General features: G+C 47.5%; 2 long non-coding RNA genes and 1 pseudogene across 2 annotated transcripts in view; 2 read left to right on the top strand and 1 right to left on the bottom strand.

Moving 5' to 3' along the window:
• Positions 1 to 15933: 15933 nt before the first annotated feature.
• Positions 15934 to 54153, bottom strand: LOC141201512 (uncharacterized; annotated as a pseudogene).
• LOC141201546 (uncharacterized) lies at positions 38765 to 39285 on the top strand. The gene is made up of 2 exons (XR_012272948.1): positions 38765 to 39090; positions 39209 to 39285. It is a non-coding gene; the product is annotated as an uncharacterized lncRNA (long non-coding RNA).
• Positions 54154 to 65182: 11029 nt separating the features above from the next.
• Positions 65183 to 72089, top strand: part of LOC141201548 (uncharacterized) — an 8518-nt gene continuing 1611 nt past the window's right edge. The window contains exons 1-2 of the long non-coding RNA XR_012272950.1: positions 65183 to 65491; positions 68827 to 72089. The exon at positions 68827 to 72089 is cut by the window's right edge and continues 1611 nt beyond it. This is a non-coding gene — a long non-coding RNA (uncharacterized lncRNA). The remainder of the gene's footprint in view (positions 65492 to 68826) is intronic.

Raw genomic sequence — 72089 nt, 5'->3', positions numbered from 1 at the left:
AGGTAAACTTGCACTTTTCTTCAGGCACGCAGTACCCGGGTGTTGCGGGCACGTAATCCTGCCGACTACGCCAAAGTTGACGCGCCCCCTGGGACATATTCCTTTTTGAGGGGAATACCCGGCACCGGATCAGATGGGGGGTTGTAGTCTCCGAGCGGCTGTGACCCGGTCCCGTGCCCAGGGCGTCAAGCTCAGTGTGATGTGGCAGTTCTACAGATGTTATTAAGAGTTCTTTTGTGTCGACTACGCCACCCGTTGTGATGCGGTCACTGTGGCCGCCGCTGCAGCAGGGTCCGCTGAGGCTGATGGTGGGTGCGCAGCTTGGTGAGATAACCCCCAACGGGAGGGGTATAGCCTCAGGGGGGACAGGTGCAGAGGATGGGGGTTGTGGTGGTGCAGTGCAGACGGCAATGAAGACAGAGTCGGGTAGTGCAGTTAAGGGTGTTTACTTACTGCAGATGTTGTACTGGTCACTCCAGCTGCTAGTGACCACCCGAGCCGTGCTGCGTCCACCAGGTCCTGGATCCAGCCAACCCCCAAACAAGTCCGGAGCGTGGCCCTGAGCTCTCCCTCTGTCCTTTCTTCAGCCGTCCCCACCAGTGATCCACCTAGGTCCAGCTCCCTCGGGCCTGCTGTTGGGACACCCTTGGCCTTGGGTTCCCTGACCCTTCATGTGGTGTGCCTTCGGGGTGAATGTGGTGGGTGACCGTGGCAGATGCTGCCCACGGCCTCCGGTCTCTGGCTGGGGATTGTTTTTACCCCCACCAGTTTGGGTTCCGGTACCCTTTTGCTGACTCCTCACCCGGTGCTCTAATTTGGGTTCTTGGGTCCCTTCAGTCTTCCCCCTCTGGGTCTTTCTCTGCTCCACTCTCTCTCTCTCCAGGGCTGCTGTTTCCTTCTCTCTGCTGATTTGTTCTCTGCATCAGACAGGCTCCTCTCCAACTGACTTGTTCTCTACAACTGACCCTGATTCTAGTTGGTGCCCACCTTATATATCCCTCTATGTGTGAGCTCAGGTGACCAGCACCCAATGAGCTCCTATCACTACCCAGACTGCTCCCCCTATCTGCCCCTACACTACATGGGATGTTCCACCCCCCTCCCACTCCAGCCAGGAACAGACTCGGTCGTACCTGCACATTTCTAAGTGGGAGTACCGTTGGTCTGTTCCTCGGAAATGGGATGTATGTAGTGCATGCAGCCTACCGAGCTCAGTCCCACACTCCATCCTTACCCGGGAGTGGAATATCACACCTCTGGGTTGAGGTGCAATACCCCTGTAGCAGCCGAATCCTCAGGGTGCTACACTAGCATATTTTATCTCACAATTGGTGGGCTTGTATTATTTCTATGTAGTTACATATTGGGCCCCAGGAATAATTTCCTCTGGTGGGCCCAAGGCTCACCAGTACGACGCTGCACCTGAGTATGGAGCTAGCATTGGAGCGTCCCCCTCTGCTCTGCGATCTTGCCCCTCTGTCTGATACACTGTGACTGGCAGCTGCCTACAGGCCTGTGTCTAGTGTCTCTGAGGGGGCAGCAGCAGCCTACAGGCCTGTATCTGGTGTCTCTGACGGGGCAGCAGCCACCTACAGGCCTGTGTCTAGTGTCTCTGAGGGGGCAGCAGCTGCCTACAGGCCTGTGTCTAGTGTCTCTGAGGGGGCAGCAGCTGCCTACAGGCCTGTGTCTAGTGTCTCTGAGGGGGCAGCAGCCGCCTACAGGCCTGTGTCTAGTGTCTCTGAGGGGGCAGCAGCTGCCTACAGGCCTGTGTCTAGTGTCTCTGAGGGGGCAGCAGCTGCCTACAGGCCTGTGTCTAGTGTCTCTGAGGGGGCAGCAGCCGCCTACAGGCCTGTGTCTAGTGTCTCTGAGGGGGCAGCAGCTGCCTACAGGCCTGTGTCTAGTGTCTCTGAGGGGGCAGCAGCCGCCTACAGGCCTGTGTCTAGTGTCTCTGAGGGGGCAGCAGCTGCCTACAGGCCTGTGTCTGGTGTCTCTGAGGGGGCAGCAGCAGCCTACAGGCCTGTGTCTAGTGTCTCTGAGGGGGCAGCAGCTGCCTACAGGCCTGTGTCTGGTGTCTCTGAGGGGGCAGCAGCAGCCTACAGGCCTGTGTCTAGTGTCTCTGAGGGGGCAGCAGCCGCCTACAGGCCTGTGTCTGGTGTCTCTGAGGGGGCAGCAGCAGCCTACAGGCCTGTGTCTAGTGTCTCTGAGGGGGCAGCAGCTGCCTACAGGCCTGTGTCTAGTGTCTCTGAGGGGGCAGCAGCCGCCTACAGGCCTGTGTCTGGTGTCTCTGAGGGGGCAGCAGCTGCCTACAGGCCTGTGTCTAGTGTCTCTGAGGGGGCAGCAGCCGCCTACAGGCCTGTGTCTGGTGTCTCTGAGGGGGCAGCAGCTGCCTACAGGCCTGTGTCTAGTGTCTCTGAGGGGGCAGCAGCCGCCTACAGGCCTGTGTCTAGTGTCTCTGAGGGGGCAGCAGCCGCCTACAGGCCTGTGTCTAGTGTCTCTGAGGGGGCAGCAGCAGCATTCTGCCACCCCTCTCACACAGCTCCAACAAGCGCCTGGGGCAAGATGCTCATCTCACCTCATGACAGAAGCAGCCCTGGTTGACATATAGAGAATGAGTAGAAGGAATGATGGCGCAGAGAACCGGTACAGTACAGACCAAAAGTTTGGACACACCTTTTCATTTTAAGATTTTTCTGTATTTTCTTGACTATGAAAATTGTACATTCACACTGAAGGCATCAAAACTATGAATTAACATGTCTTGAAGCTCATCAAGAGAATACCAAGAGTGTGCAAAGCAGTCATCAAAGCAAAAGGTGGCTACTTTGAAGAACCTAGAATATAAGACATATTTCCAGTTGTTTCACACTTTTTTGTTAAGTATATAATTCCACATGTGGTAATTCATAGTTTTGATGCCTTCAGTGTGAATGTACAATTTTCATAGTCATGAAAATACATAAAAATCTTTAAATGAAAAGGTGTGTCCAAACTTTTGGTCTGTACTGTATATACAATGTGTGTACATTTCAATTCCACTACATTGCAGTCTATGAGGATCCGGGAATCTGCTCCATTCTGGACATTGGAGATGATTTTTTGAGGAACATCACTGTAGAAACAGAACTGTCTAGAATGGAGAAGCTGCAGAGAGATCATCAAAAGATCCACTCCGATCCAGTCACCTCCCCAGCGATCAGCGAGAGGGAGACGCTAAAATGAGGTCCTCAAAAACATGTGACTACAGTGAGGCCTCAAAAACTCAACTCCAATCCAGTCACCTCACCAGTGAACCGTCTAGAGGGGAGATGCTGGAATGAGGACCACAAAGTATCCCCCCGATCCAGTCACTTCAGTGGTGAGCCGCCTAGAGAGGAGCTGATAAAATGAGGCCTCAAAAAATCACCTCCAAACTAGACGCAACCATAAACTATAAAGTTATTATAATGGTGAAGGAGCTGTGATGAGGCTGCGGTCATGTGACAGTGATGATGTCACCGCAGCTCCTCCCCCTCAGGGGTCATTGCCCCGCCCAGATCTGCAGATGATCCCGGCGCAGTCGCTCCTCCGGCTCCTCCTCCCTCTGACGTCACATAGTGGCCGCTTTCTCCAGTGATGAGGATTTCTCCGCTCCCGGAGGTTCTGTAAGTCCAGTAGTCTCATCAGGTCCACATCTATAGTAAGTTCATCTGTTTCCCCAGTCAGGGCTCGCTCTCACTTGTGATTAAATCGGATGAATGCAATCAGATAAAACATCAGACTCCATTGTTCCCATTTAGTCCTATGTTTCTGTGCTCAGTGCTGTTTTTTTTTCCAGCTCCGATCGGATTGCGATCGGGCTGGAAAAAAATCGCAGCATGGTGGATTAGGATCGCACGCATCTATATAATCTACGGGTGCGTGTGAAACATCGCGCTGCACTCAGATACCACCCGAGTGCAGTGTGATTCCCGCCAATGCCAGCAACAGAGGAGATGGAGATAGTGATTTCCCCGTCCCCTCCGCAGCCGTGCGAGAGGATCAGAGCATGGAGCACTGACATTCGGCTCCCGCTCGCAGCAGAGCAGCAGCGAGTGTCATTAGCATATCGCATCGGGGGGTCTCGCATCGCATACCGTACGCTAGTGGGACCCCGGCCTAAGAGATACGTCTGTGTCTTGTATAGCAGAGCGGAGTTGTACAGATACCTGTCTTTACGTAGGCTGAGGTTCTTCCGGGTGCGACTCAGCCTCAGCATCCTCCCGCGCCATCTCCTCCTCTCCATGTTGTTGTGCAGAGTTCTCGGCGCCATCTTGTGATGAGGGTCTGGCGAATTTTTCAGATTTTATTTATTATTTTTTTAATTTTAAAATTTTTTATTAAAATGTTCTAATGCTGATAATTTAGTCGTCCGTTCAGATATTAAAATATTCACCCAATGACAAATGAAAGCAATTCTAAATCCATAACCCTTCTATGACCTGATCACTGTCTACATACTGAAAAACAATGAGTATACCGACATTATCACAACATAAGAGCCGAAGCCACAAATAGTAATGTGAAAGCTTCTTCCCCGGAATCCAATGTTGCTCTATCCATAAAAAACCTTCATCAAATCTCAACTTCATTCCTGACCCCGATCATTTCTATAACCATAGATGTGTTAGTGCACAATGCGGTATCTGCGCTCCAGCGAGACCACCGTGTCTGTACTGTCTGCAAGAAGAAAGAAGAGAAAGGGGACATTTGTCCCCCAGCTCTACTGACGGACTCACATTATACTCTAGATTCAGGCCTTTAGGAGACAGACGATTTACAGTGAATATCCAGAAGGCTTCCCTCCTTAATAACCTTCTCTTAATACCGCCTCCTCTCCTAGGAGCACTCACTTGTTCTATCACCTGGTATTTTGTCTCAGACAACGATATCTACGGACTTTCTCAAAATATCCACAAGTGAATTCAGGAGACGTGACTGGGAAAAGAAACCAAAAGGTGAGTCTCCTATGAATTTCATGCTGCAACTCTAATGGAATACTGTGGAGAAAAACGCCTATCGCGAGGACTGCGAGTCCATCTGCGCCCCACTCTGTTTTCAGAGGATGGGACTTTGTGCGATCAATTCGAGCAGATTAATAAGTGTTCCCTGGATTTAGTCTTGTTGACTGCTGATAGACTGCAGGCAGCAGATACAGATTTAAAAGTGGAGATTGCAAAAAATTTAAAATAAACAATATATAAATTAGGTCAATAATTTTTCCTTCTCATTTATGATATACAGAGGAGAATTAGAATGTGTTGTGGGTGAATTATGATATTTGTTTTTTAGACTTTGGTGCGTATAGTTAAATGGTACGATGATTATTATCTTACTTGTTTTAACTTCTGCTTTCTCACATATCGTCCGCCCTTTAACACATTCTGTGCACTCTCTCCATATCCACCCCTCCCTTCTCCCCTCCCTCATGTATAACTCTGAGGCTCTACTGATATTTCTCACCCCCTCCAAACCATCCACTACCTCCATACAGCACTCAAAACGTTCATACAAATTATTGCACCACCTGCTCTTTCTCTTTTTTTTCTCCTTCTCCGAGTTGCTGGTGACATCTCCCCCAATCCTGGGCCTCCCTGCACTAGCATGCACCACTCTCCTCCAGCTGCATATAGAAATCCTGCTAATCTTATTAACATTCAGTGCATGCCCTCTCCTATTGCTTTCCATTGTGCTCTCTGGAACGCACGGTCTGTGTGTAACAAACTAACTTACACTCACGATTTTTTCCTCTCTAATTCCCTTAACCTTCTGGCTATTACAGAAACCTGGATCCAGCATTCAGACACCACCGCAGCTGCTGCTCTCTCATTTGATGGCCTGAAATTTTCACATATGGCCAGACCTGAGAATAGACAGGGTGGAGGTGTTGGTTTGCTCCTTTCACCACAATGTGCTTTCCAGGTCACCACCCACCCCGGTTCCCTCACTTATGTTTCCTTCCTTTGAAGTCCACACCGTCAGACTCTTCAAACCCTTCTCCCTGTGAGTGGCAGTTGTATATCGCCCTCCAGGCTCCTGCCGCCAGTTCCTGGATCACTTTGCCAACTGGCTTCCTCACTTTCTATCCTGTGACATCCCCACCCTCATCATGGGAGAGTTTAACATCCCCATCAATGATCTCCTCTCCCAATCTGCCTTTCATCTACTTTCTCTAACCTCCTCATTCGGCCTCTCACAGGTTACTAACTCTCCTACACATGAAGACGCGAATACTCTGGACCTGGTTTTCTCCCGTCTCTGCTCGCTGCATGACTTTACTAACTCCCCTCTCCCGCTCTCGGACCACAACCTTCTTTTCTTCTCTGTCAAGAACTGTCTCCTCACCCGGGACACCCCCACTTACCTTACTTATAGGAATACATGTACCATTAATACCCAGCAGCTTATGGACAATCTCCACACATCTTTAGCCCCCATCTCCTGCCTCTACTGTCCAGACTTGACATTGTCACACTACAATAATACACTGAAGAGCGCCCTAGATGAAGCAGCACCTTCTACATGCAGAAAGACCCGACACAGACAACGGCAGCCCTGGCACACAATGCAAACACGTTTTCTTCAGTGTTGCACAAGGTGTGCTGAGCGTCAGTGGAGAAAATCTCTTTTAGCAGAGGACTTCATCCACTATAAATTCATGCTCAAAACCTATAACTCTGCCCTTCATCTGGCCAAACAATCCTACTTCACCACCATCATCACTTCACTGTCCAACAATCCAAAATGACTTTTTGAAACCTTACACTCCCTCCTGAAACCTAATGCACAGGTCCCCACCACCAACCTCAGCGGGGAGGAACTGGCCACTTATTTCCTAGAAAAAAATCAACCACATCCATCAGGACATCTCAACCCAATCTCCTCAGTGCCTGGATCCCCTTCCCTGCCGCACTTCAAGCTCACTAGCCATCTTTGAGCCTGTTACAGAAGAAGAAGTTACCCAGCTTCTCATTTATTCTCGACCTACAACCTGCAACAGTGACCCCATTCCTTCACATCTCCTGCAGTCTCTCTCACCGGTCGTCACCACTCACCTGACTAAAATATTTAACCTCTCTCTTTCTTCAGGTATCTTTCCCTCCTCATTTAAACATGCCATCATAACCCCTTTACTTAAAAAGCCATCCCTGGACCAGAACTGCACTGCTAACTACAGACCTGTCTCTAACCTTCCTTACATCTCTAAACTCCTGGAACGCTTGGTCCACTCCCGTCTAATCCGCTATCTCTCAGATAACTCTCTTCTTGACCCTCTACAATCTGATTTCCGCTCCTTACACTCCACTGAAACTGCCCTCACTAAAGTCTCTAATGATCTAGTAACAGCTAAATCCAAAGGTCACTGCTCCCTGCTGATTCTCCTGGATCTCTCTGCTGCATTTGACACTGTGGATCACCAGCTCCTCCTCACTATGCTCCGGTCTATCGGCCTCAAGGAAACCGTTCTCTCCTGGTTCTCCTCCTTACCGCTCCTTCACTGTATCTTTTGCCGACTCCTCTTCCCCTTACTGTCGGGGTCCCGCAGGGCTCAGTTCTAGGCCCCCTCCTCTTCTCTCTATACACGGCCCCTATTGGACAAACAATCAGCAGATTTGGGTTCCAGTATCATCTCTATGCTGACGACACCCAACTATACACTTCTTCACCTGACATCACCGCTAACCTAATACAAAATACCAAGGACTGTCTGTTCGCTGTCTCTAACATCATGTCCTCCCTCTATCTTAAACTGAATCTCTCCAAAACTGAACTTCTTGTGTTTCTCCCCTCTACTAACCCAACTCTACCTGACATTGAAATTACCTTGGATGGTTCAACCATAACTCCCAGCAGTACGGCCGCTGCCTGGGGGTCATATTTGACACTAACCTTTCCTTTACTCTCTATATCTGATCACTCACTCGCTCTTGTCACCTGCATCTTAAAAACATCTCCAGAATCCGACCTTTTCTCACCTTTGAAACTGCTAAAACTCTTACTGTCGCTCTTATTCACTCTCGTCTGGACTACTGCAACTCTCTTCTGATTGGTCTCCCTCTTACCAAACTTTCTCCTCTCCAATCCATCCTGAATGCGGCAGCCAGGGTCGTATTTCTGTCCAGCCGCTTCACCGATGCCTCCATCTTGTGCCAGTCATTACACTGGTTGCCCATTCGCTACAGGGTCCAATATAAACTCATCGCTCTCAACCACAAAGCTCTCCACAGTTCTGTACCGCCTTATATCTCCTCTCTCATCTCTGTCTATCGCCCTACACGTGCCCTCCGTTCTACAAAGGACTTAACATCCCCCATAATCCGAACCTCGCACCTCCGTCTCCAAGACTTCTCTCGTGCTGCACCAGTTCTCTGGAATGCTCTACCCCAGACGATCCGACTGATGCCTAGCCCCCATGTCTTCAAGAGCGCTTTAAAAACCCATCTCTTTAAACAAGCCGACCACCTCAACTACTCAGTAAACCAACTTTCCCCTGTTCCCTCCTTCTAAATATTATTCAGAATCTGTTCCCTACTCTTCATCTGTCTCCACACCCTCCATGCACACGACAACTGCACTCGATACTTGATTATTACACTTATACATACGGGCTGATGACCGGATCATGCAGCTTTATATGAAAATCCCTGTTTATTATAATTGTCAGACCTGAAATAACAAGCACTTTTCACCTACTGTGTCCCCCCATTCCCTTGTAGAATGTAAGCGTGCGAGCGGCCGGACCCTCGCTCCTAATGTAACTGTTTAAACTGTCTTACCTTGTATTGAATTTATTGTCTGTACATGTCCCCGCTTAATTGTAAAGTGCTGCGGAATATGTTGGCGCTATATAAATAAAACTTATTATGTTTTTTTTGCATTTCCTATATACGCCTATATATATATTTGTGGCGATGTGTATTGGTGTAAAATTACATATTTTATTTGATAGTTATTATACTTTGTTATGGGCGTTTTTTCATTTTTGTGTATATACACTGCTCAAAAAAATAAAGGGAACACTGAAATAACCCATCCTAGATCTGAATGAATGAAATATTCTCATTGAATACTTTGTTCTGTAGAAAGCTGAATGTGCTGACAACAAAATCACACAAAAATCATCAATGGAAATCACATTTATTACCCAATGGAGGCCTGGATTTGGAGTCACCCCCAAAATTAAAGTGGAAAAACACACTACAGGCTGATACAACTTTGATGTAATGTCCTTAAAACAAGTCACAATGAGGGTCAGTATTGTGCGTGGCCTCCACGTGCCTGTATGACCTCCCTACAATGCCTGGGCGTGCTCCTGATGAGGCTGAGTATTGTGTGTGGCCTCCACGTGCCTGTATGACCTCCCTACAACGCCTGGGCATGCTCCTGATGAAGCTGAGTATTGTGTGTGGTCTCCACGTGCCTGTATGACCTCCCTACAATGCCTGGGCATGCTCCTGATGAGGCTGAGTATTGTGAGTGGCATCCACGTGCCTGTATGACCTCCCTACAACGCCTGGGCATGCTCCTGATGAGGCTCAGTATTGTATGTGGCCTCCACGTGCCTGTATGACCTCCCTACAATGCCTGGGCATGCTCCTGATGAAGCTGAGTATTGTGTGTGGTCTCCACGTGCCTGTATGACCTCCCTACAATGCCTGGGCATGCTCCTGATGAGGCTGAGTATTGTGTGTGGCCTCCACGTGCCTGTATGACCTCCCTACAACGCCTGGGCATACTCCTGATGAGGCTAAGTATTGTGTGTGGCCTCCAGGTGCCTGTATGAGCTCCCTACAACGCCTGGGCATGCTCCTGATGAGGCTGAGTATTGTGTATGGCCTCCACGTGCCTGTATGACCTCCCTACAACGCCTGGGCATGCTCCTGATGAGGCTGAGTATTGTGTGTGGCCTCCACGTGCCTGTATGACTTCCCTACAATGCCTGGGCATGCTCCTGATGAGGTTGCGGATGGTCTCCTGTGGGATCTCCTCCCAGACCTGGACTAAAGCATCCGCCAACTCCTGGACAGTCTGTGGTGCAACGTGACGTTGGTGGATGGTGCGAGACATGATGTCCCAGATGTGCTCAATCGGATTCAGGTCTGGGGAACGGGCAGCCAGTCCATAGCTTCAATGCCTTCATCTTGCAGGAACTGCTGACACACTCCAGCCACATGAGGTCTGGCATTGTCCTGCATTAGGAGGAACCCAGGGCCAACCGCACCAGCATATGGTCTCACAAGGGGTCAGAGGATCTCATCTTGATACCTAATGGCAGTCAGGCTACCTCTGGCGAGCACATGGAGGGTTGTGCGGCCCTCCAAAGAAATGCCACCCCACCCCATTACTGACCCACTGCCAAACCGGTCATGCTGAAGGATGTTGCAGGCAGCAGATCGCTCTCTACGGCGTCTCCAGACTCTGTCACATGTGCTCAGTGTTAACCTGCTTTCATCTGTGAAGAGCACAGGGCGCCAGTGGCGACTTTGCCAATCCTGTTGTTCTGTGACAAATGCCAAGCGTCCCGCACGGTGTTGGGCTGTGAGCACAACCCCCATCTGTGGACGTCGGGCCCTCATACCACCCTCATGGAGTCGGTTTCTAACCTTTTGTGCAGCAGACACATGCACATTTGTGGCCTGCTGGAGGTCATTTTGCAGGGCTCTGGCAGTGCTCCTCCTGTTCCTACTTGCACAAACGAGGAGGTAGCGGTCCTGCTGCTGGGTTGTTGCCCTCCTATGGCCCCCTCCACGTCTCCTGGTGTACTGACCTGTCTCCTGGTAGCGCCTCCAGCCTCTGGACACTACGCTGACAGACACAGCAAACCTTCTTGCCACAGCTCGCACTGATGTGCCATTCTGGATGAGCTGCATTACCTGAGAAACTTCTGTGGGTTGTACAGTCCGTCTCCTGCTACCACGAGTGTGAAAGCACAACCAACATTCAAAAGTGACCAAAACATCAGCCAGAAAGCATTGGTACTGAGATGTGGTCTGTGGTCCCCACCTGCAGAACCACTCCTTTATTGAGGGTGTCTTGATAATTGCCAATAATTTCCATCTATTGTCTATTCCATTTGCACAACAGCATGTGAAATTGATTGTCAATCAGTGTTGCTTCCTAAATGGACAGTTTGATTTCACAGAAGTTTGATTGACTTGGAGTTATATTCTGTTGTTTAAGTGCTCTCTTTATTTGTTTGAGCAGTGTATACCGTATTTTTCAGACCATAAGACGCACCTAGGTTTTAGAGGAGGAAAATAGAAAAATAAAAATTTAAGCAAAAAATGTGGTCATGATGCACTTTTAAGGGGGAGGGGGTCTTCTGCTGACACTGGTATAGGGGTAATGTCCCCCAATTCTGCCAATATCCCCCATCCTGGTATATATGCCGTCCCCCTTCCTTTTATATGTGGTCTCCATCCCCATCCTGGTATGCATGGCACCCTTCATACCTATCCTGATATGCATGGCTCCCTCATCCTTATCCTGGTATGCATGGCACCACTCATCCCAAATCCTAGTATGCATGGCACCCCTAATCCCTATCCTGGTATGCATGGCACCCCTCATCCCTGTCCTGGTATGCATGGCACCCCTAATCCCTATCCTGGTATGCATGGCACCCCTAATCCCTGTCCTGGTATGCATGGCACCTCTCATCCCTGTCCTGGTATGCATGGCACCCCTAATCCCTACCCTGGTATGCATGGCACCCCTAATCCCTGTCCTGGTATGCATGGCACCCCTCATCCCTGTCCTGGTATGCATGGCACCCCTAATCCCTATCCTGGTATGCATGGCACACCTAATCCCTGTCCTGGTATGCATGGCACCTCTCATCCCTGTACTGGTATACATGGCACCCCTAATCCCTGTCCTGGTATGCATGGCACCCCTCATCCCTGTCCTGGTATGCAAGGCACCCCTCATCCATGTCCTGGTATGCATGGCACCCCTCATCCCTGTCCTGGTATGCAGGCACCCCTAATCCCTATCCTGGTACGCATGGCACCCCTCATCCCTGTCTTGGTATGCATGGCACCCCTAATTCCTGTCCTGATATGCATGGCACCCCTCATCCCTGTTCTGGTATGATTGGCACCCCTCATCCCTGTTCTGGTATGACTGGCACCCCTCATCCCTGTCCTGGTATGCATGGCACCCCTAATCCCTGTCCTAGTATGCATGGTCCCCCTAATCCCCATCAAGGTGCACATAAAAAATAAATAAACACTCCTACTCACCTCTCTTCTCTCTCCTCCAGCGCTGCGTCCTGTCTGCCTGCACTGATCTCTCCATGTGAGCCGAGCATGACGTCACTGCCATGCGCGGCTCACAAGGAGAGATCAGCTGCCGGAAGTCACTGCTCCCCACGCCGGGTCTGTGTGCGCGAGGAGCAGTGACTTCACTCTCCTTCATAGCCGGCACACAGCGGAGCCGCGATGCTCATTAAAGGGCATGAATATTCACCCCCTCCCCACGCCCATGGGCATGGAGAGAGGTTGAATATTCATGCCCTTTAACAGCGGGCACAGGAGATAGCCGGCAGCAGCCGCAGCGCGGCTACACTGTATACCGCTATTAAGGAGCATGAATATTCAGTGCTCCCCACGCTCATGGTCGTGGGGAGCAGTGAATATTCATTTTCTTTAGCAGCGGGGACAGTGTAGGCTGCAGCGGGCGGCTGCTGCCTCCTGTGCCCACTCCTCCACCGATACCGCTCCCCCCACACCCCACATAAATATACACACCCCCCAACATTCGGACTATAAGACGCACCCCCCATTTTCCTCCAAAATTTTGGAGGAAAAAAGTGCGTCTTATGGTCCGAAAAATACGGTATTTTATATAATGAGACTTATATGATTATATGAATGTTTGTAGTTTTCTTCATTTTCTATTTCATTGTGATGTCATTTCCTTGTTTTCTTTCTATATAAATGTTGTATTTCTATGTGATTGCCCACAATTGACAAAAGCTCTGGAGGAGCTGAAACGTTTTGCAGATCTGTGGATGTGGAATAAATGATTGACTACAGGTGAGTGCCGGGATCTCTTTCCTTTCCCTCTCCATTACTAACCTGAGGGCTTGAAGACAGCTGTGTTTTATGACAAATCACAGCTGTCATCAACCCTAACCACCATTACCCCGATCGCCACCGCACCAGGGCAATCGTGAAGAGCCGTGCAAAGCACCTGAATTGGTGCGCCATTTCTGAGGAGGCTGAGGGCTGGTATTTTTAGGCTGGGAAGGGCCCAGTAACCGAGGACCTTCCTACCCTGATAATATCCGCTCACAGCTGTCTGCTTTACCTTTGCTGGTTATCAAAAATAGGGAGGACTCCACATCGCTTTTTTAATTTATTAGCTAAACACAAGTACAGTAAACTCCACACACAGGGCACTAATTATATATCTCACGGATATCTATCATCTATCTCGATCTTTGCACATCTAACACCTAAATATCTGTCATTTCTATTCTGCACTCTCTTCCGGCACGTGTCACACAGACGTGTGTGCGGATGTCACACTTTATGTCATCTGTGTGCAGGACGTACTGACGTCCGAGCTGCCGGCAAAAAACGGACATGTCCGGTCCGTGTGACCATGTGCGCAGCCTATAGATTATAATGGGTGTACGTGTGTGTCTCCGGTACGTGTGAAGGGGGCTTAAAGGGTATGAGCACTTCTAGTATGAATTACCAGTAGGGGGCGTGACCACTTAAAGTGTCTAGGGCAGCATGAATGCCAGATACGGCCCTGAGCACAGCCCTAATAAAGTCATTAGAGCTGCAGATAAAGGGGGCTCGATCACAGCTCTGGATAGTGGGTTGTATGAGCCGGAGGTTATGAACATGGGTGACGATACTAATATATGCCGCACTCTAGATGGAGATCCTACTAATTCATACTATACCCCCTTACATTGTCTTTTGGAGGAGGGTTTGGTATCGGCTGTACTTAATGCCAAACAAATAGAACGATTAAAGGAAAATCACCCACAATGTCCAATATTTCATACATTACCGAAAACTCACAAAGAAGGAAACATCCATCAGTCTAGAGTTACATTCAATACTGGCTGCAGAGAAGATTCCTATAATATAGTGAATATTACCAGAAAACATTTACCTATGTTATACACCGACAAGGATCCAGCAACAAGAAAGACAACTGACACGTGGAGGACAAACACCAAAGGTTTCATTGAATGTGGGAGAAATAAATGTGGTTTGTGCAAGTCTGTGCACAAAGCAAAAATGTCTGCATCTACTAACCATAATAAACCCTATAATATCCGACATCTCATTAGTTGTAGCTCCACACGTCATTGACACCATACAATGTGAAGCTTGTCTGCTGCAATATGTGGGGGGCACGGTCAGACCCTTACGTCACCGCATTGGGGACACGTTAGGGACGTTCTTGGCCCCACAACACGTAATACATCTGCAGCATCACAACATCTCATACAACACAATAGGGATTAATCACTTTACAGTTGTGGGTATTGAATATGTCACCAGACCAGCTAAGGGGGGAGATTGGTATAAAAAGTACACCCCCGAGAAGCCTTGTGGATTCTGGAATTGGACTCCAGATTCCCCAGTGATATGAATCTTCCTTCAGACCTTGTATCCATTTACTGAATTGTGTTTTTTCCTCTTTTATAGTAATTATACATAATATACACATTATAGATGCAGACACTTCATTCTTCTATTGCACGGATGCTTTTTGTTGTGGACATATGATCGTCCATAGGGGTAATGTAGACATACTTGCACATGTCCATTTGGGGCTGGGGGTCTCCGCTGTGCATTAGACCCTATGATGTGTATAAGGAGCCGGTTACTGGTGATTTATTATGTCATGAAGAAGAACTGAACACAAATACCAGGTAGAAACGCAGAGATGTTTTGCTCCTATCTGTTTTTTAATGTTTCTATGATTTTAATTTGATTTGTTCAATAAAAGTTTTTGGTTTTATTCACACTGGAAAACAAGTGCTGGATTATCAGTAACTTTCTTTGTCCCGTCCATTCCTTCCCAACTGTGATTTTTCATCCAAGCATTGAGAGATGAGCTGAAAGCAGACATATTTTTCTATAGAGGAATGGCAGACATGGGTGTTGTCCACATAGAAAGCCTCTCCTAAATCCCATACACAAAAAAGCCGCCCTACAATCTGCCAGGACACATGCGGAAACATATGAAGCCTCCTGAGACTTTATACTCTGGAGTGATCAGACCAAGATAAAGGTTTTTTTTGGAACTGATGGCTTCAAAACTGTATAACATTGAAGAGGTGAGGAATACAATGAGAATGCATGGGGTCTACAGTGAGACCTGGTGGTGGCCGTGTCCTTATGTGCGGCTGCATGAGGAGCTACATTTCATTGATGGTATCTTGAATTCACAGATGTTCTGCTCTATAGTGACAGAAAAGATGCTGCCATCACTCTGTTCCCTTGGTAGGCCACTGTTACATTTCTGAAGAACAGGGTGACAGTGATTCAGTGGCCAAGTGTCTCCTGATCTGAACCCAACCAAACACCTATGGGGAATTCTGAAGAGACAAGTTGTCATCGCTCCATCCGGCATCCAGGCTCTAAGAGCTCGTTATCGAAAGAGAGATAAAAGATAGATATAGTATTGTCACTAACTTGTTCATTCCAGGCCTAGAAAACTTGGGGCCGTCCTTTAAAATTATGGAGGCCATACAAAATAATAGATGTAGTAGCTTTTGATGTGGGGTGTACTCATTTTTGCATCAACTAATTTGAGTAAAACTGAAGATTTTGTAATGATAGTTATATTATTACCTTTACTTTCATGTTTTGATTACAAAAAAAATGTTCTATGAAACTTAGTGTTGGCAAAATTGTAGAAATTGATCTTGTGTTCAGTGAGCTATTAAACAAAATCTTACTCATCAAAGGGGGTGTACTCATTTATGCTGAACAATGTTTATTAAACTTTATAAAACACAGTGAACATAATTACACTTTCTTTCCCGTATGACTTCTCTCATGTTTTACAAGGTGTGATTTATGTATAAAAGATTTCCCACATTCTCAACATGAATACGGCTTCTCTCCTGTATGACTTCTTTGATGTCTAATAAGATGCGATTTATATATAAAACATTTCGCACATTCTGAACAAGAAAATGGCTTCTCTCCTGTATGAATTATCTTATGAGCAGAAAGATTTGATTTACGCATAAAACATTTCCCACATTCTGGACATGAATACGGCTTCTCTCCTGTGTGAATTCTTTGATGTTTAACAAGGTATGATATACTTCCAAAACATTTCCCACATTCCGAACATGAAAATGGCTTCTCTCCTGTGTGAATTTTCTCGTGTGTCACAAGATTTGATTTCTCTGTAAAGCATTTCCCACATTCTGAACATGAATATGGGTTCTCTCCTGTGTGAATTCTCCGATGTTTAACAAGTTGTGATTTATCTGGAAAGCACCTTCTACATTGTAAACATGAAAAAGGTTTTTCCCCGGTGTGAATTCTTAGATGTTTAACAAGGTTTGATTTACTACTAAACCATTTCCCACATTCCGAACATGAAAATGGCTTCTCTCCTGTATGAATTCTCTCATGTATAACAAATTGTGATTTATATGTAAAGCATTTCCCACATTCTGAACAGGAGTATGGCTTTTTACCTTTGTGTTTTCTGAGTGTTATAAAATCTGAGCTTTTTGTAAATTTCTTGTCCCACTGAAATCTTGAATCCACTCTGCCCCCTGGACTTTTGGTAATAATGTGAGATTGCTCAGGAGATGATTCCTCATGATTAGGATTATAAGAAAGTGAAGTGCTGTGAAGTCCAGGAGGTGCAGGAAGGGTGATGAGGTTTTCTCCATTAGAGTGCTTCATGATATCTTCTTTTTTACAATTTAGTGATGAACCGTTATTCTCACAAGGATTTCCTATCAGGATGAAAGATAAATTAGATGTGAGTTTTTTCTTCAACACAAAAGAGATTTCTGAATGTATTTTCTGGAGCTCACAATGAAGACCCTCGTCAGTGAAAGTACCGGGAATAAGGAAGACAACTACATGCCATAACATTAACACAATGACGGGTAAAGTGAATGACACTTATAAACTGGTGACATTGGCACAAGTCAGGGGTGGCAGAGATTAGACAGCAAATAGTTCTTTAAGTGGTAATTACTGATGACCGGTTCCCTTAATGTACCTCCGGTGCCATTTCACTCTCAAGCTTCGTATCTTGCCCTCAGTATAAAAGTGTCCACGTAATTAAAGAAGTTGTCCACTACTATTAAAAATGCCCCCAATGTAATTAACCCGTTGAGAGAAGATTTTTTTAATTACCTTGCTTTGTCTTTATTGGCTGTGAGCGGCGCTATCGCTGGCCACTCACCGGCATCACGCGACCCCCGGCCTCAGCCGGCTCTTGCTTCCCCTGATGTCACGTCAAGTGAGGCGTGACTTGGTGATGCGATCCCCGCGGTGGATGCCGGGCTGTGGGTGGGGTTTCACCGTGCGTCACATCCAGCATCCACCGCGCACTTTCCCAATGAATGCAAGGTAATTGTGATTCACAAAATGTTATACAATTGAACAGTGAAGAAAAAAAAATTTAATTTTTACCACTATAATGTTGTTTTAGCCCCAGATTTTACATTTTCACAAGGGAAAATGGGTAAAAATGACCACATAATTTTATACAATTTCTGCTGAACGGGGCAATACCCCATATGTGTCTGTACTGTACTGCTTAGCCACATGGCGAGACTCCGGAGGGACGGAGCAATATTTGACTCTTGGAGAACAAACTTTAGTAGAACAGTTTGCAGACTCCATATACAGAGCCCCAAAGTGGCAGAAGAGCAGAATCCCCCCTCAAGTGACACCAGTTTGCAAATTACACCCTATGGAAATTTATCTACAGGTGTAGAATTTGACTCCATGGGTGCTTTCCAGAAACGAGCAGTAATGGATGTTGTGAAGTGAAAATGCAAATATTCCCTTATAGTGGCCAGTACATTGTAGTGTCCGGTACATTGCAGTGCCCTTACGTTGTAGCGCCCAGTACATGATTCCCAGCTAGTGCTTTCTGGAGAAATAAATTGCCTCTCCCCGCTACAGTAATGCCAAACATGTGGATGCTAACTGCACACTGTGGGTCCCAGGAGGAGGGGGCATTTGGATTTGGGAGCCCAGATGTCACTGGATTTCTTTAAGTGGGAGCCAAGTCACTTTCCAGAGCCTTTGTGCTACCAGTAATATGGACACCCCCTATATTACCGTTTACAGATGATGAACCTGAGTGGGGACTTGATTTTCTGTGGGTTGAGTAGAGGCTCTTAATGGTGGCATTTTGGGGTACAGAACATTTTGGATCATATTTATCCTGTGCTGTACGCTGAACACTTACAGTGGGTACGGAAAGTATTCAGACCTCTTTAAATTTTTCACTCTGTTTCATTGCAGCCATTTGGTAAATTCTAAAAAGTTCATTTATTTTTCTCATTAAAGTCCACTCTGTAGACATTTTTGCAAATTTATTAAAAAAGAAAAACTGAAATATCACATGGTCATAAGTATTCAGACCCTTTTCTTAGACACTCATATTTAAGTCACATGCTGTCCATTTCCTTGTGATCCTCCATGAGATGGTTCTACTCCTTCATTGGAGTCCAGCTGTGTTTAATTAAACTTATAGGACTTGATTTGGAAAGACACACACCTGTCTATAGAAGACCTCACAGCTCACAGTGCATGTCAGACCAAATGAGAATCATCAGCTCAAAGGAACTGCCCAAGGAGCTCAGAGACAGAATTGTGGAAAGGCACAGATCTGGCCAAGGTTACAAAAGAATTTCTGCATTACTCAAGGTTCCTAACAGAACAGTGGCCTTCATAATCCTTAAATGGAAGAAGTTTGGGACCACCAGAAGTCTTCCTAGACCTGGCCGTCCAGCCAAACTGAGCAATCGTGGGAGAAGAGCCTTGGTAGGAGAGGTAAAGAAAAACCCCAAGATCACTGTGGCTGAGCTCCAGCGGAGTAGTAGGGAGAAGGGAGAAAGCTCACAAAAGTCAACGATCACTGCTGCCCTCCACGAGTCGGGCCTTTATGGCAGAGTGGCCAGATGGAAGGATCTACTCAGTGCAAGACATATGAAAGCCCGCATAGAGTTTGCTCAACAACACATGAAGGACTCACAGACTATGAGAAATAAGATTCTCTGATCTGATGAGACGAAGATAGAACTTTTTGGTGATAATTCTAAGCGGTATGTGTGGAGAAAACCTGGCACTGCTCATGACCTGCCCAATACAATCCCTACAGTGAAACATGGTGGTGGCAGCATCATACTATGGGGGTATTTTTCAGCTGCAGGGACAGGACGACTGGTTGCAATTGAAGGAAACATGAATGCAGCCAAGTACAGAGATATCCTGGATGAAAACCTCTTCTAGAGTGCTCTGGATCTCAGACTTGGCCGAAGGTTCATCTTCCAACAAGACAGTAACCCTAAGCACACAGCTAAAATGACAAAGGAGTGGCTTCAGAACAACTCTGTGACCATTCTTGACTGGCCCAGCCAGAGGCCTGACCTAAACCCAATTGAGCATTTCTGGAGAGTCCTGAAAATGTCTGTCCACCAACGTTCACCATCCAACCTGACGGAACTGGAGAGGATCTGCAAGGAAGAATGGCAGAGGATCTCTAAATCCAGGGGTGAAAAACTTGTTGCATCATTCCCAAGAAGACTCATGGCTGTACTAGCTCAAAAGGGGCTTCTACTCAATACTGAGCAAAGGGTCTGAATACTTATGACCATGTGATATTTCAGTTTTTCTTTTTTAATAAATTTGCAAAAATTTCTACATTTCTGCTTTTTTTTCAGTCAAGATGGGGTGCAGAGTGTACTATAATGAGAAAAAAATGAACTTTTTAGAACTTACCGAATAGCTGCAATGAAACAAAGAGTGAAAAATGTAAAGGGGCCTGAATACTTTCCGTACCCACTGTACATCGGGGTTTCCATCTAAATCTACAAAATACATGATTCAGATGACACCCCCGAGGGATCCATTCAGAATAATGAGGCAGCAGAGTTACACCGGACTCCGTCTAGCCTCCGGTCGACTGCGCTTTTATGCACGCTGAAAAAGATGGACATCACTGGATCATAGGCCAGACGGCGTCCATTATACGGAATCTTCCCCCGGGGTTCTGTCCGAATCGCAAGCTCAGTCATTTATATGGCAGCATGAGACTTGTTTAAGAATAATATGAAAGTAAAAGATGGAAGTAATATTAAAAAACACAATTAGGAAAATTAAAAATGTGCTTATTAAATCATTAAGAAGAGGTGTGAATGCGGCCCAGTTATTCATCGGTGCGCAACCGGACTCTGTACAAGAGCAGCCGCGCCATCACCGGACGCTTCTGCTGTGATGTGGACGGCGGATAAAGCTTCACTGCACCGGAGACTTCATACAATATCACACACCGGTCATCATCAGGCACCGCTAATCATAGTCACATGCCAATCATCATCATCATACGCCAGTCATCACCATCACACGCCGCTAATCATAGTCACATGCCAATCATCATCATCATACGCCAGTCATCATCATCACACGCCACTAATCATAGTCACATGCCAATCATCATCGTCATACGCCAGTCATCATCATCACACGCCGCTAATCATAGTCACATGCCAATCATCATCGTCATACGCCAGTCATCATCATCACACGCCGCTAATCATAGTCACATGCCAATCATCATCATCACACGCTGCTAATCATAATCACATGCCAATCATCATCATCACACGCCGCTAATCATAGTCACATGCCAATCATCATCATCACACGCCGCTAATCATAATCACATGCCAATCATCATCGTCATACGCCAGTCATCATAATCACACGCCGCTAATCATAATCACATGCCAATCATCATTGTCATACGCCAGTCATCATCATCACACGCCACTAATCATAGTCACATGCCAATCATCATCGTCATACGCCAGTCATCATCATCACACGCCGCTAATCATAGTCACATGCCAATCATCATCGTCATACACCAGTCATAATCATCACACGCCGCTAATCATAATCACATGCCAATCATCATCGTCATACGCCAGTCATCATCATCACACGCCGCTAATCATAGTCACATGCCAATCATCATCGTCATACGCCAGTCATCATCATCACACGCCGCTAATCATAGTCACATGCCAATCATCATCGTCATACGCCAGTCATCATCATCACACGCCGCTAATCATAATCACATGCCAGTCATCATCATCATACGCCAGTCATCATCATCACACGCCGCTAATCATAATCACATGCCAATCATCATTGTCATACGCCAGTCATCATCATCACACGCCACTAATCATAGTCACATGCCAATCATCATCGTCATACGCCAGTCATCATCATCACACGCCACTAATCATAGTCACATGCCAATCATCATCGTCATACGCCAGTCATCATCATCACACGCCACTAATCATAGTCACATGCCAATCATCATCGTCATACGCCAGTCATCATCATCACACGCCGCTAATCATAGTCACATGCCAATCATCATCGTCATACGCCAGTCATCATCATCACACGCCGCTAATCATAGTCACATGCTAATCATCATCATCACACGCCGCTAATCATAGTCACATGCCAATCATCATCATCATACGCCAGTCATCATCATCACACGCCACTAATCATAGTCACATGCCAGTCATCATCGTCATACGCCAGTCATCATCATCACACGCCGCTAATCATAGTCACATGCCAATCATCATCGTCATACGCCAGTCATCATCATCACACGCCGCTAATCATAAGTCACATGCTAATCATCATCATCACACGCCGCTAATCATAGTCACATGCCAATCATCATCGTCATACGCCAGTCATCATCATCACACGCCGCTAATCATAGTCACATGCCAATCATCATCGTCATACGCCAGTCATCATCATCACACGCCGCTAATCATAGTCACATGCCAATCATCATCATCATACGCCAGTCATCATCATCACACGCCACTAATCATAGTCACATGCCAGTCATCATCGTCATACGCCGGTCATCATCATCATCATCACACGCTGGTCATTATTACACACCTGTGGAAACTTCTACAGGAATCTCCTCCTTCCCGTCACTCACACACGGCTGATCCCCCCTCGTCATCGCTTCTTCTTCTGTCTCGTCCTTCACTTTATTCTTAGTCGGATCTTCCTCCTGATATATCAGATGTAACAATCAGCACAATACAAGAAACCACCAAAATCTGTGACATCTATGACCTCGATCAGAAATGTCCCCCCATATACAGATCCGGTACAGGGCTCAGCACCGTCTACCTGATGACTCTCCGGGATGTTGTGATTCTCCTCTGGACAGTCCTGGGGATACAGAGGACGGGGACATCTCTCTGGTGGATTTCTTTCCATGAGTCCATCTGTAGGAGACACACAGTGACAGAATACAGTGACATGTAAAAGTTTGGGCACCAATGGTCAAAATTACTGTTATTGTGAACAGTTAAGTCGAAGATGAAATAATCTCTAAACGGCCTAAAGTTACAGATGACATTTCCTTTGTATTTTAGGCAAAACAATAAATAATAAACTATATATATTTTCATCTTTTACATTTAAAAAAAAATTCAATAAGGAAAAATGGGCAAATGCAAAAGTTTTGGCACCCGGCAAGGTTAGTACCTAGTAGCGCCCCCTTTTGAAAGCATCACAGCTTGTAAATGCTTTTTGTAGCCAGACAATAGTCTTTCAATTCTTGTTTGAGGGATTTTCATTCATTCATTCATTCTTCCTTGGAGAATTCTTCCAGTTCCGTGAGATTCTTTTGTCGTCTTGCATCGTCTGCTATTTTGAGGTCTAGCCACAGATTTTCAATGATGTTCAATCAAATCAGGGGACTATGAGGGCTATTGTAAAACCATCAGCTTGCGCCTTTTGACGTGTGTTTAGTATCATTATCATTTGCCATCCTCTTTTCACCTCCAGCTTTTTTGCAGATGGTGTTATGTTTGTATCAAGAATTTGCTGAAATGTCATGGAATCCATTCTTCCCTCTACCCATTCCCTGTGCCATTGGCTGCAACACTACCCCAAAGCATGATTGATCCACCACCATGCTTAATGGTTGGCGAGATGTTCTTTTCCTAAAATTCTGTGCCCTTTTTTCTCCACACAACTTTGATCATTGCTCTATTTTAACCTCATCGGTCCACAAGACTTGTTTCCAAAATGCATCAGACCTTCTTAGATGTACTTTTGCATACTTCTGACGCTGAATTTCATGGTGAGGTCGCAGGAGAGGTTTTCTTCTGATGACTCTTCCATGAAGGCCATATTTGTGCAGGTGTCTCTGAAGAGTACAACAATGTACCATGACTCCATAGTCTGCTAAATCTTTCTGAACGTCTTTTGCAGTCAGGCGGGGGTTCTGATTTGCCTCTCTAGCAATCCTACTGAAAATTTGCTTGGTCTTCCAGACCTTATCTTTACCTCCACTGTTTCTGTTAACTGCCATTTCTTTATTACATTTTGAACCGAAGAAAGGGCAACTTGAAAACGCTTTGTTCATAGCCTTCTCCTGCTTTGTGGGCCTCCACCATTTTCAGAGTGCTAGACAGCGGATACCTTGGTTGATGAAATCGGTCTTGTGGTTCTTGTGTAATCTTTACTTTCAGTTTGGAGATAATGATATGCTCGTGCTCCGGTGCAGCCTATGGGGGGCGCTCTATCTGGGTTTCTGCTTACATATTCATCTGTATGCTCTTATGACAGCTCACTTATCGTTCACTGACCTGCCTCCTATTTTACATAATGCATCTAGTAGTGCGTGGCTAGGTAAAATAGGAGGCAGGTCAGTGAAGGCACAGTGAGCTGCCATAAGAGCATACAGGTGAATATGTAATCAGAGCACCAGATATAGCGCCCCCCACAGGTCGCCCTGGAGCACAGGCATATCATTATCTCCAAACTGAAAGTAAAGATTACACAAGAACCACAGGACATCAAAAAAGGTATCATTTTAATCAGTGTAATGTCGCCCACCTGTCAGTCTATGTAGTTTGCTAAGCACAATCCTGCTGACAGGTGCGCTTTAAGTACATAATGTGGAATATCTCCTGAAAAAAATGAATAAAGTGAAACAGGTTTTTTTGTATAGACTCATGTTAAATACAAAAGAGCAAATGATAATTTAAAACAAAAAACAATGGGAGGGAAAAATAGAAAAATCTAAAGCTTTCTGTGTCACTGGTATTTCCACCTTTACCTTAATTTAGTATGGAAACACATTTTTACTCGCCTGTGGTAAATCACAAAATAGATTCTCCTGTGATTGTCAGTGCCCATGTGACAAGAATTAGCCAATGAATGATGACTTCAGTGTTTTAAAAAGCCACATGGTAGGCCCTGTTCCTTTGTCACAATGGATTAGACAAAGGAGCTGCTTGAGGACATCAGAACTCCTATTAGCAAACACAAGACTTCCAAAGGGTAGAAGGCCATCTCCAAAAACCTTGGTATCCCAGTTTCAACAGTGCGCAATGTCATTAATAAGTTTGCCAAGCATGGAACCGTCAAGAACCTCCCTGGAAAGAGGAAAATTGGCAAAAGAGGTCTTCGAAGATTGGTGGAAATAGTGGAAAAAAAAAACATCACGTCAAACATCCAAAGACCTGAAGGCCAACCTGGAATAGTCTGGGGTAATGGTTTCAAAAAGTACCATACGCCGCACACTAAACCAAGCACAGCTTTATGTCCGAAGGCCAAGGAAGAAACCATTGCTGAATAAAAGACATAAAAAGGAACGACTGATCTTTGCCAAAGAGTACCTTGACAAGCCTCAATCCTTCTGGGAAAATGTTCTGTGGACAGATGAAACAAAAATAGAGCTTTTTGGCAATACAAAGAAACAGTTTGTTTACAGACGACGCAATGAAGGTTATATAAGGAAAGAAAACCTTACCAACACTTAAGCATGGTGGAGTATCCACAACGCTGTGGGGTTGCATTGCAGCATCTGGTACTGGAGGCCTTGACCATATCACAGGAATCATGAAATCAGAGAATTATCAAGAGGTTTTAGAGCGAAATGTCCTACCCAGTGAAAGAAAATGTAGTTTGAGTCAAAGATCATGGGTCCTCCAGCAAGACAATGACCCAAAGCACACATCCAAAAGTACACAGGAATGGTTGAAAAAGAAAAAACATGGACTGTTTTATAATGGTCAGCAACGAGTCCAGACCTCAATACCACTGAAAATCTTTGGGGTGAGCTGAAATCTGCCGTTGGGAAAAAGAACCTGCAAACACTCAAGAGCTCGAACAAACTGCAAAGGAAGAGCGGGAGAAAATCCCAGCTGAGAAGAGCAAGAAGCTTATAGATGGCTACAAGAAACGTGTGGAGGCCGTCAGCAATGCCAAAGGGTGGGCAACCAAGTATTAATTACTTGAAGAACAGAGGGGAATGGGGTAAAGGAATAGTCCGCTCACCCAACGTTGATTAGCAGTCTTCATCCAGTCTCGGACGTGGAGACAAACAGCAGAAAATAGAATAGAATATCTATGGATCTCTTTTGGTGACTTGCTACTACAGTTTCTAATGTGATCAATAAACTTTGCTTTTTATATTTTTGGCTACCGCTGGAGGAGGTTCTTGTTTTTCTGCCAAGTATTAATTAGGGGTTTAGGGGGGCCTTTATTGCTGCACATGCTGTTTATTCGGTTTCTTCTTTGAAATTGCCACAAGGAGGTTAAACAATGTTCTATTGTTGTATTACTTTGGACCACCAATTAAAAAATCCTAAGGATATACTGTAACTTTCATTATTTCTGGAGATATTGTACAGGCCATGAAATAAATGAAGGGATGCCAATAATGGTGATCAGCAGTGCACAGAAGCCCAGTCACTGAGCAGCGGGAGAAGCAGGTCCTCCGAGCCGTCACCACATGGATTATAGGAGGACTCCCAACACAGATTTATGTCATAGTCACAGGATAATGAATAAGGGACACATGCCGATTCCCCATGGGGGGTCGTCTGAGGAGTTTTTTCCTTCTGAGAACTAGAAATAAGTAAACCTCCGGCTATTTAACCTCTTTATTGTTGAAAATAATAGCACCCGAGGAGTCTATGTGAGGGGGTCCCGGTATGAGCCCATCGGGGTCTTCACTTTATAGTTATTTTCAGATGGGATGACCGAAAAACATCTGTTCTAATAAAATATACATTTTCCTATAAAGTATTTAATCCCTTCCCAATATCCAGCATCTACCTGTAACGGCAGCGATCGGCGCTTAAACTCTGACCTTTGCGATTAACCCCATGAATACATAGTTATATAGGTGTAAATAAGACTCAGGTCCATCAAGTCCAACCGGTCTCCACGAGTTCTACATTCTTTTTCAATTATTTTAACCTACAATGACATTCACTTTGAGAAAATCATCCGGCCCTTCTATAAATGCCATTTCTCTTGATTTAACAAATCTAATCGTCTGGAATAACTAAGAAGAAAAGCTGTATTGTCACAGGTAATACATTGCGATCACAGGTTTTTATACCTGTATTACAGTCGTGAGGCAGTGAGGGGAATTATATGCGGGGGACGGTATGTATCCCCCAGGATGCTCATAGAGACACATTGAACCCGCTGGAGTGCACTGGAGTCACAGAAACACCTGTGGCTGCAGAGCAAAATAAAAGGAAAGTTTGGACTTGGTGAAACTATTTGACCAAGTTGGATTTAAGAAAACCCAGCGTGGGCTTTTATTTTGGGAGTGATCTGCAGGTGGCAGTGGGGCGGTCCACTCCCTCCTGCCGAGTCTTACAAGTGGCTCATGGCCACAGAATCCATTAAAAAACCTTCAGCAAAGGTTTGGGTGTGTCAGTGGTTTGTTTGCTAAGCTGCAGAGCAGGAGGCGCTGTACAATGCAAGCCTGGGTGAAGGTACAACAAAGGCCTGTGAAGGCAACGTAACTGGCGCACCCGAGTGAAACGGCGGCAGGTTTACACGGACTGTTTGGATCACCCGGCTGCGATCCGGAGGACATTGTGCAAATAAAGACATTTAAAGTTGAACTTTCCTTGGGTCACCGCCCCATTACAATATGGTGGAGAATGCGGGCAGTGTGAACTGAGGCATACCCCAAAACCAGCATGTCTGTGATCAAGTCTGCAAAGCTACAGCTCAAGCCTGCTGACAAGCAGGAGCTACTAAAGCAGTTAGTACTCACCCAGCAGCACCAGCATCTCCAGAGGCAACAGCAGGATCAGCAACAGCAGCGCACTAATGACTTAATCGTGCAGCAGATTGCGGCTCGGCGAGAGACGCCACCAGCACCGACCCCGGAAAGTTGTGAGGTCCGGGACAAGGTCCGCTCAGTCTTGAGGAAGCCGAGTCCGGAGGATGACGTAGAAGCCTTCCTCACCATCTACATGCACACCACGGAGTGGGAGAACCTGCCAACTTCCCAGTGGGCTGACGTGGTGGCTCAGTTTCTGATAGACGACGCGCAGAAGGCCTACTTTGGCCTGAGTTGCGATGATGGCCAGGACTATGGGAAGCTGAGATGTGAGATCCTTGCCCTACTGGGAGTTAATACATATTTGAGAACCCAACGGGTGTTTTCATGGACCTTTGTGGAGGCCGGGACCGCCAGGTCTCAGGCATATGACTTGCTGCAGCTAGTTAAAAGGTGGCTCCAGCCTGAGACTTTGACTCTGGCCCAGATGGTGGAGAGGATCATGGGTGATCGGCTAGAGAGAACTCTGCCAGCAGCTATACAGAGTTGGGTGTGGCAAGGGGACTCGGGCACTTTAGACCAGGTGGTTAGCCTGATCGGGCGGTGCACGGCCACTCAGGACTTCATACGGGACTCTGCCCCACTGCGACTATCACGCCGGACTCTGCAAGCCCAGGAGCCGGTGAAACGGTTGCGTCCCTCTGCTGGGGACTGTGGGTTCACGCGCAGAGTCTCAATGTATGCCCAGACAGTCTGCACCGTGACTGCAGACGATGCGGGCAGCAAAACCCAATTGTGCCAGGTACTCATCAAAGGGTACCAGAAGGAGGCTCTCTTGGACTCAGGGAGCCTAGTGACTCTGGTCCATGGGTCACTGGATGCCAAGGAGAACCCCAGTGGACGGAGGTTACTTTTTCCACCCCGTGTGGGGAGATGAAACATGTGGTGGGAGTGGTCAAGACCCTTCCTGATCGGACTGTTTTGGGAAGATACTTGCCCCTGTACTGATCCCACTCTAGCCAGCACACGAGAAAGGGTGGTAGAAATAAATGGGGTGCCTCAACAACCAGGTGCAGAGGTGGTTTTCCCGCGCATGGCTGTCAACCAGGATCTATTATATAGAGTTGATAAAATCTGGGATGAAGTGGTGGAATAGCTGGCAGTACTACAGTCGTACCGCTGGGCGGTGCTGGAGATGGCTCACACACAAACACACACACGCACACAAACACACGCTGGGTGGACACCTAGGGGTGAAAAAAAAACGCAAGAATATATTTTGCAGCGGTTCTTTTGGCCCAGGATTTATGCCGAGGTACAGAGGCATTGTGAGTCGTGTCCCAAGTGTCAACTTACCACACCCACTGCAAATTTCCGGACTCCATTGGTACCTCTACCCATTATAGGAGGTACCTTTTCAGCGGATTGCGATGAATCTGGTGTGGCCTATAGTAAAATCTTCCCGTGGCCACCAACATATTTTGGTGGTAGTAGATTATGCCACCCGTTACCCGGAGGCAATATGTATCCCCTGCGAGCTGTTTGCCATGTTCTGCCGCCTTGGGCTACCCAAGGAGATCAAGTGGCAAGGGCCAAATGAAGTCCGGGAAAAGGTGGGGGAGGTGAATTACCGAGTGTACCAGCCCGGAAAGAGAAAACCGGAACAACTGTATCATGTGAACCTGCTAAAAGCCTGGAAAGTCCGGGAATGTTTGATTATGGATGAGACGCCAGTCGTACCGTCTGGGAACCCTCTGACACCGGCCAGGGACGAGGTCGGGTGTGAGGTTAAGATAAGTGATGCTCTCACTAAACAGCAGCGATGGGAGGCTCGGAATTTGATGCAGCAGAATACAGACGTATTCTCAGTATTGCCTGGGCATGCATCTGTGATCCGACATGACACTGTCACCGAGCCCCGAGTAAGGGTACGAGTGAAACCGTACTGTGTACCAGAAGCCCGTAGGCAAGCCATCGCGGCTGAGGTAAAACAAATGCTCCAGTTAGGAGTCATTGAGGAATCTAGGAGTGAATGGGCTAGCCCCATTGTTCCGATTCCGAAGCCTGATGGATCATTACGGTTTTGTAACGACTTCAAAGAATTGAATGAAGTGTCAAAATTTGACCTTTATCCAATGCCCCGGGTGGACGAGCTTATCTAGAGACTGGGGTAGGCCCAGAACTTCACCACGCTTAATCTCACCAAGGGTTACTGGCAGGTGCCTCTGACAGAATCGGCGAAAGAAAAGACCACCTTTATAACACCGGAGGGTCTATCACTATGTCATCTTGCCTTTTAGATTACATGGGGCCCCGGCTACATTCCAGAGGCTGATGGACATAGTGTTGCAGCCTCATCAGAAGTACGCGTCAGCATATTTAGATAATATCATCATCTTTAATACTAACTAGCAGACCCACCTGTCCCAGGTACAAGCGTTGCTGGATTCACTCAGAGTCGCAGGAATAACAGTGAACCACAAAAAAATGTGCGATAGGTCTCGAAGCCCGGTACTTGGGGTACGTGATGGGCCGTGGGGTTATTAAACCCCAAATAAACAAAATTGAGGCCATTCAAAACTGGCCTAAGCCTTAGACTACTAAACAGGTAAGAGCGTTCCTTGACATTATTCGGTACTACCGATGGTTTATACCTAATTTTGCTGGGAGATCGGCACCCCTGACCAATCTCTTAAAGGGAAAAAGGTCGGCCATGGTTCGGTGGAACCCTCATGCGGAGGAAGCATTCCAATCCATGAAGTTGGCATTGTGCGGACAGCCGGTCCTCATCAGCCCCAACTTCAAGAAAAGCTTCATTGTGCAGACAGATGCCTCAGAGGTAGGCCTAGGAGCGGCAGTGTCGCAAGAGGTGAATGGAGATGAACATCCAGTCACCTACTTGAGCAGGAAACTTACCCCGGCAGAGAAAAATTATAGCGTAGTGGAGGAGTGCCTGGCCATTAAGTAGGCCTTGGAGTCCCTATGTTATTATTTGCTCGGGCGAGCTGTGAAGTTGCAAGGGAATGCAGATGCTCTGTCACGGGCACCCTGTATGGTGACAAGTGTTCAACCCCACAAGTTTGAACAGAGGGTGGGGGATATGCGAGGCAGTGAGGGGAATTATATGCGAGGGACCTGTGGTTGCAGAGCAAAATAAAAGTAAAGTTTTGGACTTGGTCAAACTATTTGACCAAGTTGGATTTAAGAAAACCTGGCATTGGTTTTTATTCTTGGAGTGAACTACAGGTGGCAGTGGGGCGGTCCACTCCCTCCAGTCGAGTCTTACAAGTGGCTCATGGTCACAGAATTCATTTAAAAACCTGCAGCAAAGGATTGGGTGTGTCATTGGTTTGTTTGCTAAGGAGGCTCTGTGCAATGCAAGCCTGGGTGAAGGCACAACACAGGCCTGTTAATGGCAACGTAACTGGCGCACCCCAGACTGAAACAGCGCGGCCATCTCCAACAGCAACAGGTTTACACGGACTGTTTGGATCATCTGGCTGCGATCCAGAGGGCATTTTGCAAATAAAGACATTTAAAGTAGAACTTTACTTGGGTCACTGCCTCATTACCGCACAGTGTGAACACCGCTGCACTACACAGTATATAAAGTAATCAGATGATAGACTCACATACCCTAAGGGACTAAAGAAAAAACATATAATCACCCATCCTCAATTATACAAAAGAAACCTCATCTGGTGTTGCCACATCTGTAAATATTAAATCTATAAAAATATTGAACCCATACGGTAAAAGCTGTGAAGGAAAAAGAAACAAATAAACTGAAAAAAAAAAACTGAAAGGCCACAATTGGCACACCTCTGTAAGAAGAAAGCTCTAAAAACTGATCCAAATGCTGAACGAGCATCAAAATGCACCAACAAATGCATTTATACACTGCTCAAAAAATAAAGGGAACACTTAAACAACAGAATATAACTCCAAGTAAATCAAACTTCTGTGAAATCAAACTGTCCACTTAGGAAGCAACACTGATTGACAATCAATTTCACATGCTGTTGTGCAAATGGAATAGACAATAGATGGAAATTATTGGCAATTATCAAGACCCCCTCAATAAAGGAGTGGTTCTGCAGGTGGGGACCACAGACCACATCTCAGTACCAATGCTTTCTGGCTGATGTTTTGGTCACTTTTGAATGTTGGTTGTGCTTTCACACTCGTGGTAGCATGAGATTTATTTTTTTGAGCAGTGTATATGTGGCACCCCAGGGGTCTGGTTTCCACAGTAACGGCAATGTTATATCTGAGAGCAGGTGGGAGGTCTCTTGGTCAGGGATCCTTTGCATGCCACACCTCCTGCCCAGTCCTGGAGTAGAAGAAGAACAGAAGTAGAGACAGAGAAGCAGCATAGGAAGAAACAACAGGAGCTCTGTGGGAGCAGTGTTACAAAGAGTCAGGGGCTGGCAGCTGCAGAGCTCGCCCTGACTGAGAAGTATCACTGGACCCGGAGTTCGAGGCTGTGGGGACTAATCTCTACCCAGCAGCAGAAACCGACCGGCAGGGGATTGCAGGTCCTCTGGCCCAGAAACCCGAAGGCACGGTCACAAGAGTGGGACCAGCACCGCCATCGTGGAGCGGAAGCCATTAGAAGGCCCCGAGTCACCGGCCATACGGGTGAGCACCACACGGTACACTCAGGGACGTGGGCTACTTATACCCGCCTCTAGCAAGGTAGCCAGAAGAGTATCGTTAGTTTGGGAGGCCTACAACTCCGCCTGGCCAGGGGAGATCCCATCTGCTCAAGGACTGACCAGGCCCCAATCGCTAGCCAGTACTCCGGGAGGGTCTATCTTTGTTACCAGTAAAGACCCTGAACTTCACCGTACCGTCTCCGAGTGGTTCCTGCTACCCCCATCATCCACGTCGGCTGCCCTGAGGCCATACCCCTCCCGTTGGGGGTTATACTACCACGCTGCACAATCCTACCACCGGCCTCAGCGGTCTGCCCTGCAGCAGCAGCTCTAAAGCTGCATTCAACGGGTGGCGTAGTCATCTAACATCACTGCTAATACAGCGCCACTTCAGCTGACTCCCTGGGCACGGACCGGGTCACCGCCACGAGACTACAACCCTCAACAGATCCGGCTCCGGGTAAGCTCCCGCATGCGCAACGCAGCGCGACACAGGCCCAGGGGCGCGTCAACTTTTGGCGTAGTCGGCAGGATTTCGTGCCCGCAACCACCGGGTACTGCGTGCCTGAAAAAGAGACTTTCAAAACTTACATGTGGTGAAGATTCCCGCCATCCGGCGCCATCTTCAGCCTTCTTCCCGCCATCGGTGAAGATTCCCGCCATCCGGCGCCATCTTCAGCCTTCTTCCCGCCATCCGTGGAGTTTTCCCGCCATTGGACGCCATCTTGAGGACGCCGCGCGGGAAGAAGAGGGGCGTGGACTCCGAGAGCGCGCGAGAACTGAAGCCCCGCCTCACGTCCGGACGTTGCGTAAGGTCCTGGAAGGAGCCCAGCAGACGCCGACGTCACAGGAGCGCGACGGAAGGTCTTCGACCCTGATGATCAACTGCGGAGCCGCGGCCTACGGAAGAGGATCATCGCCAGGTAGGCCACGGTCCGCCATGGGGGGAAGAGGACACCAGGAACGGACAGCAAGATGGCGGACCGGCAGCAGACTAAGCTGCCCAGCATCGGCAGCGCCCCAGCCGTCGCGGGCCCCGACCAGCACCAGGAGAAGACGCGTGACGCAGGAGCGGTCGCGGGAGCAGGTAAGAGGAGTCTCCCTGTCCCGGACGCTGCCAGCGTCAGCCTGCTCCCGGGCCCCCTGGTGGAGCCGCTGACCCCGGGCGCTGTAGACACCGATCTGCTCCAGCCCCCGCAACAAGCCCTGCGGCCGAGCCCTCCAGCCCTGGGCACTGCCGCCACCAGCCCGCGCCCAGGCCCAAAGTCGCACCCTCTGACCCCGGGCGTCATCAACGGCGACCCTTTCCACGCCCGGTCGCAAGGCCTGAGCTCCCCACGTGCAAAAGGACTGTACGCCCTCCACGTTCATCGGCTAACCGAGGAGGAGCTGCAGTACTACCAGTACGAGGAAAGCCAAGAGGACCCGGACGGGTCTGAAGACTACCCTCAGGAGGGAGCACAGAGAGGACACCGCTACTGAAGAGAAGTAGCATGAACAAAGAACTGTATATAGTTACCCGTCAGGGTATAAGAACTGTTGTGGGACTGTTTCCACTGAGAGTGTGGTCCCCGTTGGGACTGATACAGAACTGATAAAAATTGCCCCATCCCCTAAGTTACCTGGCCGAGGACTGAGAGCGGCCAACTCTTGTATAAAGTTTGCACTTTTGGTGAAATGGACACCTTGCTTTCTTCAAAGACTGCACCCGGTTGCGGACACGCCGTGACCATCTTTATGTGTTTTTTCTTATTGTATTTTTTATTGTTTATACCCTGTTATGTTTACAAAAGTATGTTTAGTCCCGGAGTACTAAATTTCACTAGGGGGGAATGTGGCACCCCAGGGGTCTGGTTTCCACAGTAACGGCAATGTTATGTCTGAGAGCAGGTGGGAGGTCTCTTGGTCAGGGATCCTTTGCATGCCACACCTCCTGCCCAGTCCTGGAGTAGAAGAAGAACAGAAGTAGAGACAGAGAAGCAGCATAGGAAGAAACAACAGGAGCTCTGTGGGAGCAGTGTTACAAAGAGTCAGGGGCTGGCAGCTGCAGAGCTCGCCCTGACTGAGAAGTATCACTGGACCCGGAGTTCGAGGCTGTGGGGACTAATCTCTACCCAGCAGCAGAAACCGACCGGCAGGGGATTGCAGGTCCTCTGGCCCAGAAACCCGAAGGCACGGTCACAAGAGTGGGACCAGCACCGCCATCGTGGAGCGGAAGCCATTAGAAGGCCCCGAGTCACCGGCCATACGGGTGAGCACCACACGGTACACTCAGGGACGTGGGCTACTTATACCCGCCTCTAGCAAGGTAGCCAGAAGAGTATCGTTAGTTTGGGAGGCCTACAACTCCGCCTGGCCAGGGGAAATCCCATCTGCTCAAGGACTGACCAGGCCCCAATCGCTAGCCAGTACTCCGGGAGGGTCTATCTTTGTTACCAGTAAAGACCCTGAACTTCACCGTACCGTCTCCGAGTGGTTCCTGCTACCCCCATCATCCACGTCGGCTGCCCTGAGGCCATACCCCTCCCGTTGGGGGTTATACTACCACGCTGCACAATCCTACCACCGGCCTCAGCGGTCTGCCCTGCAGCAGCAGCTCTAAAGCTGCATTCAACGAGTGGTGTAGTCATCTAACATCACTGCTAATACAGCGCCACTTCAGCTGACTCCCTGGGCACGGACCGGGTCACCGCCACGAGACTACAACCCTCAACAGATCCGGCTCCGGGTAAGCTCCCGCATGCGCAACGCAGCGCGACACAGGCCCAGGGGCGCGTCATATATACCAGTGATTAGCTGCAGAGCATTGCAAGTAACATGGAGATACAATGCAGATTTCAGAAGAGATAACAAGTAGCAGAGGAGTGAGATATTAATATCACGGGGGGAGGAAATGTGTAAGAGGGTGACCAGGACGGTCATGCGCCTCTTCCCTCTTTCTGCACATATTGCTGTACCCTGTGTTTATATATGAGTATGTATGTGACCTAATGTCTGATGTGTTAGTTATAGGGTGAGTATATATAGAGTATTAGATTAGGTGCTGCATGTTAGCAGACATTTCAATTCATATATATTCAGCTCTGGCTCAGAATAGCACGCGTGCTGGGTCACGCGTGCAACAGACTAAGTGCAATAGCTTAAAGTGCTTTTAATAAGCAGTTATACAATAGCAGTTGGACAGGGCAGGAGACAGGTAAGGTGCATAAGATATTCATACAAACATGCAGCTTCTTGGTCAGTTGTATTACATTATACATTGGTCAAACCATCCACTACCTCCATACAGCACTCAAAACATTCATACAAATCATTGCACCACCTGCTCTCTCTCTTTTTTCTCCTTCTCCTATTCACTGGCGACATCTCCCCCAACCCTGGGCCTCCCTGTGTGTAACAAACTAACTTACATTCACAATTTTTTCCTCTCTAATTCCCTTCACCTTCTGGCTATTACAAAAGTCTGGATCCAGCATTCAGACACCACCGCAGCTGCTGCTCTCTCATTTGGTGGGCTGAAATTTTCACATACGGCCAGACCTGAGAATAGACAAGGTGGAGATGTTGGTTTGCTCCTTTCACCACAATGTGCTTTCCAGGTCATCCCCCAGTTCGCTCACTAACATTTCCTTCCTTTGAAGTCCACATCGTCAGACTCTTCAAACCCTTCTCCCTGTGAGTGGCGGTTGTGTATCGCCCTCCAGGCTCCTCCCGCCAGTTCCTGGATCACTTTGCCACCTGGCTTCCTCACTTTCTATCCTGTGACATCCCCACCATCATCATGGGAGACTTTAACATCCCCATCAATGATCTCCTCTCCCAATCTGCCTCTCATAGGTTACTAACTCTCCTACACATGAAGACGGGAATACTCTGGACCTGGTTTTCTCCGGTCTATGCTCGAGCATGACTTTACTAACTCCCCTCTCCTGCTCTCGGACCACAACCATCTTTCCTTCTCTGTCAAGAACCGTCTACTCACCCGGGACACCCCCACTTAACACACTTATAGGAATACACGTACCATTAATACCCAGCAGCTTATGGACAATCTCCACACATCTTCAGCCCCCATCTCCTCCCTCTTCTGTCCAGACTTAGCATTGTCACACTACAATAATACACTGAAGAGCGCCATAGATGAAGCAGCACCTTCTACACGCAGAAAGACCCGACACAGACAACGGCAGCCCTGGCACACAATGCAAACACGCTTTCTTCAGCGTTGCTCTAGGTGCGCTGAGCGTCAGTGGAGAAAATCTCTTTTAGCAGAGGACTTCATCCATTATAAATTCATGTTCAAAAACTATAACTCTGCCCTTCATCTGGCCAAACAATCCTACTTCACCCCCCTCATCACTTCACTGCCCAACAATCCAAAACGACTTTTTGAAACCTTAAACTCCCTCCTGAAACCTAATGCACAGGCCCCCACCACCAACCTCAGCGGTGAGGATCTGGCCACATATTTCCTAGAAAAAATCAACCACATCCATCAGGACATCTCAGCCCAATCTCCTCAGTGCCTGGATCCCCTTCCCTGCCGCACTTCAAGCTTACTAGCCATCTTTGAGCCTGTTACATAAGAAGAAGTTACCCAGCTTCTCACTTCTTCTCAACCTGCAACCTGCAACAGTGACCCCATTCCTTCACATCTCCTGCAGTCCCTCTCACCGGAGGTCACCACTCACCTGACTAAAATATTTAACCTCTCTCTTTCTTCAGGTATCTTTCCCTCCTCATTTAAACATGCCATCATAACCCTTTACTTAAAAAGCCATCCCTGGACCAGAACTGCGCTGCTAACTACAGACCTGTCTCTAATCTTCCTTACATCTCTAAACTCCTGGAACGCCTGGTCCACTCCTGTCTAATCCGCTATCTCTCAGATAACTCTCTCCTCGACACTCTACAATCTGGTTTCCGCTCCTTACACTCCACTGAAACTGCCCTCACTAAAGTCTCTAATGATCTACTAACAGCTAAATCCAAAGGTCACTGCTCCCTGCTGATTCTCCTAGATCTCTCTGCCGCATTTGACACTGTGGATCACCAGCTCCTCCTTACTATGCTCCACTCTATAGGCCTCAAGGACACTGTTCTCTCCTGGTTCTCCTCCTACCTCTCTGACAGCTCCTTCAATGTATCTTTTGCTGGCTCCTCTTCCTCTCCTCGTCCCCTTGCTATCGGGGTCCCGCAGGGCTCAGTCCTAGGCCCCCTCCTCTTCTCTCTATACACTGCCCCTATTGGACAAACAATCAGCAGATTTGGGTTTCAGTATCATCTCTATGCTGAAGACACCCAATTATACACCTCTTCCCCTTACATCACCCCTACCCTAATACAAAACACCAAGGATTGTCTGTGTGCTGTCTCTAACATCACGTCCTCCCTCTATCTTAAACTGAATCTCTCTAAAACTGAACTTCTTATGTTTCTCCCCTCTACTAACCCAACTCTGCCTGACATTGAAATTACCTTGGAGGGTTCAACCATAACTCCCAGCAGCACGGCCGCTGCCTTGGGGTCATATTCGAAACTAACCTTTCCTTTACTCCCTATATCCGATCACTCACTCGCTCTTGTCACCTGCATCTTAAAAACATCTCCAGAATCCGACCTCTTCTCACCTTTGAAACTGCTAAAACTCTTACTGTCGCTCTTATTCACTCTCGTCTGGACTACTGCAACTCTCTTCTGATCGGTCTCACTCTTACCAAACTTTCTCCTCTCCAATCCATCCTGAATGCGGCAGCCAGGGTCGTATTTCTGTCCAGCCGCTTCACCGATGCCTCCATCTTGTGCCAGTCATTACACTGGTTGCCCATTCGCTACAGGGTCCAATATAAACTCATCGCTCTCACCAACAAAGCTCTCCACAGTTCTGTACCGCCTTATATCTCTTCTCTCATCTCTGCCTATCGCCCTACACGTGCCCTCCGTTCTACAAATGACCTAAGACTAACATCCCTCATAATCTGAACCTCGCACCTCCGTCTCCAAGACTTCACTCGTGCTGCGCCAGTTCTCTGGAATGCTCTACCCCAGACGATCCGACTGATGCCTAGCCCCCATGTCTTCAAGCGCGCTTTAAAAACCCATCTCTTTAAACAAGCCGACCACCTCAACTACTCAGTAAACCAACTTTCCCCTGTTCCCTCCTTCTAAATATTATTCAGAATCTGTTCCCTACTGTTCATCTGTCTCCTCACCCTCCATGCACAAGATAACTGCACTCGATACTTGATTATTACACTTATACATACGGGCTGATGACCGGATCATGCAGCTTTATATGAAAATCCCTATTTATTATAATTGTCAGACCTGAAATAACAAGCACTTTGCACCTATTGTGTCCCCCCATTCCCTTGTAGATTGTAAGCGTGCGAGCGGCCGGACCCTCGCTCCTAATTTCACTGTTAAACTGTCTCACCTTGTATTGAATTTATTGTCTGTACCTGTCCCCGCTTAATTGTAAAGTGCTGCGGAATATGTTGGCGCTATATAAATAAAAATTATTATTATTACTAGGAATTGGGTACAGTGTAGGGGTGAACGCAATAGTTTAGGATAGAAACAGTTACTGTGTTCAGCAATAGCTGCAGAGCAGGAGGAGCCGGGGTAGTTACCAGGAGGTTTAGTGACTGCAGCAGGGGAGTAACGGGGAAGTCTGCCCAGCAACCGAAGGAGGATTGGTGATTGGCCCAGTCAAAAGGGGAGGAGATTAGGCCAGGGCGGAGCAACGGTTTTTCCTGTCAGTTAGTTCTGAGAGAGGGATGTGACAGAGCAGTAGCTGGAGGTCCAGGGGGCACAGAAACCCGGTCCGACCAGCAGCAGAGGAACGTTAGTCAGGAACTCTAAAACGACTTTCCCTTAATGTTCGGGGCCTACGGTCCACAGGAGTCAGCAGAGTAACTTGTCTCAAAATCTTCCCAGAAGGGGGAAGTCGGACGGGGAATAGTACAGAGGAAATGGAACGGGACTCTAAAAACTGCGAGGGTCTCAGAGGCCAAAGAGGTCGACTATGGAAGGGACATCTCAGGAGAAACAGACGGTGAATATTAACATATGCTGCGCAATGAACTGTGAACCTGGAAAAGGATGCGCCCAATACTGCGTGTTCCCTCATGGTGAAGTTGGACTGTTAAGTAAAGTTCTTTTTTATAAAACAGAGTGGAAGTCCCCTATCGTGTGTGCGGCGGTTACTGAAGAGGAAAAACCGAAGACGGCAGAGATCTGCGACCAAAACGTGAGTGTTCTGCACCACACGCACAGCACAGGAGAATGGGGACATTTGTCTTTGTCAGGGAGCCAGGGTGTAGGAACACAACAGTCCCTCGCCACTACTACCACCCTCACAAAAAATGCATAGGCCTGATGTAATCCTAAGAAGGTGTAGCTACAGTCACCACTGGCAGCACTGTGAGCAACAGCTGTAACTGCGCCCCGAAACTGAGTGACGGTCGCTCTGTACTGATGCACGGCTGTCAGTCTCAGTCCCGGGTGCAGTTACAGACGCCGCTCAGTGCTGCGTACGGTGACTGTAGCTGCGTTGGCGCCTGCATGACTGAAAGCCGGCGGCTTCCGGGTGCCGCACACTCAGTACAGCGGCCGGGCACCTCCCTAATGCTATTAACCAGCAGATTAACCCCATATGTGCATGTTACTGGCGATATCCAACCACACAGGTTCCCTGTAAGGAACAATACACAATAAATGTAAATCACTACAAATCTGAGACCTCAGAGACGAGTAACATCTTATTCTAGTCGTGTCCGATAGGAAACTCCTTCTATTCCCCTGTAACATGTAGACTGTGAGCAGGGCCCTCCCTTATATTGTACCATACTGATACCGGGGGGGACATCACCGGAGTAACCGTCCAGTGTGGGACGTCGGATCAGGGGATAGAGGACCCCATCAGTCACCAGAACAAGTCCTGAGACCCCAAAAAGCTCAGGAGGAACGACCCTTCATAACCCTCATTACTAATCGGCCATTATGTCATGAAGCGATGAATCTTCCTAATATTTCTTCTGCTGTCGCCTTATGAGGCTTCATTGTCCTCCAAACACAATCGGAAATCTGCTGATTTATCCACAGAATGTAAAATCAAATGCTGCGGACAATCACTCTGTGTGAGCGATGGGGGAGGGGAGTGGAGAAGACGAGACAGGGAGCGAGAACAGCAGCACAAGAGTCACATGTACAAGGCAAAAAAAGAGGAGAAAAGCCGAAAATGGGAGATTCATCATTACACGTCATCTACAGCGAACCTGGTGTAAGAGGCCGGAGCTCCTCCATCATCACCTCCTGGTACCGATCCTGGTGTCCTTCTAGATACTCCCACTCCTCCATGGAGAGATAGACAGCAACGTCCTGACACCTTATAGGAACCTGACAACAACGACACCGTCATCACCCAGAATCCTCCAGTGCCGTCCTGTATAATGTCCCAGCAGTCACCTCTCCGGTCATCACCCAGAATCCTCTAGTGCCGTCCTGTATAATGTCCCAGCAGTCACCTCTCCGGTCATCACCCAGAATCCTCCAGTGCTGTCCTGTATAATGTCCCAGCAGTCACCTCTCCGGTCATCACCCAGAATCCTCCAGTGCTGTCCTGTATAATGTCCCAGCAGTCACCTCTCCGGTCATCACCCAGAATCCTCCAGTGTTGTCCTGTATAATGTCCCAGCAGTCACCTCTCCGGTCATCACCCAGAATCCTCCAGTGCTGTCCTGTATAATGTCCCAGCAGTCACCTCTCTGGTCATCACCCAGAATCCTCCAGTGCTGTCCTGTATAATGTCCCAGCAGTCACCTCTCCGCTCAGCAGCTCAATCATCTTGTTGCTGAGCTCTAGGATCTTCTTCTTCCTCTCATGTATCGGGGGGTGTGGGGGAGGCTCTGTGATGGGGCCCGGGCTCCGCCCTCCTGACTCCTGGAGATGGATGATGGGAGTCACACCCTCCCCCGGTGTCTTCCTCACTATTGTGTAATCCTGTGTATGGAGAGAGACACTAAGGGAGAAGAATTCCTTCCCGACTCCAGATCTGACAATCAGTAGAAATTCCGGGATCAATAACCGTCTCCAGCAATCTGGGGCCATAACCTGGAATATTATTACACTCAGGACAGACATCCAGGCCCCTCTACAGCTCTTATAGGGAATCCCCATGACAACTCCTCCTGGCAGAGAGCTGCACACAATCACTGCTCTTACAGTAAAGAATCCTTCTCTTCCTCCTCTGGATTTCCTCTTCCCGATGTCGGACTTGTTACATAACACAATAAAGCTGATAGAAATGTAGAGGAGTTACCTCTCCGCTCAGCAGGGAGATGATCTCCAGGGTGAAGTGTAATAATCTTCTGGTGGTCTCGTCCTCGTCCATCCTCGGGGGGTCATTCAGGAGAAGGAGGGATGAACACTGGATCAGCTGGAGGGATCTCGTCCTGCCGGCGTCTTCATGATAAAGGAGAAGATGGAGATCACAGGGGACGATATAACGACAATCACAGAATTCTGCCCCAAATATCCGACATTTATCAGGAAGAATCTGGAGGAAAAGCCACAAACTCCACCACGGCCTCCTCCGCCGACCTGACCGCTTATTATCAGCCTCGCAGGAGGATGGTCACCGTGGTAACCACACCGCCAGTGGAGGATGGTCACCGTGGTAACCACACCGCCAGTGGATGAAGGTCACCGTGGTAACTATACAGCCAGCGGAGGACGGTCATCGTGGTAACTACACCGCCAGCGGAGGACGGTCACCGTGGTAACTACACAGCCAGAGGAGGACGGTCATCATGGTAACTACACCTACTGTGGGGGACGGTCACCGTGGTAACTACACAGCCAGCGGGGGCGGTCACCGTGGTAACTCCACCTCCAGCGAGAGACGGTCACCGTGGTAACTCCACCTCCAGCGGGGGACGGTCACCGTGGTAACTCCACCTCCAGCGGGGGCGGTCACCGTGGTAACTCCACCTCCAGCGGGGGACGGTCACTGTGGTAACTCCACCTCCAGCGGGGGACGGTCACAATGGTAACTCCACCTCCAGCGGGGGACGGTCACCGTGGTAGCTGCACCTCCAGCGGGGACGGTCACCGTGGTAACTACACCTCCAGCGGGGGACGGTCATCGTGGTAACTCCACCTCCAGCGGGGGACGGTCACCGTGGTAACTCGACCTCCAGCGGGGGCGGTGAGGTGAGGAGGAGCCGCTGCACATCCCCCATACAACACTGAGGAGCCGCAGTCACATGGAGCAGGAGCCTCCACAGGAACAGCTCTGATCTCACCCCACACTCTCCTCTCACAGATTCACCACAAACCCTCCCTGTAATCTCACCGGAATGGCGGGAAGCGGAAACCTGCTGCTGGCTGATACCAGAGAGCAAGAGCTGCGCACAACCAGGACGGAGCTGCTGCACTGAGAGCGGGAGGACCTGTGGTGACGTCACCGCCATGTGATCAGGGGGCGGGGCTTAGCAGTGAGAGCTCCGGTTGGTGATTGGCTCCAGCAGTGTGACGTGTTTGATCCCTTTTCTTCTTCTGTTGCTTCTTCTCTTCAGATTTTGCAGCACACAGTTTACGCCTCAGACCCTCACTGCCGCCAGCCCCGCTCCACCTCAGACCCTCACTGCCGCCAGCCCCGCTCCACCTCAGACCCTCACTGCCGCCAGCCCCGCTCCACCTCAGACCCTCACTGCCGCCAGCTCCGCTCCGCCTCAGACCCTCACTGCCGCCAGCCCCGCTCCACCTCAGACCCTCACTGCCACCAGCCCCGCTCCGCCTCAGACCCTCACTGCCACCAGCCCCGCTCCGCCTCAGACCCTCACTGCCTCCAGCCCCGCTCCGCCTCAGACCCTCACTGCCGCCAGCCCCGCTCCGCCTCAGACCCTCACTGCCGCCAGCCCCGCTCCACCTCAGACCCTCACTGCCACCAGCCCCGCTCCGGCTCAGACCCTCACTGCCGCCAGCCCCGCTCCGGCTCAGACCCTCACTGCCACCAGCCCCGCTCCGCCTCAGACCCTCACTGCCGCCAGCCCCGCTCCGCCTCAGACCCTCACTGCCGCCAGCCCCGCTCCGCCTCAGACCCTCACTGCCACCAGCCCCGCTCCGCCTCAGACCCTCACTGCCGCCAGCCCCGCTCCGCCTCAGACCCTCACTGCCACCAGCCCCGCTCCGGCTCAGACCCTCACTGCCGCCAGCCCCGCTCCGCCTCAGACCCTCACTGCCGCCAGCCCCGCTCCGGCTCAGACCCTCACTGCCACCAGCCCCGCTCCGGCTCAGACCCTCACTGCCGCCAGCCCCGCTCCGGCTCAGACCCTCACTGCCGCCAGCCCCGCTCCGCCTCAGACCCTCACTGCCGCCAGCCCCGCTCCGGCTCAGACCCTCACTGCCTCCAGCCCCGCTCCACCTCAGACCCTCACTGCCTCCAGCCCCGCTCCACCTCAGACCCTCACTGCCACCAGCCCCGCTCCGGCTCAGACCCTCGCCGCCGCCAGCCCCACTCCGGCTCAGACCCTCACCGCCACATGGTGTCATGTTGTTATTTTTCTTTTTTCAAAACTAAGTTGAATATTTCATAATGGTCAAAATTGGTAATAAGGCCTCGGGAGCAACCTCTGGGTCAATTACGTCTCTCACTCAAATTGACATGAGCAAATACCTCAAAAAAACAACAAGCTAAATCTACTACATCTAAACCTAAGTCCCAGCAACCTTCAGATTTGCATTCTCAATATGACTCTGATTCTGAACTGGAAAGTGACGCAGATGACTGCGGATCTACAAATGATCATCCAGTATCTCGCTCCTTCATTAAAAGGATACTTGCTAAATCATTAGAACCTATTGTGAAGGACCTCACCGACATAAAACAAGAAATCACACAAATAGGTCAGAGAGTAGATTCTCTAGAAACTACCCATTCTACTCTAATACAACAATCTAATGCTTCATTAACCAGCATTCAAAATCAAGAAGGCCAAATTAATCAAATATATTCCATCCTAGAAGATCACGAAAATAGAGAAAGACGAAACAATCTTCGCATAAAAGACCTCCCTGAATCGGTAGCAACTGAAGCAATAAATCCAACACTCAGAAAAATTTCTCAAGATTTTGAATTCTGACAATCCTCCCAACATTGAAATAGTGAGAGCGCATAGAGCCCTGAGGCCCAGACCCAAGCCAGGAGATCCACCACGTGACGTCATTTGTCGATTCTTGGACTTTCACATCAAAGATCTATTATTAAGGACAAGCGAATCCCAGCTAGGACCTCGACTGAGATCCAAGATGCTTGTAAAGAACTCGGAATCACTCTTGAAAAATACCTGGATCTGGAAGCATCCAATTCTGCATCTTCCTTGAATCCCCTATTTCTACCCACACCTTGGAGTGTCTTCTCGCCTACCAAGTCGCAACGATCCAAACGTAAACTAACAAAGCACTCTTCTATCTCTAAGGACAGCGAAGCCGGCTGAACCAAAGTTCTTCTTGCCAGACTTAATTAGTCCTAAGTCATTATAACTTCTGTTTTTGATTACTATAATTTGATGACTGTTCAAACTTATGAACCTTTTACTTATTTAGCCATTAATCTAATTCTGAATAGAGTGCAATTTGTTGATGTTTCCCTGCACCCTGGCATTACGAGTCAAAAGACTGTTATACTAATTCTCAGTAATGAACTGTTTAAGTCCAAGGACTATTCTTTTTTATTTTCTCTATTTTTCTGCTTCCCTGTTGAGTGAGGAGCAATTGGTGAGATTTTCTTTGCCAACTGACATCTTACGCTAAAAGAACCGCCTTACTTGTTCCTTAAGCTCTGTGTGTTAACTCCAACTGGAGTCCTCTGCAACAGGTCTGTCCCTGCATCTTTAATGTTACCCTTAACTTTAGTTGCAGCGACGGGTTCGCCTTTACGAGATCACGTGTAAATGATCATACACAGAGCTTATTGCACTGACACCATCACACCCCCCTTCCTACTGTTTGTAATACAATACTATATTTTATAGTACTGTTATTTGTATTTACAAATACTTTTTGTACCTCTCTTGTTGATACTGTTCCTACTGTTCTAATGACACTATATCTCTACAATTTTCCATCTCTCCTATCCCTTCTCTTCCCTCTAATACTTCTAAGGATAAACTTCCACGTTCCAACACCGCCCCCCCCCCCCCCCATGGATTCCAGACAAGGTAATATCAAACTAACAAACTTTAATTCCCATGGCCTCAATTCACCTATACCAAGATCCCAAACATTAGACAGATTTAGAAAGGAAAACTTCCAATATTCTTTTCATACAAGAAACACATTTTCAATCAGAGAAACTCCCCACCTTTGAAAAAGCTTATTATAACCAATGGTATCACACCACTACACCTCAAAAGAGATCTCGAGGAGTGTCAATAGCTTTTGCCAAGGACACACCTTTCTTCTGAACGATTCTCTAATCGATTCAGAGGGGCGATTTATTTTTGTGAAAGCCCTTTTGGCAGGCACCCTGGTAACAATCGGTAACTTATACGCTCCAAATTAAAAACAAATCAAATGGATTATTTCCAAACTGAATAAATTCTGCTCTTTTATGGAGGGTATTCCAATCATCGGAGGAGACCTTAATATACCCATGGATCCCTCTTTAGATTCTTCCTCAAAACAATGCCAAGTTTCCTACCGAGATCTAGCCAGAATAAAAAAATCACTCCATACCTCATCACTTATAGATATTTGGTGATACCTCCACCCTTCTGATTTAGACTATACATACTTTTCTCATTCTCACAATTCCTACCATAGGATTGACTGTCTTCCTTCCAAGGCCCTTACTACCAAGAGCTTTAAAGGCAGAAATACTTCCATCGGTTCACTTGGACCACTCAATAGTCTCAGTTTGTTTTTCAATCTCCAAACCCCATTCTATTTATCGCACATGGAGATTAAATGAATCAATCCTGTCTTCAGATTCCAATAAACAACGTATTCACACTACACTAACCAACTTCTTTGAAACTAACGCCACACCAGAAATAAGTTATCCAATCCTTTGGGAAACCCATAAATCGGTGGTCAGAGGTGAGCTGATTTCCATATCTTCCTTTCTAAATAAGCAGTGAAAAAAAAAATCACAAGACCTTTATGAAGAAATATCCAAACTAGAGCATAAAAGAACTCTTCTACATCAAACTTTGGAGGCTTTAACAGCCAAACGCCTACAATTAAAAGACCTGCTAAACAAGCAGTCTGCAAAAATATACCTTAACTGGAAAAATCGCATGTTTGTGCATGGCGATAAGACTTCTAAACTTATGATGTCGTTAATCAAATCAAGACAAGCTAAAACCTATATCCACTCTTTAAAAACCCCTAATGGCCAAAGTACAACAGACTACAATAAGATTGCCTCAGAATTCTTAAAATATTACTCTAACCTGTACAATCTCCACCCAGACGAACCTCTTCCAAACATAGAGAAAAAAACGCTCAGACATTCAATCCTTTTTAGCTACAATTAATTTGCCTAAACTATCCCCGGAACAACAGGCATTTCTATCCAAACCATTCGACATTAAAGAAGTCCGCTCCATTCTGTCAAATAGCTGCAAGGGAAAAGCTCCTGGCCCAGATGGCCTTCCTATCTTATACTACAAAACCTTCTCCAAGATCTTAGAACCTCATTTCACGGAAATGTGTAACAAGGTACTCCAGGGCGAACCTTTCCCTCCCCAATCTTTGGAAGCCCATATATCCCTTCTTCATAAGGAAGGCAAGGATCCAGAACTCTGTAGCAATTACAGACCGATTTCTCTACTAAACGTAGATCTTAAAACTTATGCAACCATGCTTGCAAAACGCATTGCAGAATTCCTACCTAACTTAATCTCATCTCGGATCAGGCAGGCTTCATTAAAGGTAGGGAGGGTAAGGACAATGCTTGGCGGATCCTTCACCTGACACAATACTCTATTTACCACAAGCTTCCCTTGGTACTTTTAGGTACTGATGCAGAGAAAGCTTTTGACAGAGTGGATTGGAACTTCCTACAAGAAACTCTTAATTGCTTTAATTTCCCTCCATTAGTAACATCAGCTATTCTCCAAATGTATTCTCACCCCTCGGCCAAAATTAAACTAAATAACTCCCTGACTAAACCATTTACTATACATAATGGAACAAGGCAAGGCTGCCCTCTCTCACCATTGTTATTCATTATGGTAATGGAATCCTTGATCAAATCCATTAATCTCTGTGATGACATAATTGGTGTTAAACTTCAGGGACTACATCACAAAACCATGGCCTTTACAGACGATCTCCTAATCACCATGACGCAGCCACACAAAGGCATACCAGCCCTTATGCAGATCCTAGAGAGATATGGCTCCCTGTCTAATTTTAAAATAAATGTAACCAAATCTGAGGCCTTAGGAATAAACATACCCGTATACTCTCTAACTCACCTGAAATCACGATACCCCTTCCGCTGGCCAGACAAATACATTTCCTATTTGGGCATTAAGATAAGTGCATCCCAAAATTACCTCTACAATCTAAATTATAAACCACTTCTCTCATTAATGACACAACATACCAAAAAATGGAAAGCCCCCTACCTCTCCTGCATGGGCAGAAAAAATGTAATAAAAAACATCCTCTTACCCAAATTCATCTACCTTTTCCAAATGCTACCCATTACACTTTCAAAAACACTTCTAACTAAAATTAACTCTTCCTTCTTTAACTATATTTGGAACAATCACCGTTCGAGACTTAACTCGCATACTCTTTCAATGCCTAAAACTTTAGGTGGCATGGGAGCCCCCAACATCCATAACTACTACTTAGCGGCCGTACTTTCTAGAACTATTGAGTGGATCAGGAACCCAAAAGAGAAACCCTGGCTCTCTGTAGAGGAACACATGTCCCCCATACCTCTATGCTCAGTTATTTTTTCACCCTCTACTTTAATACATGAAAACACTTTTCACAACCTCCTCACTCGTACGGTGGTTAAATGTTGGAAATCAGTAGTAGACTTTTTCGCCCCTGCCCTTGCTCCATTATCTCGAGTATCAGATTTTATCTCTCTAATCTTTAAAAAATTCACATTAGATCGCACAAAAAGGAACTTAGACACCTCTCCCCTTATAGACCAATTATTCAATGAAGGCACCTTTATTTCCTTTCAAGATATGAAGACATTACCTACAATGTCCAATTATACCTACATCCATTACAAGTCTTTCAAGAAGACACTACACCAGATCATGATTAAAGGGGATCTCTCCAGATCACTTACTACTTATGAAACTATCTGTTCTCAGAAAGGACCTCCGAGGAAAACGCTTTCAACCCTTTACAACATCTTACTCTCAAGAGACGTCCCACTGAAAAGAGCCTTCATATTAAAATGGGAAAAAGATCTTGACTTCTCCTTTACAGAACCTCAAATCAAACACATTTACAAGTCCTCACACGGCCCCTCACAATGCGCTAAAGCCCAAGAGAATTCATACAAAATAATCACCCATTGGTACACCACTCCACTCCAGACCCACAAATGGTTTCCTACCACTCCAAATATATGCTGGAGATGGGAAAAACATACCGGCTCCTACCTCCACCTTCGGTGGTCATGTCAAATCTTACAAGAATTTTGGAAAATCGTTTCCCCAAACCTTATACGAATTGCTCCACACCAACATAGCCCTAACCCCTAAACATATTTTTCTAAACTTTCCAATTGATCCAGATAAAAAGTTCTTGTCTAAATTGGCCTCCTTCGTGTTTACTGCCGGCAAACGTCTCCTACCCCCACTTTGGCGCCCTTCAAATATCCCAAACAAGAAACAATTAATCCTCAGAATTGATCAACTGAACCATACTGAAGAACTGGCTGCTCTCTCCATACAAAACCTTACCTCCTCCATTATGTCTGGAGTCCTCGGCAGATTTACAGGAATTCTACTCATTTTCTGTCCTCAACCATTTAATGTTTTATTAATATCTTGAAGATCTGACGTAGAATATACTGGACCCCCTCCCCCACTCCCTCCTTCCTTTTTCCTTCTCCTATACCAAAGTCTGTCTCACCCCTCCCTCCCTCCATTTCTTATTCTCTGGTCCTGTATATACCTGAGACGATCTACTTTATTCCTTATACATTATGACACTAGTTTATGAATCTAAGAAAAAATTACTTGTTATACACCTGCAAAGATTCTTCATGAAATCATCTGTTTGTCCCTACTTTATATTTGATTCTCAAGAAATAAAACATTGAAAATAAAATAAATATTGTTTCTTCTCTTTTCTCCTTTTCTGTCTGATGTTTCCTCACAGACTGTAATGATTCTATAAACTATAAAGTTATTATAATGGTGAAGGAGCTGTGATGAGGCTGCGGTCATGTGACAGTGATGACGTCACTGCAGCTCCTCCCCCTCAGGGGTCATTGCCCCGCCCAGATCTGCAGATGATCCCGGCGCAGTCGCTCCTCCGGCTCCTCCTCCCTCTGACGTCACATAGTGGCCGCTTTCTCCAGTGATGAGGATTTCTCTGCTCCCGGATCTTCTAGTCTCATTCTCTATCTCCTGCTCCCGGAGGTTCTGTAAGTCCAGCAGTCTCATCAGGTCCACATCTATAGTGGTAAAGTTCATCTGTTTCCCCAGTCAGGGCTCGCTCTCACTTCAATCCGATAAAAAACCAGACTGCGTCCCTACCAAGTAATCCTCGGATTCTCTGCTCAGCGGCGTTTTCCAGCTCTGCACCCATATAATCTACGGGTGCGTGTGAAACATCGCACTGCACTCAGATACCACCCGAGTGCAGTGCGATTCCTGCCAATGCCAGCAACAGAGGAGATGGAGATAGTGATTTCCCCGTCCCCTCTGCAGCCGTGCGAGAGGATCAGAGCATGGAGCACTGACATTCGGCTCCCGCTCGCAGCAGAGCAGCAGCGAGTGTCATTACCATATCGCATCGGGGGGTCTCGCATCGCATACCGTACGCTAGTGGGACCCCGGCCTAAGAGATACGTCTGTGTCTTGTATAGCAGAGCGGAGTTGTACAGATACCTGTCTTTACGTAGGCTCAGGTTCTTCCGGGTGCGACTCAGCCTCAGCATCCTCCCGCGCCATCTCCTCCTCTCCATGTTGTTGTGCAGAGTTCTCAGCGCCATCTTGTGATCAGGGTCTGGCGAAGTTTTAATATTTTAATTATTTTTTTTTTTCTCCTATTTTTTTTATTAAAATTTTCTAATGCTGATAGACTGCAGGCGGCAGATACAGATTTAGAAGTGGAGATTGCGAAAAATGTAAAATAAACAAATAATATATAAATTAGGTCAATAATTTTTCCTTCTCATTTGTGATATACAGAGGAGAATTAGAATGTGCTGTGGGTGAATTATGATATATATTTTTTAGACTTTGGTGCGTATAGTTAAATGGTACGATGATTATTATCTTACTTGTTTTAACTTCTGCTTTCTGATATTTTCACTCATTGACACATAGTGGTTTGTGTCTCCCAAATTCGCTGCTGAAAATTGACTAGCCTGCCTGCGCCTCCTTACTCGTACCATTTTCTTCATTTTTTATTTCATTGTGATGTCATTTCCTTGTTTTTTTTTCTATATAAATGTTGTATTTCTATGTGATTGGCCACAATTGACAAAAGCTCTGGAGGAGCTGAAACGTTTTGCAGATCTGTGGATGTGGAATAAATGATTGACTACAGGTGAGTGCCGGGATCTCTTTCCTTTCCTTCTCCATTACTAACCTGAGGGCTTGAAGACAGTGGTGTTTTATGACAAATCACAGCTGTCATCAACCCTAACCACCATTACCCCGATCGCCACCACACCAGGGCAATCGTGAAGAGCCGTGCAAAGCACCTGAATTGGTGCGCCATTTCTGAGGCGGCTGAGGGCTGGTATTTTTAGGCTGGGAAGGGCCCAATAACCGAGGACCTTCCCAGCCTGATAATATCCGCTCACAGCATATGTGACCATAGGGTTAATGTAGACATACTTGCACACATTCCATTTGGGGCTGGGGGTCTCCGCTGTGCATTAGACACTATGATGTGTATAAGAAGCCGGTTACTGGTGATTTATTATGTCATGAAGAAGAACTGAACACAAATACCAGGTAGAAACGCAGAGATGTTTTGCTCCTATCTGTTTTTTAATGTTTCTATGATTTTAATTTGGATTTTTCAATAAAAGTTTTTGGTTTTATTCACACTGGAAAACAAGTGCTGGATTATCAGTAACTTTCTTTGTCCTGTCCATTCCTTCCCAACTGTGATTTTTCATCCAAGCATTGAGAGATGAGCTGAAAGCAATTTTTTCTATAGAGGAATGGCAGACATGGGTGTTGTCTACATAGAAAGCCTCTCCTAAATCCCATACACAAAAAAGCCGCCCTACAATCTGCCAGGACACATGCGGAAACATATGAAGACTCCTGGGACTTTATACTCTGGAGTGATGAGACCAAAGTAAATGTTTTTGGAACTGATGGCTTCAAAACTGTATAACATTGAAGAGGTGAGGAATACAATGAGAATGCATGGTGTCTACAGTGAGACCTGGTGGTGGCCGTGTCCTCATGTGCGGCTGCATGAGGAGCTACAGGTCATTGATGGTATCTTGAATTCACAGATGTTCTGCTCTATAGTGACAGAAAAGATGCTGCCATCACTCTGTTCCCTTGGTAGGCCACTGTTACATTTCTGAAGAACAGGGTGACAGTGATTCAGTGGCCAAGTGTCTCCTGATCTGAACCCAACCAAACACCTATGGGGAATTCTGAAGAGACAAGTTGTCATCGCTCCATCCAGCATCCAGGCTCTAAGAGCTCGTTATCGAAAAAGAGATAAAAGATAGATATAGTATTGTCACTAACTTGTTCATTCCAGGCCTAGAAAACTTGGGGCCGTCCTTTAAAATTATGGAGGCCATACAAAATAATAGATGTAGTAGCTTTTGATGTGGGGTGTACTCATTTTTGCATCAACTAATTTGAGTAAAACTGAAGGTTTTGTAATGAGAGTTATATTATTACCCTTACTTTCATGTTTTGATTACAAAAAAATGTTCTATTAAACTTAGTGTTGGCAAAATTTTAGAAACTGATCTTGTGTTCAGTGAGCTATTAAATAAAATCTTACTCATCAAAGGGGGTGTACTCATTTATGCTGAACAATATTTATTAAACTTTATAAAACACAGTGAACATAATTACACTTTCTTTCCCATATGACTTCTCTCATGTTTTACAAGGTATGATTTATGTATAAAACATTTCCCACATTCTGAACATGAATACGGCTTCTCTCCTGTGTGAATTCTCTCATGTTTTACAAGGTATGATTTATGTATAAAACATTTCCCACATTCTGAACATGAATACGGCTTTTCTCCTGTGTGAATTCTCTCATGTGCAGCAAGAATTGATTTACGCATAAAAGATTTCCCACATTCTGAACATGAATACGGCTTCTCTCCTGTGTGACTTCTCTCATGCTGCACAAGATAAGTTTTTTTTGTAAAGCATTTCTCACAGAATGAACATGAATACGGCTTTTCTCCTGTGTGAATTCTGTGATGTTTAACAAGCTCTGATTTATTTGCAAAGCATCTTCCACATGCTAAACATGAAAAAAGTTTTTCTCCTGTGTGAATTCTTTGATGTTTAACAAGATCCGATTTATATATAAAACATTTCCCACATTCTGAACAAGAAAATGGCTTTTCTCCTGTATGAATTCTGTTATGTGCAGCAAGAGTTGATTTACGCATAAAAGACTTCCCACATTCTGAACATGAATACGGCTTCTCTCCTGTGTGAGTTCTCTGATGTCTAACAAGATGTGATTTACCTGTAAAGCATTTTCCACATTGTAAACATGAAAACGGTTTCTCCCCGGTGTGAATTCTTTGATGTATAACAAGCTCTGGTTTACTTTTGAAACATTTCGCACATTCTGAACAAGAAAATGGCTTTTCTCCTGTATGAATTCTCTTATGAGTAGAAAGATTTGATTTGCACATAAAAGATTTCCCACATTCTGAACATGAATACGTCTGCTCTCCTGTGTGAATTTTCTCGTGTATCACAAATTTTGATTTCTCTGTAAAGCATTTCCCACATTCTGGACATGAATACGGCTTTTCTCCTGTGTGAATTCTCTTATGAGCAGAAAGATTTGATTTACGCATAAAAGATTTCCCACATTCTGAACATGAAAACGGCTTTTCCCCTGTGTGAATTCTCTCATGTATAACAAATTGTGATTTATATGTAAAGCATTTCCCACATTCTGAACAGGAGTATGGCTTTTTTCCTTTGTGTTTTCTGTGTGTTAAAAAATCGGAGCTTTTTGTAAATTGCTTGTCACACTGAAATCTTGAATCCACTTTGCCTCCTGGACTTTTGGTAACAATGTGAGATTGCTCAGGAGATGATTCCTCATGATTAGGAGGATTATAAGAAAGTGAAGCGCTGTGAAGTCCAGGAGGTGCAGGAAGGGTGATGAGGTTTTCTCCATTAGACTGCTTCATGAGATCTTCTTTTTTACAATTTAGTGATGAACCGTTATTCTCACAAGGATTTCCTATCAGGATGAATGATAAATTAGATGTGAGTTTTTTCTTCAACACAAAAGAGATTTCTGAATTTATTTTCTGGAGCTCACAATGAAGACCCTCGTCAGTGAAAGTACCGGGAATAAGGAGGACAACTACATGCCATAACATTAACACAATGAGGGGTAAAGTGAATGACACTTATAAACTGGTGACATTGGCACAAGTCAGGGGTGGCAGAGATTAGACAGCAAATAGCTCTTTAAGTGGTAATTACTGATGACAGGTTCCCTTAATGTACCTCCAGTGCCATTTCACTCTCTCAAGCTTCATATCTTGCCCTTAGTATAGAAAAGTGTCCACGCAATTAAAGAAGATGTCCACTACTATTAAAAATGCCCCCAATGTAATTAACCCGTTGAGAGAAGATTTTTTCTAATTACATAGCTTTGTCTTTATTGGCAGTGAGCGGCGTAATCGCTGGCCACTCACTGGCATCACGCGACCCCCGGCTGCAGCCGGCTCTTGCTTCCCCTGATGTCATGTCAATTGAGGCGTGACTCGGTGATGCGATCCCCGCGGTGGATGCCGGGCTGTGGGTGGGGTTTCCTTGCGCGTCACACCCAGCATCCACCGCGCACTTTCCCAATGAATGCAAGGTAATTGTGATTCACAAAATGTTATACAATTGAACGGTGAAAAAAAAAAAAATTACATTTTTACCACTATAATATTATTTTATCCCCAGATTTTACATTTTCACAAGGGAAAATGGGTAAAAATGATCACATAATTTGTTATACAATTTCTGCTGAACGGGGCAATACCCCATATGTGGCTGTACTGTACTGCTTAGCCACATGGCACCAGTTTGGAAATTACACCCCTATGGAAATGTATCTACAGGTGTAGTGATGAATTTGACTCCATGGGTGCTTTCCAGAAACGAGCAGTAATGGATGTTGCGAAGTGAAAATGCAAATATTTCATTATAGTGGTCAGTACATTGTAGTGTCCGGTACATTGTAGTGCCCTTACGTTGTAGCGCCCAGTACATGATTCCCAGCTAGTGCTTTCTGGAGAAATAAATTGGCTCTCCCCGCTACAGTAATGCCAAACATGTGGATGCTAACTGCACACGGTGGGGCCCAGGAGGAGGGGGCATTTGGATTTGGGAGAGCAGATTTCACTATATTTCTTTAAGTGGGAGCCAAGTCACTTTTCCAGAGCCTTTGTGCTACCAGTAATATGGACACCCCCTATATTACTGTTTACAAATGATGAACCTGAGTGGAGACTTGTTTTTTGTGGGTTGAGTAGAAGCTCTTAATGGTGGCATTTTGGGGTACAGAACATTTTGGATCATATTTATCCTGTGCTGTACGCTGAACACTTACAGTGGGTACGGGAAGTATTCAGACCCCTTTAAATTTTTCACTCTTTGTTTCATTGCAGCCATTTGGTAAATTCTAAAAAGTTCATTTATTTTTCTCATTATAGAACACTCTGCACCCCATCTTGACTGAAAAAAAGCAGAAATGCAGACAATTTTACAAATTCATTAAAAAAGAAAAACTGAAATATCACATGGTCATAAGTATTCAGACCCTTTGCTCAGACACTCATATTTAAGTCACATGCTGTCCATTTCCTTGTAATTCTCCTTGAGATGGTTCTACTCCTTCATTGGAGTCCAGCTGTGTTTAATTAAACTTATAGGACTTGATTTGGAAAGACACACACCTGTCTATATAAGACCTCACCGCTCACAGTGCATGTCAGACCAAATGAGAATCATGAGCTCAAAGGAACTGCCCAAGGAGCTCAGAGACAGAATTGTGGCAAGGCACAGATCTGGCCAAAGTTACAAAAGAATTTCTGCATTACTCAAGGTTCCTAAGAGCACAGTGGCCTCCATAATCCTTAAATGGAAAAAGTTTGTGACCACCAGAAGTCTTCCTAGACCTGGCCGTCCAGTCAAACTGAGCAATCATGGGAGAAGAGCCTTGGTAGGAGAGGTAAAGAAAAACCCCAAGATCACTGTGGCTGAGCTCCAGAGTCAGTACGGAGATCGGAGAAAGCTCACAAAAGTCAACGATCACTGCAGCCCTCCACCAGTCAGGCCTTTATGGCAGAGTGGCCAGATGGAAGCCTCTCCTCAGTGCAAGACATATGAAAGCCCGCATCGAGTTTGCTCAAAAACACGTGAAGGACTCCCAGACTATGAAAAATAAGATTCTCTGGTCTGATGAGAGGAAGATAGAACTTTTTGGTGATAATTCTAAGCGGTATGTGTGGAGAAAACCAGGCACTGCTTATCACCTGCCCAATACAATCCCAACAGTGAAACATGGTGGTGGCAGCATCATGCTATGGGGGTATTTTTCAGCTGCAGGGACAGGATGACTGGTTGCAATTGAAGGAAACATGAATGCGGTCAAGTACAGAGATATCCTGGATGAAAACCTCTTCTAGAGTGCTCTGGACCTTAGACTTAGCCGAAGGTTCACCTTCCAACAAGACAATGACCCTAAGCACACAGCTAAAATGACAAAGGAGTGGCTTCAGAACAACTCTGTGACCATTCTTGACTGGCCCAGCCAGAGCCCTGACCTAAACCCAAATGAGCATCTCTGGAGAGACCTGAAAATGGCTGTCCACCAACGTTCACCATCCAACCTGACGGAACTGGAGAGGATCTGCAAGGAAGAATGGCAGAGGATCCCCAAATCCAGGTGTGAAAAACTTGTTGCATCATTCCCAAGAAGACTCATGGCTGTACTAGCTCAAAAGGGGCTTCTACTCAATACTGAGCAAAGAGTCTGAATACTTATGACCATGTGATATTTCAGTTTTTCTTTTTTAATACATTTTCAAAAATTTCTACATTTCTGTGGTTTTTTTTCAGTCAAGATGGGGTGCAGAGTGTACTTTAATGAGAAAAAAAATGAACTTTTTAGAACTTACCGAATAGCTGCAATGAAACAAAGAGTGAAAAATGTAAAGGGGTCTGAATACTTTCCGTACCCACTGTACATCGGGGTTTCCATCTAAATCTACAAAATACATGATTCAGATGACACCCCGAGGGATCCATTCAGAATAATGAGGCAGCAGAGTTACACCGGACTCCGTCTAGCCGCTGGTCGCCTGCGCTTTTATGCACGCTGAAAAAGATGGACATCACTGGATCATAGGCCAGACGGCGTCCATAGCGCCTCATTATACGGAATCTTCCCCCGCGGTTCTGTCCGAATCGCAAGCTCAGTCATTTATATGGCAGCATGAGACTTGTGTAAGAATAATACGAAAATAAAAGATGGAAGTAATATTAAAAAACACAATTAGGAAAATTAAAAATGTGCTTATTAAATCATTAAGAAGAGGTGTGAATGCGGCCCAGTTATTCATCGGTGCGCAACCGGACTCTGTACAGGAGCAGCCGCGCCATCACCGGACGCTTCTGCTGTGATGTGGACGGCGGATAAAGCTTCACTGCACCGGAGACTTCATACAATATCACACACCGGTCATCGTCAGGCGCCGCTAATCATAGTCACATGCCAATCATCATCGTCATACGCCAGTCATCATCATCACACGCCGCTAATCATAGTCACATGCCAATCATCATCATCATACGCCAGTCATCATCATCACACGCCGCTAATCATAGTCACATGCCAATCATCATCATCATACGCCGCTAATCATAGTCACATGCCAATCATCATCATCATACGCCGCTAATCAGTCACATGCCAATCATCATCGTCATAAGCCAGTCGTCATCATCACACGCCGCTAATGATAGTCACATGCCAATCATCATCGTCATACGCAAGTCATCATCATCACACGCCGCTAATCATAGTCACATGCCAATCATCATCACACGCCGCTAATCATAGTCACATGCCAATCATCATCGTCATACGCCAGTCATCATCATCACACGCCACTAATCATAGTCACATGCCAATCATCATCGTCACACGCCAGTCATCATCATCACACGCCGCTAATCATAGTCACATGCCAATCATCATCATCATACGCCAGTCATCATCACACGCCGCTAATCATAGTCACATGCCAATCATCATCGTCATACGCCAGTCATCATCATCACACGCCGCTAATCATAATCACATGCCAATCATCATCGTCATACGCCAATCATCATCATACGCCGCTAATCATAGTCACATGCCAATCATCATCGTCATACGCCAGTCATCATCATCATCACACGCCGCTAATCATAGTCACATGCCAATCATCATCGTCATACGCCAGTCATCATCATCACTCGCCGCTGATCATAGTCACATGCCAATCATCATCGTCATACGCCAGTCATCATCATCACACGCCGCTAATCATAGTCACATGCCAATCATCATCATCATCATCACACGCCGGACATTATTACACACCTGTGGAAACATCTACAGGAATCTCCTCCTTCCCGTCACTCACACACGGCTGATCCCTCATCGTCATCGCTTCTTCTTCTGTCTCGTCCTTCACTTTCTTAGTCGGATCTTCCTCCTGATATATCAGATGTAACAATCAGCACAATACAAGAAACCACCAAAATCTGTGACATCTATGACCTCGATCAGAAATGTCCCCCCATATACAGATCCGGTACAGGGCTCAGCACCGTCTACCTGATGATCCTCCGGGATGTTGTGATTCTCCTCTGGACAGTCCTGGGGATACAGAGGACGGGGACATCTCTCTGGTGGATTTCTTTCCATGAGTCCATCTGTAGGAGACACATAGTGACAGAATACAGTGACATGTAAAAGTTTGGGCACCAATGGTCAAAATTACTGTTATTGTGAACAGTTAAGTTGAAGATGAAATAATCTCTAAACGGCCTAAAGTTAAAGATGACATTTCCTTTGTATTTTAGGCAAAACAATAAATTATATATATTTTCATCTTTTACATTTAAAAAAAATTTCAATAAGGAAAAATGGGCAAATGCAAAAGTTTTGGCACCCGGCAAGGTAGCTAGTAGCGCCCCCTTTTGAAAGTATCACAGCTTGTAAATGCTTTTTGTAGCCGGACAATAGTCTTTCAATTCTTGTTTGAGGGATTTTCATCCTTTCTTTTTTGGAGAATTCTTCCAGTTCTGTGAGATTCTTGGGTCGTCTTGCATCGTTTGCTATTTTGAGGTCTAGCCACAGATTTTCAATGATGTTCAGATTAGGGGACTGTGAGGGTCATTGTAAAACCTTCAGCTTGCGCCTTTTGACGTGTGTTTAGTACCATTATCATTTGCCATCCTCTTTTCACCTCCAGCTTTTTTGCAGATGGTGTTATGTTTGTATCAAGAATTTGCTGAAATTTCAAGGAATCCATTCTTCCCTCTACCCGTTCCCTGTGCCATTGGCTGCAACACAACCTCAAAGCATGATTGATCCACCACCATGCTTAATGGTTGGCGAGATGTTCTTTTCCTAAAATTCTGTGCCCTTTTTTCTCCACACAACTTTGATCATTGCTCTATTTTAACCTCATCGGTCCACAAGACTTGCTTCCAAAATGCATCAGACCATCTTAGATTTACTTTTGCATACTTCTGACGCTGAATTTCATGGTGAGGTCGCAGGAGAGGTTTTCTTCTGATGACTCTTCCATGAAGGCCATATTTCTGCAGGTGTCTCTGAAGAGTACAACAATGTACCACAACTCCAGAGTCTGCTAAATCTTTCTGAAGGTCATTTGCAGTCAAGTGGGGGTTCTGATTTGCCTCTCTAGCAATCCTACTGAAAATTTGCTTGGTCTTCCAGACCTTATCTTGACCTCCACTGTTTCTGTTAACTGCCATTTCTTTATTACATTTTGAACCAAGGAAAGGGCAACTTGAAAACGCTTTGCTCATAGTTTTCTCCTGCTTTGTGGCCTCCACCATTTTTAGAGTGCTAGACAGCGGATTAGAAGAAGCCATGGCTGCGGTTATTTTGGCACAATGTTAGAGTAAGCTGTGTTTTTATAAAGCAGGAAATTTGCATCACCTGGCCTTTCTTAACGATGATAGTGAACGAGCCATAACCCTAACAGGCTAAGTAAGATCTGAATCATTGGTCAAAGTTATCTGAGCACACAAATGTCCAAGGGTAATACAAAGGAAATGTATCATCTTTAACTTTAGGTCTTTTAGAGATCATTTCATCTTCAACTTGCTTAACTGATCACAATAACAGGAATTTGGCCAGGGGTGCCCAAACTTTTACATGCCACTGTAGATTGTGTCATGCAATGATGGAAGTATTAGTAGATGACCATAGAACCGACATGACAATCTCCCCTCCTCACCCTGCTGATGGGCCCATATTGCGGTCGCCTCTTGTGCTCCATGTATAACCTCAACCTTAATATCAATCAGATCTTCACCCTAAAAAAGAACAATGTGAGATGAGCTCAAATCCCATCACGTCACGGTCAGATGTTGTGCGGACTTCAGTATCATCTACCTGATGATCCTCCGGGATGTTGTGATTCTCCTCTGGACAGTCCTGGGGATACAGAGGACGGGGACATCTCTCTGGTGGATTTCTCCTCCTGGATCCATCTGTGGAGACACAGAGACTGAATACATGACCTGCCGTGTATCTGTCTATATATGAGACTCGTCTCTCAGAAAAGGTAATTCTATATTCTTGTATCAGTGACTAGATTACATTGTTGTGGTCCTCACCACCGCTACCGAGGTCCCAACACATTGTGGGCCTCAACTATGAAGTGATAATCAGCAAGGCCAAAACCTAATGCTCTGCACTCGGAGGATGAAGACCCTGAGGAGAAGGACAGAGAAGACCCTCGTCAGTCAGATGGAGGAGCCATACTAAAAAACACAACTTCTCCAAGTTCCGTCTCCAGGGATGGAACCACAGAGGAGCTGGAGAAAGCTCCACATTTCTATCCATTGGTTTCCTCTCCTAATTCACTGTATCGAGATTGGGGGAAGGACGGTGACCATTTACCAGTGATTGCATTTTTGAGAGCTCATGATGTCACCATGTGGACACGGCCTCCCTCCTGGACAGTATCCTCTGGAATCACTCAGAGAGAACCTGATCTATTAAAAGACGAGTTACCGCAATTTTCTTCTTCTTTAAATAGAGATAAATCTCAACATCCGCCTCGGTATAAACACTTAAATAAGCAGCAAGTTCTGTGTTTGTCTCTAAAGGAGGAAAAAAGGGCACATGTACGACTAACGTACGAAGTCACAGAACCCGGAAGGACGGTGTTGTGGGGAGCACCCGGTACGCAGCGGTTAGTACCCATCAATGTGTAGAAAGGACAACTAGAGAGCAGGCACCGGGGTCATGGGCGCTTACTGATGCACACGGGGAGCCAAGGAGAGATTGTCTGGTCAGACTCCACAGAAAAGCTCCATAATACATATTCTTCTGAACAAACATCCCTTTAAGGGAGACTTACACTTATTATTACCACCAGACCAGGATCTCAGATTGAAGTCCCCATTATTTTTGCTTTGTCTCCCAAAATTAGAACAAATGCTTTTTTTTAATAAAAATAAATCTAACTATCTATCTATCTATCTACACACATATATATATTTTATTATTTGGCATTTTCACGTCAGGATTTATCTCACACAGTAAACGCCAAAAGAAAAAAACACATCAGAAACACCTCCCCAAAATTGCAATGAAAAAACAACGATCAAAAAAAGTCACCAATAAAAAGGTCAGCGGCCATTCAAGAAGAGAAGCCCTCACACAGCTCCGATAACGGAAGATAAAGTGATGGGTGTCAGGAACAGTTCTGAAAATGGCAGCGACGTCGTTCTTACCACCCAATAAATGCTGAGAAACAAAACCCAAAAAGCCGGACGCCCGACCACAACTGATGACGACATTGAGCCGGCACCGATACTGAGGTATGGACAAGCGACAGCGGATTAGGGGGAAAATCATCAGTAAATTAACCCCGACTCTGCTAAGTAACAATCCACGACAGACTCAGGTACCGAAAGATCTCACAGGAGAGAACGGACAGAAGCGCTGGGACATCTGCAGACAAAATGTGACCGATGCTCTAAGGAAGGTGAAAGATTCTGAAAGAAGCCGCCGAGGACGAAGACTCAAGACTGATGAAGACGACAGCGGAGAAACCGCGACTCACAGATCAGAAGAGAATAATCAGGGAATGAAAGCTGTGAGAAAATGTAGAGAAAACCAGAGCAAGTCTGGAGAAAAATCATCTATTATAGGACGAGGCCGAGAGACGTCATCACATCCCCCGGAGCCAACAAGAGTCTCCTCTCACCTGGTGATGTCAGAGGCCGGAGCTCCTCCATAATCATCTCCTGGTACCGATCCTGGTGTCCTTCTAGATACTCCCACTCCTCCATGGAGAGATAGACAGCGACGTCCTGACACCTTATAGGAACCTGACAACAACGACACCGTCATCACCCAGAATCCTCCAGTGCTCTCCTGTATAATGTCCCAGCAGTCACCTCTCCGGTCATCACCCAGAATCCTCCAGTGCTCTCCTGTATAATGTCCCAGCAGTCACCTCTCCGCTCATCACCCAGAATCCTCCAGTGCTGTCCTGTATAATGTCCCAGCAGTCACCTCTCCGCTCATCACCCAGAATCCTCCTGTGCCGTCCTGTATAATGTCCCCGCAGTCACCTCTCCGGTCATCACCCAGAATCCTCCAGTGCTGTCCTGTATAATATCCCAGCAGTCACCTATCCACTCATCACCCAGAATCCTCCAGTGCCGCCCTGTATAATGTCCCAGCAGTCACCCCTCCGCTCATCACCCACAATCCTCCAGTGCTGTCCTGTATAAAGTCCCAGCAGTCACCTCTCCGTTCATCACCCAGAATCCTCCAGTGCTGTCCTGTATAATGTCCCAGCAGTCACCTCTCCAGTCATCACCCAGAATCCTCCAGTGCTGTCCTGTATAATGTCCCAGCAGTCACCTCTCCAGTCATCACCCAGAATCCTCCAGTGCTATCATGTATAATGTCCCAGAAGTCACCTCTCCAGTCACCACCCAGAATCCTCCAGTGCCGTCCTGTATAATGTCCCAGCAGTCACCTCTCCGCTCATCACCCAGAATCCTCCAGTGCTGTCCTGTATAATGTCCCAGCAGTCACCTCTCCAGTCATCACCCAGAATCCTCCAGTGCTATCATGTATAATGTCCCAGCAGTCACCTCTCCAGTCACCACCCAGAATCCTCCAGTGCTGTCCTGTATAATGTCCCAGCAGTCACCTCTCCGCTCATCACCCAGAATCCTCCAGTGCCATCCTGTATAATGTCCCAGCAGTCACCTCTCCGCTCATCACCCAGAATGCTCCAGTGCTGTCCTGTATAATGTCCCAGCAGTCACCTCTCCGGTCATCACCCAGAATCCTCCAGTGCTGTCCTCTATAATGTCCCAGCAGTCACCTTTCCGCTCATCACCCAGAATCCTCCAGTGCCATCCTGTATAATGTCCCAGCAGTCACCTCTCCGCTCATCACCCAAAATCCTCCAGAGCCGTCCTGTATAATGTCCCAGCAGTCACCTCTCCGGTCATAACCCAGAATCCTCCAGTGCCATCCTGTATAATGTCCCAGCAGTCACCTCTCCGGTCATCACCCAGAATCCTCCAGTGCTGTCCTCTATAATGTCCCAGCAGTCACCTTTCCGCTCATCACCCAGAATCCTCCAGTGCCCTCCTGTATAATGTCCCAGCAGTCACCTCTCCGCTCATCACCCAAAATCCTCCAGAGCCGTCCTGTATAATGTCCCAGCAGTCACCTCTCCGGTCATCACCCAGAATCCTCCAGTGCCATCCTGTATAATGTCCCAGCAGTCACCTCTCCAGTCATCACCCAGAATCCTCCAGTGCTGTCCTGTATAATGTCCCAGCAGTCACCTCTCCGGTCATCACCCAGAATCCTCCAGTGCTGTCCTGTATAATGTCCCAGCAGTCACCTCTCCGCTCAGCAGCTCAATCATCTTGTTGCTGAGCTCTAGGATCTTCTTCTTCTTCCTCTCATGTATCGGGGGGTGCGGGGGAGGCTCTGTGATGGGGCCCGGGCTCCGCCCTCCTGACTCCTGGAGATGGATGATGGGAGTCACACCCTCCCCCGGTGTCTTCCTCACTATTGTGTAATCCTGTGTATGGAGAGAGACAGTTAGGGAGAAGAATTCCTTCCCGACTCCAGATCTGACAATCAGTAGAAATCCCGGGATCAATAACCGTCTCCAGTAATCTGGGGCCATAACCTGGAATATTATTACACTCAGGACAGACATCCAGGCCCCTCTACAGCTCTTATAGGGAATCCCCATGACAACTCCTCCTGGCAGAGAGCTGCACACAATCACTGCTCTTACAGTAAAGAATCCTTCTCTTCCTCTTCTGGATTTCCTCTTCCCGATGTCGGACTTGTTACATAACACAATAAAGCTGATAGAAATGTAGAGGAGTTACCTCTCCGCTCAGCAGGGAGATGATCTCCAGGGTGAAGTGTAATAATCTTCTGGTGGTCTCGTCCTCGTCCATCCTCGGGGTCATTCAGGAGAAGGAGGGATGAGCACTGGATCAGCTGGAGGGATCTCGTCCTGCCGGCGTCTTCATGATAAAGGAGAAGATGGAGATCACAGGGGACGATATAACGACAATCACTGAATTCTGCCCCAAATATCCGACATTTATCAGGAAGAATCTGGAGGAAAAGCCACAAACTCCACCGCGGCCTCCTCCGCCGACCTGACCGCTCATTATCAGCCTCGTAGGAGGTCGGTCACCGTAGTAACTCCACCTCCAGCGGGGGACGGTCACCGTGGTAACTCCACCTCCAGCGGGGGACGGTCACCGTGGTAACTCCACCTCCAGCGGGGGACGGTCACCTTGGTAACTCCACCTCCAGCGGGGGCGGTCACCGTGGTAACTCCAACTCCAGCGGGGGCGGTCACCGTGGTAACTCCAACTCCAGCGGGGGACGGTCACAGTGGTAACTCCACCTCCAGCGGGGGCGGTCACCGTGGTAACTCCACCTCCAGCGGGGGCGGTCACCGTGGTAACTCCACCTCCAGCGGGGGACGGTCACCGTGGTAACTCCACCTCCAGTGGGGGGCGGTCACCGTGGTAACCACACCTCCAGCGGGGGACGGTCACCGTGGTAACCACACCTCCAGCGGGGGACGGTCACCGTGGTAACTCCACCTCCAGCGGGGGCGGTGAGGTGAGGAGGAGCCGCTGCACATCCCCCATACAACACTGAGGAGCCGCAGTCACATGGAGCAGGAGCCTCCACAGGAACAGCTCTGATCTCACCCCACACTCTCCTCTCACAGATTCACCACAAACCCTCCCTGTAATCTCACCGGAATGGCGGGAAGCGGAAACCTGCTGCTGGCTGATACCAGAGAGCAAGAGCTGCGCACAACCAGGACGGAGCTGCTGCACTGAGAGCGGGAGGACCTGTGGTGACGTCACCGCCATGTGATCAGGGGGCGGAGCTCAGGAGAGAGGTGGTGAAGGACCTGTGGTGACGTCACCGCCATGTGATCAGGGGGCGGGGCTTCGGGTGGTGATTGGCTCTCGCAGTGTTTCCTCACAGACTGTAATGAGTCTATAATCTATAGGCAGCGTCTAGATTGGAGTTGATTTCTGGAGGGGGAGGAGTGATTTCATTCTATCATGACGTCACCGGAAGGGGCGGGGTCTTCTCAGTCCAGTGGACACTATCCATCGTGCAGCTGCAGCAGTGCACATTGTGCCGGGACAGGAGGATGGTGATGAGGAGCTCGTGTTCAGCCGTCTGCTGTGAGGACTGAGGTGGGGAGAACTGACCATGTGAATAAATGCTGTGGAGGCATAAAGGGGTCTGCGTGGCTGGTGTGAGTGTGCATGGGGTATGTAGAGTGGCATCCAGGGGGCTGTGTGGCTGGTGTGAGGGGGCATGGGGTATGTAGAGGGGCATCCAGGGGGCTGTGTGGCTGGTGTGAGGGGGCATGGGGTATGTAGAGGGGCATCCAGGGGGCTGTGTGGCTGGTGTGAGGGGGCATGGGGTATGTAGAGGGGCATCCAGGGGGCTGTGTGGCTGGTGTGAGGGGGCATGGGGTATGTAGAGGGGCATCCAGGGGGCTGTGTGGCTGGTGTGAGGGGGCATGGGGTATGTAGAGGGGCATCCAGGGGGCTGTGTGGCTGGTGTGAGGGGGCATGGGGTATGTAGAGGGGCATCCAGGGGGCTGTGTGGCTGGTGTGAGGGGGCATGGGGTATGTAGAGGGGCATCCAGGGGGCTGTGTGGCTGGTGTGAGGGGGCATGGGGTATGTAGAGGGGCATCCAGGGGGCTGTGTGGCTGGTGTGAGGGGGCATGGGGTATGTAGAGGGGCATCCAGGGGGCTGTGTGGCTGGTGTGAGGGGGCATGGGGTATGTAGAGGGGCATCCAGGGGGCTGTGTGGCTGGTGTGAGGGGGCATGGGGTATGTAGAGGGGCATCCAGGGGGCTGTGTGGCTGGTGTGAGGGGGCATGGGGTATGTAGAGGGGCATCCAGGGGGCTGTGTGGCTGGTGTGAGGGGGCATGGGGTATGTAGAGGGGCATCCAGGGGGCTGTGTGGCTGGTGTGAGGGGGCATGGGGTATGTAGAGGGGCATCCAGGGGGCTGTGTGGCTGGTGTGAGGGGGCATGGGGTATGTAGAGGGGCATCCAGGGGGCTGTGTGGCTGGTGTGAGGGGGCATGGGGTATGTAGAGGGGCATCCAGGGGGCTGTGTGGCTGGTGTGAGGGGGCATGGGGTATGTAGAGGGGCATCCAGGGGGCTGTGTGGCTGGTGTGAGGGGGCATGGGGTATGTAGAGGGGCATCCAGGGGGCTGTGTGGCTGGTGTGAGGGGGCATGGGGTATGTAGAGGGGCATCCAGGGGGCTGTGTGGCTGGTGTGAGGGGGCATGGGGTATGTAGAGGGGCATCCAGGGGGCTGTGTGGCTGGTGTGAGGGGGCATGGGGTATGTAGAGGGGCATCCAGGGGGCTGTGTGGCTGGTGTGAGGGGGCATGGGGTATGTAGAGGGGCATCCAGGGGGCTGTGTGGCTGGTGTGAGGGGGCATGGGGTATGTAGAGGGGCATCCAGGGGGCTGTGTGGCTGGTGTGAGGGGGCATGGGGTATGTAGAGGGGCATCCAGGGGGCTGTGTGGCTGGTGTGAGGGGGCATGGGGTATGTAGAGGGGCATCCAGGGGGCTGTGTGGCTGGTGTGAGGGGGCATGGGGTATGTAGAGGGGCATCCAGGGGGCTGTGTGGCTGGTGTGAGGGGGCATGGGGTATGTAGAGGGGCATCCAGGGGGCTGTGTGGCTGGTGTGCGGGGGCATGGGGTATGTAGAGGGGCATCCAGGGGGCTGTGTGGCTGGTGTGCGGGGGCATGGGGTATGTAGAGGGGCATCCAGGGGGCTGTGTGGCTGGTGTGCGGGGGCATGGGGTATGTAGAGGGGCATCCAGGGGGCTGTGTGGCTGGTGTGCGGGGGCATGGGGTATGTAGAGGGGCATCCAGGGGGCTGTGTGGCTGGTGTGCGGGGGCATGGGGTATGTAGAGGGGCATCCAGGGGGCTGTGTGGCTGGTGTGCGGGGGCATGGGGTATGTAGAGGGGCATCCAGGGGGCTGTGTGGCTGGTGTGCGGGGGCATGGGGTATGTAGAGGGGCATCCAGGGGGCTGTGTGGCTGGTGTGCGGGGGCATGGGGTATGTAGAGGGGCATCCAGGGGGCTGTGTGGCTGGTGTGCGGGGGCATGGGGTATGTAGAGGGGCATCCAGGGGGCTGTGTGGCTGGTGTGCGGGGGCATGGGGTATGTAGAGGGGCATCCAGGGGGCTGTGTGGCTGGTGTGCGGGGGCATGGGGTATGTAGAGGGGCATCCAGGGGGCTGTGTGGCTGGTGTGCGGGGGCATGGGGTATGTAGAGGGGCATCCAGGGGGCTGTGTGGCTGGTGTGCGGGGGTATGTAGAGGGGCATCCAGGGGGCTGTGTGGCTGGTGTGCGGGGGCATGTAGAGGGGCATCCAGGGGGCTGTGTGGCTGGTGTGCGGGGGCATGTAGAGGGGCATCCAGGGGGCTGTGTGGCTGGTGTGCGGGGGCATGTAGAGGGGCATCCAGGGGGCTGTGTGGCTGGTGTGCGGGGGCATGTAGAGGGGCATCCAGGGGGCTGTGTGGCTGGTGTGCGGGGGTATGTAGAGGGGCATCCAGGGGGCTGTGTGGCTGGTGTGCGGGGGTATGTAGAGGGGCATCCAGGGGGCTGTGTGGCTGGTGTGAGGGGGCATGGGGTATGTAGAGGGGCATCCAGGGGGCTGTGTGGCTGGTGTGAGGGGGCATGGGGTATGTAGAGGGGCATCCAGGGGACTGAGTGGCTGGTGTGAGGGGGCATGGGCTATGCATGTAGAGGGGCATCCAAGGGCCTGCGTGGCTGGTGTGAGGGGGCATGGGCTGTGCATGTACAGGGGCATCCAAGGGCCTGCGTGGTTGGTGTGAGGGGGCATGGGCTGTGCATGTACAGGGGCATCCAAGGGCCTGTGTGGTTGGTGTGAGGAGGCATGGGCTGTGCATGTAGAGGGGCATCCACTGAGAAGGTTTATTGCAGAGGGCTTGCACAGGATAAGGGGTGATGGTGCATGTTAATGTGCTGATACCGCATGCACAGGGCTGCTTCTTGGGCGTGCTTCACAGTGAAGGGGGTAATGCAGGTATGTTGCTACATGTTGATGGGTTTGCACTGATGCTGCATGTTGGCGGTTGCACAGAACTGCTTGCTGTGTGGATTGCATAGTCAAGGTGATGATGCATGATGGCGCTGCATGTTGGGGATTGCACTGGGAAAGGGGTTATGTTTCAACAGTCTAGTCTAAAAAAAGGGGGTGATGTATGGCATTGATCTTGCACAGAGATTGTGCTGATGATACATGCGTAGGGCTGCACATTGTGGGGCTTTCACAAGTGTGGTGGTACATGTAAATGTCTGCGTGTAGGGGGGCTTGTGTGACGACTCATTATCTGGCCGTTTGTGTAGAGTGTGAACTGTTCTGGATTAGGCCAGACTACAAATATTGTTCCTTTCTTTGGTAAATGAAGATATGTTAGCCATTGTTTCATGTCAGATGGGCCGGAGTCCTAATTGTGTGTTCATTTGTAGATTGTCTAACACGTGGATTTCCTCAATCCCTCGGCCTACATGTTCACCTTCCATCTTTCTCTCATAGAAGGCTGCGGATCTCCTCTGTGAAGCCTCCAGCAGTTGTTCTCCATCATTTTTACATTCCATCTCCTTAATATCCTGATGAAATCTTTCTCCTTGCTCTTCGCTGACAGCACCAATGTTTTCAGTTAAGTTGTCCAAATGGGAATGTAAAAAATGTAATGTGGTGGCAGGAGAACTCTTGTGGGATAAAGTAAACTTTTGGAAACTGTTCTTGAGTCCAGGTTGCAAAGATGTTCTCGTTGGTCAAACTTTTTTTTGGCTCCAGTGATGAGTCCTATCTCGGCTGTCATTCACAGAAAAGCATGGGTACTTTGTATATCCTCCTTGATACCCAAGGAGCAAAGAGAGAACTTACAGATAACACCTATTGGTCATCCTTTATCCTCTTGGTTAAGGTAAATTTGTCACTAGGTTTTTCTCATTTAAGCTGCAGCCACCACCGTAAGGCCATATATACCTTATTCCATAAGGCTGTATACAAGTCCCCAGGCCGATCTGTATCGCTTCAAGAACAGCATTTATCCTCACTGGAGGGGCAGCCTGCTCTGATGGGCCTTGCTGATCTGGGCACAGCGCCTCCTATTTTGTGAATGGCGCCCTCCTCTGCTTCATTTGGATAACGCGTCCTATGTCATACACACAGTCTCCTCCGTTGCGCTCCTGCGCAGGTGCACGTCTCTCTGCACTGCTGAGGGCAGAGCAAAGTATCCTAATGTGCGGGGAAAGCTGAAAGAAAGCCGGCCTTATTCCAAGATCTATTGATGAAAATGTATTTTGTGGAAAAACCATTTACAGCAGATTCTTCCTCCTTGTGTGAACTGATCCCTGCAATTTCTCCTCTTACTCCTGCACGCCATGACGCGCAATATCCATTCACAGTCTTCATATCTCAGAAGTGCTCCATTGATTGTGGGGGCTTGATCCGTGCCATCATGGTGTGCTACATACAGACCTCATTCTAATGGCAGGAACTATCAGCAACATGTTTTCTGTAATGTTACATTTGTTTGTTACGTTTTGTATTTTAACCCCTTCACACCTGGCCATTTTCCGTTTTTGCATTTTCGTTTTTTGCTCCCCTTGTTCCCAGAGCCATAGCGTTTTTATTTTTTGGTCATTATGGCCATGTGAGGGCTTATTTTTTTGCAGGACGAGTTGTACTTTTCAACGCCATTACTAGTTTTACCATATCGTGTACGGGAAAACGGGGAAAACAATTCCAAGTGCGCTGAAATTGCAAAAAAAAAGTGCAATACCACAGATGTTTTTTTTTATTTTTTTTTACCACGTTCACTGAATGCTAAAACTGACCCGCCGTTATTCTCCAGGTCATTACGAGTTCGTAGACACCAAACATCTATAGGTTCTTTTTTAAGTGGTGAAAATAAATTCCAAAGTTTGGTTTAAAAAAATAAATAAATAAAAATATGGTGCCATTTTCCAAGACCTGAAGCGTCTCCATTTTTTGGGATCTGGGGCTGGGTGAGGGCTTATTTTTTGCGCACCGAGCTGAAGTTTTTATTGATACCATTTTGGGGTAGATCCGATGTTTTGATCGCCCGTTATTGCAATTTTACGGCAACCAAAAAAACATTATTCTGTTTTTTAGAATCTTTTTTTCTTGCTACACCATTTACCGATCGGATTAATTCTTTTTTTATATTGATAGATCGGGCGATTCTGAACGCGGCAATACCAAATATGTGTATGTGGAAAGGGGGGTGATTTAAACTTTTATATTTTTTTAATATTTTTTAAAACATTTCATTTTTTTTTTCACTTTTTGCTTGCTTCTATAGTCTCCATAGGAGACTAGAAGCAGCAATTGTCTGATCGCCTCTGCTACATAGAGGTGATGAGCAGATCCCCTGCATGCAGCAGAAATGGTCCTGTGCTATTAGCGCCGACCACTAGGTGGCGCTCATGACAACCACAGACGTCTGCTGCAGACCCAGGGTTGTCATGCCCACCCATGGGCGACCCGCGATCACGTGACGGGGTCGCCGATGGGTGGGGTAAGTGACGCACTTCCCGGAAGCGCGAGTTAAATGCCGCTGTCAGAGATTGACAGTGGCATTTAACATGTTAACAGCCGCGGGTGGATCGCGATTCCACCCGCGGCTGTTGCGGGCACCTGTCAGCTGTAAGAATCAGGAGACATGTGCTTGGTTCAGTGCGGGCTCAGCGCCGGAGCCCTAACTGAACCGGGGGTGATGGCCTAGAGCATACTAATACACCATGGGCCGGTAAGGGGTTAAAAATGTCAGTGATTTCTACATATAGATGTATTTTTGCCTTTTGTTATTTTAATTAAACAGGTTGAGTGAAGCTTGTTGTGGCATTAATGACCGGTAACTGATAGTTTGATCTCTATCAAGGTGGGTAAACGTTGAGTTTTCAAGAAATCCAGAAGTATCTCCACAAATGTCCACAATAATAGATCTGCAATGATGGGGATCGTGTTCCTCCTGCAGACTATTTTATTAGGTCACAGCAGTGTTTCTTTGGCAATCTTGGTCCGTCACAACCTTCTGTGGTGGTTTTGCGTTCCAGGTGGCCTGTAGAAGTAAAGTTTTAGTGGTCATTGTGACGGGGTGTGTGACAGCAGGAAGGGACACCAAGCCGACCATCAATGGAACAGCAGAAATGAAGGTAATTCTGCTCGTCCGCAATGAGTCCACAACAGCAGAAACAATATGATATTTCCACCGATGATGCGTTTGAAAATCAGGCTAAGGATCCTGCATCATTCTTTATTGAGAGGGGGTACAGTAAGCATTGTATTAAAAATGGATATAGGAGAGCGAGGTCCACCCCCCAGAATACACTATTACAGTCTATAACAAAATCAAAAGATGCTCCTGGCCAACTTAGATTCATCTCCACTTATAATCAGGACTGGGGGTTATGAGAACCATTCTTGAGACATTGGTCTGTGTTACTCACTGAACCGTCACTTTCCTCTCATTTAACAGCATCTCCTCAAATGACACCTAGGCATTGTAAAAGTATTAAGGAGATGTTGGTCAAAAGCCGCTATGTTCCACCAAGATCCAATCCAATGGAACAAGAGGGCCGATAAATGGTTGTTTCCCGTGCGGTCGCTGTGTGGTGTGCGTTAATGTCTCTCGCATCTCCGAGTTCTCAAACGCTTCTGGGAGCCGCCAATATACAATCAATTATCATATTACATGCAG

Source organism: Phyllobates terribilis, unplaced genomic scaffold (assembly GCF_046119375.1).
Source record: "Phyllobates terribilis strain yellow unplaced genomic scaffold, ASM4611937v1 Scaffold_117__1_contigs__length_5270597, whole genome shotgun sequence".
NCBI classification, from domain to species: domain Eukaryota; kingdom Metazoa; phylum Chordata; class Amphibia; order Anura; family Dendrobatidae; genus Phyllobates; species Phyllobates terribilis.
Note: the sequence above shows the minus strand (reverse complement) of the source record. Positions and strands in the feature narration are given on the sequence as shown.